Below are 59829 nucleotides of genomic sequence, written 5' to 3' on the forward strand. Positions count from 1 at the left end.
GTTTCTTTCTTTCATTATGTTTAGCTAAGTTAATTATGTCAAGGTGAAAAGGATACACTAATGGTTTAAGAATAAGTATAATATAAACTTAACATGGACCTTAACGTTGGATACTAACATGTTTTATATTTGTTATCTTGTTCACTTTTAATACTTTGCTTGTTAAATGGTTAATCTAGATTTATGTTGTATAACACTTGGTACAACAAATACTTGGTACTTTCATAGCCCATACTGTATGGTATAACCGACACCTGAGCTATGAAAGGAACTTGATTTGTTGTTAACATAAGTTATAATCATGAATGTCTGCCAACATTTACAAGTATTAGCTTTATTCGAATAAGATAACTAATGTAATCATGTTAACAATTTATAATCTGATTGGAACCTCCTTTATGTGTGGTTTCCAATTGAGTAATAAGAGTTTATACTATACTTGTTTGAAGTACCATTAGTGGATCCTCTAACCTTGGCATTTGTTTTTATCATTGTTTAATCCTTACATTAATCTTCCAACTCAAAGTTCTCATTAATTTCTTCCTTCTCTTCTTTATTATTGTTATTACTATTATTATTATTATTATTATTATTATTATTATTATTATTATTATTATCTGCTCATAAAACTCAGTATATAGGCTGGAAACCTGTGACCCGATCTTTTAGATCATTCTCGGTGTAACAACGCCACGTACTGAGTATTATTATTATTATTATTACTATTATTGTTATTGTTGTTGTTGTTGTTGTTGTCTTGTTATTTATAATTTATACAATTAACCTCTCTGTGGTTCGACCCCGGTCTTGCCGGGTTATTTATTACTTCAACACTCTTGCACTTGGGAGAAGACATCAAGCTCTTGGGAGAAGACATCTGCACTGGGTCGTGTCAGTTGTTCAACACAAATCTAGATTAACCATTTAACAAGCAAGGTATTAAGAATGAGCAAGATAATAAATATAAAATATATTAGTATCAAGCATTAAAGTCCATGTTGAGTTTATAGTATACTTATTCTTAAACCATTAGTGTAAACTTTTCACATTGACATAATAGATTTAGCTAAACATAATGAAAGAAAGAAACATAAATAAACAAGATAAGAACATAATTATATAAATAAAAGAAACGAAATGAAAAGCATAAACAAGAGATTAATATAATATAAAAGAAAACTTAAATATTACAAAGTACAAAGAAATAGAGTAAGAGCATGATCTTGGTTAAGGTTAACTTCCTTGGGTTGTGATTATTATTTTTTTTTTCTTTTTGTTTTATTTTATTTATATACACATACAACACAATGCATCTTTAACCCATGTAACGAGGTTTCGGTTAATGTAACGACCCAGCCTTTTCAAGGCCAAAGTCACTGGATTTTTTTTTTTACATTACATCATATTGACTTATTCAAAAATTCTCATTCTTGTTCTAATCTCATATCATCACGAGTTCATACTAGAGTGTTGAACAACAAGTTACACAACTAGTACTTTTGTTATTCTGACCGCATGTGATTCTTACAACATGACGTCCTCATTAGATGAATACCTCATATGAGTATTCATACACTTCATATCAACTTGTTCGTACATTCTCATCCGTATTCCATTTCAATATTTAATTACTAGTATTTACAGAAGGGATCAGACAACTAATTGAGTGATTTGCATGTTCGTTCATGCAGAACTCATATCACCCATAATATAATTCTTTTCGAAATGTGTGAGCCACGAAATGAATTTCCTTACGCATCATATTGGTATGATGTCCCTGTTACAACACAAGGTAATTTTAAGCATTATAGGTCATTTAAGAAAACATAATAAAACAAGATTAAAGTCACATTTCATTCATGGACCAAAATGCATAATTCTTTAATTTCCCTTTACTTATACAAATACCACCGTTAATAATCCATCAATTAACAAGGCTAATCGTTGTACTCAAACCCGATCGTTCATCTCGAATGCCATTAGCCGAATTAATGTTTTTCTCTGTTAAAACCATAACCATTATAGTCCTTTCGTATACTTAGTATATATGAAACATAGTATACATGAACGCATAGTTCTTCTTAAAACTAACTCATACACTCAAATCCGACAATCCTCTTAGGAGGCCATTAGTCGAAGCCAATCATTTATTCATCCTGTCATCCACAAGGGTACCATTAGCCGTAGCTACTCATATTTCTTCTTTTTTTTCCATCTCGGTCATCCACTTAGGATGCGATTAGCTGAAGCTAGTCATTTCTTCATCTTGATTATCCATTTAGAATGCTATTAGCTGAAGCTAGTCATTTATTCATCCCGATTATCCATTTAGGATGTCATTAGTCATAATTAATCATTTGTTCATCTCAGTCATCCACCTAGGATGCTATTAGTCGAAGCTAGTAATTTATGCATCTTGATTATCCATTTAGGAAGCCATTAGTCGTAGTTAATCATTTGTTCATCTCGGTTATCCACCTAGGATATTATTAGCCGAAGCTAGTAATTTATGCATCTTGATTATCCATTTATGATGCCATTTGTCGTACTTAATCATTTGTTCATCTCGGTTATCCACCTAGGATGTTATTAGCCGAAGCTAGTAATTTATGCATCCTGATTATCCATTTAGGATGCCATTTACCGAAGCTAATCATTTATTCATTCTGGTAATTCATTTATGGTGCCAATAGCTAATCATTTATTAATCTCGATCATCCATTCGAATGCCATTAGTTGAAGCTAATCAATCATATATCCCGGTCATCCATTCGAATGCCATTAGTTGAAGCTAATCTTTGTTCATCCCAGTCATCTGCTTTGGATGCCATTAGTCGGAGCTAATCAGTCATTTACCCCGGTCATCCATTCGGATGCCATTAGCCGAAGCTAATCAATCGTTTGTTCCAGTCATCCCTTCGGATGCCATTAGCCGAAGCTAATCAATCATTTGTGTCGGTCATCCATTCGGATGCCATTAGCCGAAGCTAATCAATCATTTATCCCGATCATCCATTCGGAGGCTAATCCATTCGGAGGCTAATCCATTCGGATGCCATTAGTCGAAGCTAATCATTGTTTCATCAAACAATTCATGACAATTTGACATTCCTTGCAACATCATAGCAGACCCTTAAGGATACTTGTACCACCATTTCTTAGTAGTTTATCATTCCGTAACATGATGATAGATCTGTTGTAATGCAGAACCAAACATCCCATAACGGTTTAGCATTCAATATAACACAACAGTACCCTTCGTATCCCTCATCCAACCATTCATGACAATTAATGTTCAATGCAACACAACAATAAATCCCCCGTAATACTCACACCACCATTTGTGGTAATTAACCATCAATACAATACAACGATAGGTCTTTCACAACACTCATACAATCATTCATCATCATTACATTTAATATAATAAAATAGTAGATCATTGGTAATACATTCATCACAATTACATTCATTCAATAAGAATACAAAAGTAGATCCTTCGTACGGCACATACTACCATTCATTAGTAGCCTAAATTCATAATAGCCCCAACCTCATAACTCTAACACTTTCACCATTGTTTCAACATTGATCAAGAACTTGTTCGACATTTCATAGTCGTTTCGACAATCATCAAGAATTTAATCCAACTCTTCTTCATCGTTTCCTCTTACAACAAGGATTTAAATAAAATATCATCACAAGTGAATCATTTCAAAACATAAACATCAAAATGGGAAAAAGGTGGAAACCACCTACCTACTCCACTTGTGGTCTGTCCTTGTCCTGGTAATGGTCCTATCCCGGCCATAACACCTAAGACACAAGTGACCACAATCAATTCATTTGTATCTTCAATTCACATTCATCACCACACTTATTTCAAGAGTTCATATGTTCACATTCAAGTGTTCACATTTTGCACCATCATACCATGAAATTATTAATAGAATTTAAGTCATTTCTATCTAGAAGGTATATTATAGAAATTGGCAGTGAAAACTAGTTCACTGCAGACTACACAATTCGGCAGTGAAAACTAGTTCGCAACAGGCTGCCAATTCGACAGCGAAAACTAGTTTGCTGCGGGTTGCCAATTCGGTAGCGAAAAAAACTAATTCGCTGCAGACAACAAGTTTTGCGGCAACGAATAATAATTCGCTGCAGACAACTCGACTTCAGCAGCGCATCACAAAATTGCTACAGAACACACATTTCGGTAGCGAATCACAAATTCACTGCAGAACACACATTTCGATAGTGAATGCTAATTCACTGCAGACAACTCAATTTCGGCATCGAATCACAATTTCGCTGCGGACAACTCAACTTCGACACCGCCTCCAAAATTCACAACTAAACACACATTTCAGCAGCGAATGCTAATTCGCTGCAGACAACTCAATTTCGGCGTGAATCACAAATTCACTGCAGACAACTCAATTTCGGCAGCGAATCACAAATTCGCTCCAGAACTCACATTTCAACAGCGAATCACAATTTCGCTACACACAATTCAACTTCGACAGTGAATCACAAATTCGCTGCAGAACACACATTCCGGCAGCGAATGCTAATTCGCTGCAGGCAACTCAATTTCGGCATCGAATCACAATTTCCCTGCAGCCAACTTAACTTCGGCAACGAATCACAAATTCGCTCTAGAACTCACATTTCGGCAGTGAATCACAATTTCGCTCCACACAACTCAACTTCGGCAACGAATCACAATTTCGCTACAGCCAACTCAACTTCGGCAATGAATCACAAATTCACTACAGACAACCAATCTTGGCAGCGAATCACAAATTCGTTGTAGAACACACATTACGGCTTCGAATGCTAATTTGCTGCAGACAACTTAATTTCGGTAGCGAATCACAATTTCGCTACAGACAAATGAACTTCAGCAGCGAATCACAAATTCGCTGAAGAACACTCATTTCGGTAGTGAATGTTAATTCGCTGCAGACAACTTAATTTCGGCAGGGAATCACAATTTCGCCGCAGACAACTAAACTTCAGCAGCCACTCACAAACTCGCTGCAGAACACACATTTCGGCAGTGAATGCTAATTCGCTGTAGAGAACTCAATTTCGACAGAGAATCATAATTTCGCTGCAGACAACTCAACTTCGGCAGCGACTCCCAAATTAACAGCAAAACACACATTTTAGCAGGGAATACTAATTCGCTACAGACAACTCAATTTCGACAACGAATCACAATTTCACTGCAGACAACTCAATTTCGGCAGCGATTGCTAATTCGCTATAGACAACACAACTTCGGCACCGACCCCCAAATTCACTACAGAACACCCATTTCGGCAGCAAATGCTAATTCGCTGCAGTCAACTCAATTTCGCAAGTGAATCACAATCTCGCTGCAGACAACTCAACATCGGCAGCGAATCACAATTTCGCTGCAAAACACACATTTGGGCAGCGAATCACAAATTCGCTGCAGAACACACATTTCGGCAACAAATGCTAATTTGCTACAAATAACTAAATTGCAACAGGGAATCACAATTTCAATGCAGACAACTCAACTTCAGCACCGACTCCCAAATTCGTAGCTAAACACACATTTCGGCAGCGAATGCTAATTCGCTGCAGACAACTCAATCTCGCCAGCGATTCACAAATTCACTACAGAACACACATTTCGGCAGCAAATGCTAATTCGTTGCAGACAACTCAATTTCGACAGCGAATCACAATTTCGCTGCAGACAACTCAACTTTGGCAGTGAATCACCAACTTGGTGCAGAACACATATTTCGGCAACGAATGCTTATTCGTTGCAGATAACTAAATTTCGATAGAGAATCACAATTTTGATGCAGACAACTCAACTTCGGCAGCGAATCAAAAATTCGCTACAGAACACACATTCGGCAGCGAATTCAAATTCGCTGCAGACAACTCAATTTCGGCAGTGAATCACAATTTCGCTGCACACAACTCAACTTCGACGATGAATCACAAATTCGCTCCAGAACACACATTTCGGAAGCGAATGCTAATTCGATGCAGACAACTCAATTTCGGCACCGACTCCCAAATTTGCTGCATAACACACATTTCGGCAGCGAATTCTTAATTCGCTGCAGACAACTTAATTTCAGCAACCAATCACAATTTCGCTGCCGACAACTCAACTTCGACAGCGAATCACAAATTCGCTCCATAACACACATTTTGTTAGGGAATGCTAATTCGCTGCAGACAACTCAATCTCAGCAGCAAATCACAAATTCACTGCAGAACACACATTTTGGCATCGAATGTGAATTTGCACTAGAACACTCATTTCAACAGCGAATAACAATTTTGCTACAAACAACTCAACTTCAGCAGCGAATCAAAAATTCGCTGCAGAACACACATTTCGGCAGCGAATCACAAATTCATTGTAGCCAACTCAACTTCGGCAGCGAATCACAAATTCACTGCATCCAACTTAACTTCGGTAGGGAATCACAAATTCGCTACTGAACACACATTTCGGTAGCAAGTGCTTAGTCGCTGCAGACAACTCAATTTCGCCATCGAATCACAATCTCGTTGCAGACAACTCAACTTCGACACCGACTCCTAAATTTGCTGCTAAACACACATTTTGGAGGCGAATGCTAATTTGCTGCAGACAACTCAATCTTGGCAATGAATCACAAATTTGCTGCAGAACAAACATTTCGGCACCGAATGCTACTTCGCTATAGGCAACTCAATTTCGGCAGTGAATCACAATTTCGCTGCAGGCAACTCATCTTCGGCAACGAATCACAAATTCGCTGCAGAACACACATTTCGGCGGCGACTGCTAATTCGCTGCAAACAACTCAATTTCGGCATCGAATCACAATTTCGCTGCAGACAACTCAACTTCGGTAGGGAATCACAAATTCGCTGCAAAACACACATTTCGGCAGCGAATGCTAATTCGCTGCAGGCAACTCAATTTCGGCAGCAACTCACAATTTCGTTGTAGGCAACTCAACTTCGGTAGTGAATCACAAATTCGATGCAGAACATATATTTTGGCAGCAAATACTAATTCGCTGCAGACAACCCAATTTCGGCAGCGAATCACAAATTCGCTGGAGAACACACATTTCAGCATGAACACACACACCATACATGTTGTAACAACCCCAACACATAAACTGTCACTAAGTTCCAGCACAATACACACATTGAAACCATCAATTCCAGCATATAATCTTTCAATAAATATTCTGGAATTAAGTCCCCCATCCAGCCTAGTTTTTGTCCCTCCTTTTAGCTTAGTTCCTTCTTCCTTTCAATTTCAAGACCTTAAGAACAGGTGGAGAAAGACATGATTCATACCTCACAGATTTAGCATTTTTGGGAAGGGTTTGACAACATTTCTCCCCTTCTGCTCCTGATTGTTTCTTCCTCTTCCTCTCTTTTAGTTTTTCTCCTCCTCTTGTTAGTTTCCCACCGATTTTAAGCCTCTAATCCCTTCATGTTTGCAATTGTCTAGCCTCCTGTCAAGCTCTCCCTTCTTTCTCTCACACCTAAGGAGGGCAGTAGCAGCTGGGTTTGGTCACGTTCTTTCCTTGGAAAGGGAAAGAGGGAAGGGGACAAGCATCTCATTTTTAGGGAAAGGGAAGGGGACAACAACATGTAGCTGACTTTGGGGAGAGGAAAGGGGACAAGAGCATATAGCTCATTTTTTGGGAGCGTGTCTCCCTCTCTCTCTCCTTGTTGCATTTATTCCCCTCCTAAAAGCAAAAAGGGGGTGTTTGGATGTTGGACCAAGGTTGTCCTAATCCTCCTTTTGGGTTATCCTTGAGCTGATTTCCATTCCCCTTCCCCCCCTAGGATAGGTCAGTCCCACATTAAATCCTTTTTTTTATGTCACTGCCGATTCAAAAATCGGCAACCTCAAACTGCATCACTGTCGATTCAGAAATCAGCTCAAGGAAACTGCGTCGCTACCGATTCAGAAATTGGCAGCGATGGTGGAGTCATTTCGATTCCACTTCTTGTTTTTTTTTTTTCTTACAGCTAATGACTCCCAGACCAGTTGGTCTTAGGGCATTAGGTGTTGAGACACCCTTACGAGCTTAGTAACTCAGGTTACATATACTGATATGTAAATAGTGCAATGTTTTATTCCCTTAAGCTTTTCTCCTTAACCCATGTAACAAGCTTTGGGCTAATAGCTCCCAAGTCAGTTGACTTTAGGGTATTAGGTGTTAAACACCCCTTTGGGCTTAATTGCTTAGGTTAGGTAGGCTACGAAACCAAACTTATCTATGTTTTTATTATCATCAATATTATTAACTTTTTGTTTTGCAAATTATATACTATCCCTTTCATTTAGTTGTTACCTTTAACAAAAGTACATAAATAATGTAATAATCCAATGTGCAACCCACAATCATATGTTAAAGTGTGTGTGTGTATGAAAATAAAGGTTTAAGAATACTTGTTAAATGAGTATATGAGCAGGATCAAGTGATAACAATGTGAGAGTTTGTAAACCTGAATATTTCACGAAGTATTATGATAGATGTTGGTGATGATACTTACTAAGATACATTTCAAGAGTCAACAAAATTTCCTCCCTACTCTGCCATCCTAATAACAATTTTGTCAAATAGTTTTAATAATAGCAAAAATAGTTAATAAGTTAGTTTTTTTTATGTCAACTACTACCCTCCCCCTAACCAAAACGAGACATTATCCTTAATGTCCTAAGGTAAAAAGATAAAGTATAGAAGACATCACCTGAAACAGCGAACAATGACAAAACTGAAACACACTAAAACAAATGTAAGAAGTAACAAAAAAAAAATTCTATTAATAAAACCAAAAGACACGAGGTTTCACAAATGAAGGCTCAAATATAATCTAAGTTTTTTACGGCTTTCCTTAGTTGACCAATCTAGGCGGCTCATGCAGGGATCAATAACAGGGATGAAAGATTGTATTTGGTCAATCAATTGTTCAGCAGTAGCAGCAGAGATTATGATTTGTCGTGTCGAAGATGTTAAAAAATCATGTTCCACAGCTTGATCAAGAAAAGACAATAATTTATCATAGAAACCATTAACATTTAACAAACCTATAGGTTTATGGTCAATATGCAGTGGGGCCCAAGAGGAAATATGAAAGATCTCTTCCAATGTACCCAAACCACCTGGTAAGGCAATGAAGGCATCAACATGGTTAAACCTGGCATTCAATCGATCAGACATTGTGTAGACCTATAGTTCCTCTCCAATTGTTTTTCCAATGATGTCTCCATTTGTTAAAGTTTTGGGGACAACCCCCAAAACTTGAATGCCTCCTAAAAATACAGCTATTGACACCCCCCCCATTAACCCAAGGCTGCCTCCCCCGTACACTAAATGAATCTTTCTCTTAGCTAGTACCTAACCAAGATGATTTGCTGATTCTAAAAACTCTTTTTCTTTCCCAGGACTGGATCCACCAAAAACACAAATATTTCTTATGTGATGACTTGAGGAACCTGCCATTTCTACACACTTCTATATTTGATGAATGTATGGGTTGAGTAGAAATAAAGGGAAGGAAGAGAAGAATTTATGGATGAGAAATTGAAAATGCAATCATACCACCTATATGTAGGCCAACTGTTGTCTCACACTCTCTCTCTTTATTTATTTATTTTGAAAAAGCATCTATGTACAGGTAGTTGTGATTGTGGCTCACATCTTCCCTTGGTTTTATGTCCAAGAACGGCTTAAACGTCCTCTATGGGTCGGGGATAGGTTTCCCATCCAGTTTTCTTAAAAACTGGCAAATAGGGTCTTTTTTAGTCAGATTTCCAAGACTAAGTTGAGCATGTTCTTTATGGAATTGTGGTCATAAATCATGAATTACACGATGCACATCTCCACTAAGGTGCTTCTCAAGGGTCAACAGAAGATTATCTAAAGACCTCTTACTCAGGCCATCCTTAATGAATTGTATTTTATCTTCACGGTTTAAAGATACCATTCCTAAAGAATGACATATCGCATTACAAGTCCATCTGGCATATTTGTGACAGACTTTTAGTCATTTTGCACGACGTTTCTTTGTAAAACTGCTTTCAACTATTCAAGGCATATGTGAAATGAAAGAATTGGAGTCACCTGATAATCGGACCTTTGCTTCAATTAGCCAGTGAATATCTTTAGGAATTTCATGATTCATTAACAACCTCAATCTTGCACACCTAGCATGGTAAATTTTTGTAATTGTATTTGGAGGCAAAGCGGGAAAATATCTTTTTAATTTTTTAAGAGTGGTGTCCATTTTCAAAAGAGAATTGGAGAAGAGATTCAAAGAAGGGAGAAAGAGCAAATAATTGTACAAATATATACAGATATCAGTTATTATGGGAAACTAAAAGAACCGACTTAAGTCACGGACTACCATTGTCCACCATTTGACCAGGGTGAGAGAGAGATTAGCAAAACAAAAGTTACATCAAAACAAAACACAAAACAATGTGAGAAAAAGAATCAATCTTTATATACAGGATCACTCAATTCAATATAGTCATTTTCAACCGAAAAATTATCAAAATAAACTTTCAAACAATGCCCATTTACCTTGAAAACATTGTCATTCTTTGGATTCTCAATATCACAGGCCCCATATAGATACACATGTTTCACAATAAAAGGACCGCTCCATCTTGATCTTAGTTTTCTAGGAAATAAATGGAGTCGAGAATTATAAAGCAAGACTTTTTTACCAACATTGAATGTTTCTCTCAGTATTTTCTTGTCATAAAACTCTTTGATTCTTGCTTTATGAATTCTTGAATTGTCATATGCATCATTTCTTATTTCCTCAAGCTCATTTATTTGCAATTTTCACAGTTGACTAGCATCATCAAGGTTTGAATTGAAAGCTTTAATAGCCTAATAAGCTTTATGTTCAATTTCCACATACAAGAGACAAGGTTTTCCATAGACTAGTCTATAAGGTGACATACCTAGTAATGTTTTATAAGTAGTTCGATAAGCCCAAAGTGCATCATTAAGTCTTAAAGACCAGTCTTTCCTATTAGGGTTCACTATTTTCTCTAAGATTTGTTTGATCTTCCTATTAGCAAGCTCTACTTCTCCACTTATCTGAGGGTGATAAGGGGTGGCAACTTTGTGTGTGATTCATATTTCTTCATTAAATAATCAAATGGTTTGTTGTAGAAATGTGTTCCACCATCACTTATCATGGCTCGAGGGATTCCAAATCGACTCAAAATATTGTCTTTCAAAAACTTTATCACTGTTTTGTGATCATTGTTTCGACTTGGAATTGCCTCTATCCATTTTGAAACATAATCTACAACGACTAATATGTATACGAAACCAAATGATAGAGGAAATGAACCTATGAAATCTATACCCCAATAGTCAAAGATCTCAATGACAAGAATAGGATTTAAAGGCATCATGTGATGTTTTGAAATAGATCCCAACTTTTAAAAATTTTCACAAGTCTTGCAGAATGCATGTTTTGGTGGTTGGACACTTGAAGGTATGAGCTCAATTGATCGTGGTGGCAATTCTTCAATTTGTGGTCTCTAATTACATGCCTTTGATTCTTCCTAAAAATAGACCATTTGCAAATCATTAGATTCATCGATCTCAGTTTCACTAGAAGTGGTTTGAAATTGATCATGAACTAATTTTTCAATAAATTCCACTTCTTGTATATCATTATCATCTCCAGGTTGCTTGTAAATGTTGAAAATATTCATCTTCAATGTCATATTTCCAAATGATAGCTTCATCAGTCCATTCCTACAATTAATCAATGCATTCGAAGTGGCAAGAAATGGACGTTCTAAAATGACAGGAATTGAATTACATGCTTCAACAGGTTGTGTATCCAAGACAACAAAATCTACAGGGTAAATAAATTTATCAACTTGTACTAACACATCCTCAACTATTCCTCTAGGCACTTTTACAGATCTATCAGCAAGTAAAAGAATTACAGAAGTTGATTTTAACTCACCTAGATTGAGACTTTGAAAGACTGAGTATGAAAGTAAATTCTCACTAGCTCCAAGATCAAGGCTCTTTCAATTTTATGTTCTCCAATAAAGAAAGAAATTGTAGGATAATCAGGATCTTTATATTTCAAAGCATTATTGTTCTGAAGAATGGCACTTACTTGTTCGGCTAAAAAGGCTTTCTTTTTCACATTCAGTTTTCTCTTCACAGTGCACAGATCTTTCAAAAATTTAGCATAGGAAGGAACCTATTTAATAGCATCCAACAAAGGTATATTAATCCTTACATGTCTGAAAGTTTCAAAGATTTCAGAGTTGTGATTGACTTTACTTTGTTTGGTCATGGCATGAGAAAATAGGAGTGCTGGTGGAGAATCAACATTTTCTTTGCAATGTTCAGGTTCAACCCCTTCATTATCCTCAAAGATAGACTCGTCATCTTTCTCACAAGGTTTAAGAATGGGTTTTTCAATAACCTTACCACTATGAAGAGTGATGACTTATTTGACTTGATCCATGTGTTGGCTTCCAGAACTATTTGCATTTGCATTGTATTGCCTTTTTGGATTTTGCTGTGGTTGAGATGGAAACTTACCTTTCTCTTGAAAACTGAGAGCAGATGTTAACTTTGCAAGAGTATCTTTAAAATCTGTCATGCCTTGAGCAAGTTGAGTGTTGATTGCCTCTTACTTTTCAATGAATGCATGCAATGTTTCCTCAAGATTTCTTCTAGAAGGGGGAGTATAAGGAGGTGCATATCCATGAGAATTTTGGAAATTATGGTGTGCTTAAAACGGTGGCTGTGAAGTTTGTGTATTGTTGTTATCACTCGTCCAACTGAAATTTGGGTGATTTCTCCAACTAGGGTTATACGTTTGTGAGTATGGGTTATGATTGGGCCCTTGGAAACTATTTAAAGCATGGGCTTGTTCATGAAGGCATTCCCTAAAAGAAGGCAAAGTTGGACAATCATTTGTTGAGTGTTCATTGGTTTCACAGATTTGACATACAATGTCTTAAACATATTTTAATTAACCACTCTTTTTTAATTCAAGTGCTTCGACTTTTCTAGCTAAAGATGCAAACTTGGCTTGGAGGTCATGATCTTCCCTAAGGTTGTGCATACCTCCACTAGATGTATGAGGTTGAGTTTTACTTGGTGCCTCATAAGTACTTGTGGTGTCCCAATTTTGAGCATTTTCAACTAGAAAGTCTAGGTACTTCATTGCTTTATTAGGGTCTTTATCTTTAAAAGTTTCATTGCACATTAATTCAACCATTTGCCTATCTCTAACCCTTCATAAAAATTTAAAACCAATCTCCATATTTCAAAACTATGATGAGGGCAAGTATTAAGCAAGTCTCGATACCTATCCCAACATTGGTAAAATGTTTCTCCTGGCTTTTGAGTGAAAGTGATGATTTGTCTTTTGAAAAAGTTTGTTTTGTGAGACGGAAAAAACTTCTTTAAAAATAATTGTTGCATTTCATCCCAAGCATGAATAGATCCTAGTCTCAAATTTTATATCCATGTTTTAGCTTTATCTTTTAATGAAAAAGGAAAAGGCTTTAATCTAATGGTGTTCATGTTACAATTTGAGTCATTATAGGTGTTACAGACCTCCTTAAAATCCCTTAAATGCAAGTACGGATTTTCTAGGTCTAAGCCATGAAAAGAAGGTAAAAGTTGAATAATGTCTGGCTTAAAATTAAAATGGGATGCATCAGGGGGGAAAACTATGCATCAGGGTGCATTTGTTCTTGTGTGATTCATGTGGTCTCTAAGTGTTCTCATACGGTTATTCTCATTATTCTTATTATGAAGCGATTGATTATCTTCTTCGGCCATATTTTCTGAAAATGATAAAGATACCCAACAAAGTCTACCACTTAATGTACGTGACCAAACTTTCATGCACGTGTAAGAGAAAAATAAAGGAAGAAAAGAAAAGAGAAGAAAAGGAACAAAACAAAACAAAAGAAATAAAAGTTAGATAAAATAAAAAGTGAAAAGAGAAAATAAAATAAATATTATAATTTATACAAGAATTTACCTCCCTGGCAACAGCGCCAAAAATTTGACACGACCAAAAGATTGATGTCTTCTTCCAAATGCAAGAGTGTCGAAGTAATAAATAACTCGATAAAACCAGTGTCGAACCACAAGGAGGTTAACTATATAAATTATAAATAATAATAACAAAACAACAACAACAATAATAATAATAATAATTAGTAGTAGTAGTAATACTAATACTAATAATAACAATAATAGTAATAGTAGTAGTAGTAGTAGTAGTAGTAGTAGTAGTAGTAGTAGTAGTAGTAGTAGTAGTAGTAGTAGTAGTAATGATATTAATAATAGTAATAGTAATAATAAAGAGGACTTTGAGATGTAAGATTAATGTAAGGATTAAAAAATAATAAAAACAAATATCAAGGTTAGAGGATCCACTAATGGTACTTCAAACAAGTATAGTATAAACTCTTATTACTCAACTGGAAACCACACACAAAGGAGGTTTCAATCAGATTATAATTGTTAACATGATTACATTAATTATCTTATTCGAGTAATGCCAATACTTGTAAATATTATCAGGTATTCATGGTGATAACTTATGTTAACAACAAATCAAGTTTCTTTCATAGTACAGGTGTAGGTTATACCATACGATTGGACTATGAAAGTGTCAAGCATTTGCTGTACCAAGGGTTGTTCAACACAAATCTAGATTAACCATTTAACAAGCAAGGTATTAAGAGTGAGCAAGATAATAAATAGAAAACATGTTAGTATCAAGCATTAAAGTCCATGTTGAGTTTATATTATACTTATTCTTACACCATTAGTGTAACCTTTTCACCTTGATAAAATTAACTTAGCAAAACATCATGAAGAAGAAAAATATAAAAACATAAACATAATATAAGTTAACTAAGTATAGTAAAGGAAATGAAAAGCATAAACAAGAGATTAATATAACATAAAATAAAACTTGAACATTACAAAATACAAAGAAAGAGAATGATCTTGATCTGAACACCAAGATGTCTAAATGTATGGTAAATATCTCCTTTTATAGGCTAAAATTCAGAACTATTGATTTGATGGATGGCCACCTCTTGGCTTGGTGACAACTATTATCTTCTTGTCTGGACAAAATATCATTACTAACATCATAAGTTGAACAAATAAGATGCATGAAAGTTCTGGGCATTTATCTTAGCTTTCCAACAAAATAAGAATAAGCTCATTTAGACTTCTAGAACTCGAGATATGGGTTAAACAATGAACAGTGTCTGGTCTACATGACAGATTCTGACTTCTCTTTTGTTGCTACAATTTTAACTTGAAAATAGTCGTTTTGAATCTTGGACTCTTCATGAAAGTTTTAGGCTTATGTCTTAGCTTTTCATCCATATAAACCAGACCTAAATCCATGTTCTACAACTCCAGTTATGATTCAATAACCGAATGATGTTCCACTTTGAATTGAACCAACATCTCTTCTTTAAGCTAAGCCCTCTCTTTGTCTTTTCACTTTCAATAATTAAACACATTAATCAATCCTTTAAATTGTGAGATATGTCTGCATTCAAAATAAACATTTACCATAAATTAAAGATATCTTATGTTATCAGACTTGTTATTATAAAACATGCTCAAGTTAGGGAATTTAATGATACTTTAAGTGCAATATGATGATATAAAACCTTAATGAAAATGCACTTTTAAGTACTAATCAGTTGGGATCTCATCCCTAAAAGATAGAATATGAAGTTGCAATTGATTTTGAGGTGTTTTGCTTATAGTTCACTAAGAGTTGTATTTCTACAACAAAATTGAACCTCGAATTAAAATCTAAAGAAAACAATATCATAATAATCCCAAAGTTTATATAAGTTGCAATCTCACCCCCAAAAGAAACAATATGAAGTTGCAATTGATTTTAAGGTGATTTCCTTATAATTCATTGAGTTATGTTTCTACAGCAGAATTGAACGCCGAATTAAAACCTCAAGAAAAAATATTAGAATAAGCCCAAATTTAATATATAATGTGATCTAACCCCTAATAGATAGAATATGAAGTTTCAATTTATTCTGAGGTGGTTTGTTTATGGTTCATTAAGAGTTGTGTTTCTACGGCAAAAGTGAATCATCCTTCAAATTTCATCTAATCTCTTATATATATATATATATATATATATATATATATATATATATATATATATATATATATATATATATATATATATATGCGCTACTGATATGATTAGAGACAGTAACAAGATGAAATATAACCTTTTTTTTCTTAGATAATGCTGACACAAAGAACAAGAAGACGAACGACCCAAATACTGAAAAACTTAAAGAAACACTAAAAAAAAAAAAACACAAGGATATGACCTTGTTTCAGAGTTTAGCTCTAATACCAACTGATGCAAACCTCGTGATCACGCAACCCATAATCAAGATTGAGATCTAATCCCAGAAAGCCGAAATAGATCTAATAGGAGTGCGATACAATAGAAACCTGCTTTAAGGTACCAACACTATTGGGATGAAGTAGAATGACGCAACAAAGTCAGTTAATCTTTGATATGTCATATTCAATTCGTTCAAGAACTAAAGAATGCAAGAATCACTCTCACATGTTAAAACTAAAAATTTTAGAAGTTATATTCATCAATGGCTGCTGAAAATTTTGGTTACATGAGTTTAAATAGTTCTTGAAAAATTAACCCTAATGGACCCCTTATGTAGACTTATATGAGGTCCACTCAAAAACCCTAAACTAAAAATCTCATAATCTGATCCAAATAAACCTTGAATCTTAGTTGAAAATAAAGTATTAATTAAGCCCAAACAAGTCTTGAGCTATAACTAACAAAATAAAATAAAGCCCCTAATATTAAATCTATGTTCTGCCATATGAATAAGAGAAGGAAATAAAATATTATAGAACTGATTCAAGGCTTATTTATAGCCTTCCATACAGTCCATTAATCCTAAAAACAAAAGAAAAGGTAGTCACCGATGTTGTTTCCAAGTTGTAGTACGATTATTTTGTTTTCTTTGTTGTCCTCGTTCTATGGCCCAAATAAGGTTGTATTTGGCCCCTCTTGCACATGGATAAGATATATTAGGGCCTCATCTTGATACTCGAATGGACCCTTCAATTCTGACTTAGTCGAAACCTTCAAAATCAATGCATTCAATGTCTTTATCAAGGACCGTGTCATTGGACCATTTGGAATATGTAATAGGTCATTGCTTGTGTTTCTGGGCTGGTCCACATCAATTACCCTTAAAACAAAATAATAAAGCAAAATAATCTTATCAAGAGAAGACTACCTTTGATATGAAAATTAAACGGATCACCTCACGAGGCAACTAACCTCGACATCAAATTTAAATTGGCTAGCTTAAGAGGCGACCAAACTTGACAATGAATCTAAAGGGGTCAACTCAAGAGACAACCAACCTCAACACCAAACTTAAATGATTTAACTTGAAAGGCAACAAATCTCAACATGAAACTTAAGTGGGCCATCTCAAGAGGTGACAAATTTGGACAAAAAACTCCAATGTTGCCTTTACTATAGAGTTTAGTTTGACAAAAAAAACTCCAAATTGAGCTCCTAAACTTAATTTTTCACCAATTAAGTTTCTAATAAAATTAATTTGATGTATTTAAAGTATAATTAAGTCCTTACACCTAATTAAATCCTTCAATTAAACCCAAATTAATTCTTAAACATAATTAAACTTTAATTTGGCACATGATTAAATCAAACTAGACTATTAAAAATCTAATTATGTCTTTAGGCTTAATTTTTATACAAATTCGTTCAATAATAATTTAATTTTATCTTTAATATGCATTATCTCTCCAATATAGGGTACAATTAGGCTCTTAATTTCATTCAAAATGACAACTTGATTTTTCTGTATATTTGAAATCCTCTTAAGCCTGTTTTTGTCAAAACATCAATCTTCTTGCTATTATTATTGGGTAATTGATTTTTTAGAAGTAGTCATGTGCAGCTTGAAAAAGTTTGGCCAAAATATTTTATGACTATCTAGTTACACCATCAATTCCTTGAAAAGGATATTCATGAAGTTAGGCTAAATGTGTAATACTACCATTTTTTAGGCTAAATGTTATTTATTACCATTTAATTGGTTTACAACTATGGCTAGTATTAATTGTTCGTCAATCATAATATGGTGTTTTTACCTCTTTCTAGGTGGCATGATTACTAACTACTGGAACAATATTGAATATTGCTCCACTAGGCATCAATTTGTTGATCGATTAGATAATATTCTAAATCAATTACGCTACTTGTTCTTTATCTATTACTTCAAATTACTTAAAAATATGTTTAGAAACTTAATTCTCATCAGAGTTACATAGCAGCCTCATAAATCAAATAGAGTGTGAGTGTCTAATCCTTGGAAAGGAATATTGTTTTGGGTAATTCCAAGTAAAAGAAAAATAAAAGGTAAGAAGAAAGAAAGAAAAAATAAACTATTGGAATGTGAAGAAAAGTTCTAAATAAAACATTAAGGAAAAAATAATGATACATTGCAAGAAAGTTGTAGACTTCATAAAAAACAAATTGTGTATATAGAGTTGACCATCTTTTTTAATACCTAGATGACCTATTTATATTATTACAAAGTCTGAATCTTACACGAATTATAATTCCTAACTCTAAACAAATTATTCATAGCATATCAAGAGCTTAGAACAAGAATACTAATATAATTTATATTTTTATAAGCATCTCTTTTTCTTGACAATCACATATTTCCACACTAATTTGTAATTTCTAGTATGATATGTTATAGACCCTTATTTAGAGTAGGACTTGATCTTCTAGTCAATCACAAGAACCCTTATTTTTATGGTCGGTTGCTTTTTTCTTGATCGATCAAGTCTTTATCACTCTTGGATGATTATGACTCTTAGTTTCCTTGAACGATCTTTTCCTATTTTTCTTGGTCGATTTGGACTTTTTATATACCTAGTTTATTTCACTATTAATGATAAATTTTAGCTTTTTTCTTTTCTTTGATTGGTCATGAACAAGTACTAGTTTTATATAGTCGACACATAACTATTTATTTTTAGTGTAAACACTCTAAAAGTTGCTCAAAACCATGATTGTCCAAGCAATTCATTTAGCAAGGCTCAAATTTTAAAATTATTTGTTTAATTCTACAGACAATTTTACATTTTCACTTTAACTTTTCATACTTTCAAGATATTAAAAAAAGAGTAAAAAAGTTAGCACCTTAAAATTTCTAATGTTTTATCATGGTTGTCCAGGTATTGTTTTCATCAAAATACTATAAAACCTCCCTTCAAAAACTCATATAACATATGTTCATCAATCAAGTTAAAACACAAGAATAATATAGGTAAAATATATATTATCTTGATTTCCTCTTCTTGAATCTATTCCAAATTTTAACAAAACTCCAAAACTCTTTAGACTTGAAAAGTTCAACCAAAGGTATCTTAAAAAATAATTTATGCATCTATTAGAAGTTTATTTCACCTCTAAGCTATCTTATGGATTGTTTTAAATTAAAATAGATGGCTAATAAATAGTAATAATAATAATAATTTTACAAAAATTAACCACAACAAGAAACAAAATAAAAGAAATATAACCACTTAAATAAGCTTTGACCACTTGTCAATTATGTACACTAACTTTAAGGATCAAACCAACTTTTTTATGTTTAATAAAATTATCAAATTCTCACCTAGGGGTGAGCAAACAAACTCTAAAAATTATTAAACTAAGAAAACAAAAAAAAAATAACAAAAAATGAGGAAAACACTAATAAAAAAATTAGAAAATCAAAAAAAAATTGGTTCGGTTCAGTTTTGATTTCAAAAACTTGAAACCAATTAAACCAGATCAAATTGAACCGGTTCAACAAAAAAGTTACAAATAATGTTAAGCTAACAAGAGAATAAATAGGCATTTATAAGCAAACTCTAAAATTAAAAACACTCTCAAATATCACAGTTGCATGCCCCTTCTCATTCCCCTTCTCCTCCTTGCCTCTTCTTTATCGATCTCCTTAATCACAGCCCGCCCACACCCCTCCCCATCTGCCTTTCTAATCTCTCATAGAAACAGATCTTTTGTTGAATGTATCCTTATTTACTCATATGAGTTTCTCTTTTGTTTTTACTTGTTTCTGGTTTTTGTGTTTTTAATCCATATTTGTTGAATACATACACAATTTTATAAGTAATCTAGGTTAGCTCTAAATGTTTCAATGTTAATATTTTCTTTTCCCTTTCAAATAGATAGTTGAATAGGCTAGAGGGAAAATATCTCTCATGGATGGTGGAAATTTTATATATTTGATATATATGTTTTGGTGTCTAATGATGTGTTGCATGCCAATGTTAGATTTCACTTCTCTTTCTTTTTTTTTTATTAACATGGGTATCCGAGCTAACTTGCGCGCACCTCGACTAATCTCATGGATCCTGAAGTTAACGATCATATAAACCTCTAGTGGCCATCATATTAGCAACCATAGAGCTCAAACCTGAGACCACAAGAGAAGCAAACCCCTTAATCCCAAGCTCTTACTACTAGACCAACTACTAGATTGTTAGATTTCACTTCTTCTTTTCTCATGATTTGGTTATGTTTATTTTAATTTTTAATTCTTTATTCTCTCTTCTAAATAAGTTTGGTCATTTTGTTAATCTGCATGCTCGGAATCCACACTATAAATACCTCTGTGCTAATATGAGCCTTTATGCTATTTTAAGAAGTGATGGGATGATATTGATAATGTGAGCCTCTATGCTATTTTAAGATCTAGCTCATTTTATTGAACTTTCTCTAATTTCCCCACTCTTTAATTAAAGACACAAGACAACTAGCATAAAAAATTTCACCAAATTTAATGGCTTTCAATGTAAACATAACTTCTAAAGTCACACTTTGAATGGATAATTGTTGGGCTCTCTTGTTGTAATTGGAAATATCCAATACCTGTTTATAAAGGATCTTGTTCTTTCTTTCATCAGAACATATGAGAACAATGGTTGTGGCTGTTAATTAAGTTTCTTGTTTCAACTTTTCTTTCAGTCCCTTAAATTCTTCACCAATTCTTTTTTGGTTTTATAATTACATCCTATTACTTATTTCTCATTTCATCTTCTTGGAAATCTCTAGTTTCTTTTAAGTGATACAAAGATAAAGATAATAAGAATAGGTGTTAATCTTTTTTATATTCTCTTGGGGTTTTTTTCTTTGGAAAAAGAAGGAAGAAAAAATTAGGTGTATTGTTTGAGTGGAAAAGAATTTTAGAAAGAATTTTCAGAAAGGAAAGTTGATAGGGAAATCTGTTGCAACAAAGGGTGGCTCTATTATTTTTGTTCCTGTGTTATTATTATTATTTTCTTGTAATGGTTTCCTTTAAAAATTTATGGGAAAGAACAGCTGAACTAGGATCTAGGTTTTTTATTTGCTGGATCAATTAATTGAAAATTGTTGGAATTAAAAGGATCAAAATCTAAATCTAGATCATAGAGAGAAAGGAGTTTCCTTTTTTGTTGTATCATTTTTTTTTTTTTTTTGGTTCATGTGACAAAATTATGTAAAGCTTGATAAATGCATATTTATTAAGAGGGTAATCACGAATCCTAAACAAGATTAATTTTATTTTTTAAAAAAATATAAAAATATCCTGATATAAGAACTAAAAATTAAAAAGCCCGGTAAATACCAATTTCATTTTGATATTATATTTCTCACAAACACTGTAATTATTCACTTTCAAAAAAAAAAATTAAAAACCCCAATAAAAGATATAAAAAAAGATTAGGCAGTTGGAATAGGTTTTTTATATCAATTAAAAAAAATTTAAAAGCCAAAAAAAAAAGTTTTTCTTGTTTTTATATGAAATAAATCAACGTTAAAATACATTAATCCATCGAGTTCTTACATGTTTCTTCCCGGAACTGTGTCCATTCCAAGCCCCCCCTCCACGTGTCTTCCTTGTTATGGAAACACGACACGTCTTCCCTGTCTGATACAGCTGACTGTGGAGGAGAGCCCCTGATTTGGGGGAAAAAAGCAGCAATTCGTTCATCGAATTAAGAATGACCAAATATCATTTTTCTTTACAACTACTCATCCTTTTTCAGTTCTCGTCTATAATTTCAGCAATCAGGTAGGCTAATTTCTCATCCTGGCTGATAAAGATGAGGGGAAAAAATATAGACCTTATGATTTTTTTGGCATTGATGTAGGAAGGATATCGGGTTCGAACAAATCAGAAGTTGCAGGAATACAGTTCAAGGAAGATATCTGCTCTCTGACGATAATGGTCGGTCTGTCTGTCTGTCGCTCATCGAATTCCCATTCTATGAGTTCTATGGTTAAGAAAGCTTGCTAGTAATAAACTAAAGCAGATATACATTTTTTTTGTAGGGTATGTATGCGATGCGCTATCAGTGGATCCGCAATCTCGTTGCTGCCCTGAAAACAGATTGAGATTTTCTTGTCAGTGAGTTGTTTTTTTTTTCTATTTATTCTTTGTTTGTTTTGATGGCAATCAGAGAAAATAAATAAATAAAAAAGGTGCTAATTAAAATTTATTATTGCAGGGGATGCAACCTTGTTTCACAGTGTTGCAACTCCTATGAATTTTGTGTTTCGTGCTGCCTCCATCCTTCAAGGGTATTTCTTCTTCAATGCTTGTTTATTTGGGCTGGTGGGTAATGGATTCAGTTGCTTTTATCTTGTCATGTCACGATCTGTTCGTTACTCCGCAGACACAAGAGGCACAAGTTCTCAAGGTCAAGATAGCCAAGCCTTCAACTGCAGGTAAACTTATCTTTCTAGCCCTTCCAACATCGTGATTTCTAGTCCGTTTACATTGTTATTCATACAATCAACTTTTAAATTCAATTCAATTTTTTAACTAAAATTGGATATTTAGTTGACATAGCACTGAATATTTAGACTGACCTCTGTACCAATCCTTCTTCTGATTGTATTTTGCCAAGTCAGTCCCAATTGCTATTCATGCCTGCACTCTTTTAGGGTTTATGTAATACAACAAACTGAATATTCCCTCTTATGAAATTTTAAATTTTACACGAGTATCATTTGAAAATAGCTGGTGCTTACATTTCCTTTTAGCAGTGAGTTATACAAGTGTTTTTGATTTCTGTGCTGGGAGATGCCGTCATAATTCGGAGAGCGTGGTAAGTTGTCTTTTGACATATTTGATTTTTCTCAAGTTTTATCTATATGTTGCATAGAATGATGATGATGCAATCATATATTGAAATCATGAAACCTAGAGTGACCAAATTTAGAAAAGATTTGGACCAATGAACATTGCATTGTTTGACAAAGTACAACTATAGCGAAAACTCTATGAAAACAAAGTTTCAATATGGCAAAGGGTGGATAGGAAAACATGCTAAGAGATTTACACTGCTAGGTAAGAACTGTCATGAAATGATGATGATAATACTGAAACTAATTTTTCTTTTTTTTAGGTTGGGGGGGGGGGTTTGTTAGTGATTGTTCTTAGAGAATTGAACAATAATGAAAATGAGTAGTTATGCAAATAATCTTTGATCTGAATGTGTCAAATTGTAGAGTTGATGGGTGGAGAAGAGGACAAAACCTTACGATTCAAATTGACAGGAGTTACAAAAAATGCACTTATTCTCTCTTGAAAAAAATTATTATGGTTATTTAAATAAACACACTAGTGAAAATAATCATTCTGTTAAAAAAATTTGAAGATAAAATGAAAAAAACTGAGAGAGATAGAAACTGATTTGTGTGGTCATCTTGATTCGACGTTAGCAGTGCAACAGAATTATAAAATATTTGTAAAGTTAACATGGATGGAAATTCAGAAAGTATCGCTATTAAATAAGCTTGCTAGTTGGACACATTTTCCTTTCTTCTAAAACTACACTATTTGCTTTTCACTGTCTTCGAAATGGAACGAGATCAACTTTGCATATCGGAGACCTTCGGTCGGAACTTGTCTGGAATTTCCAAAATAACCCAACATCTCAAACGAGATTAAATGGAGGGCTCAGTGTTCCATTTTTTGCACGGATATGAGATAATCCAGCCATTCTGGGTGGAATGGAACAGATCTGACCACACTGACCTATATATCTTCCATTGTGTCACCTTATTAAATTCAAATGTAGAGGCTGAGATTATTAGCTGCTTTTGTTTCTATCCTAATCGTACCTCTTTGTTCTGGTCTAATAGTGGTACACTGCACCTGAAATTGGTATGAACATTGCAGGTTCATGAAAATGCTTATCGGAGTGATTTCCATCATTGCTTTTCCCTGCCATCAAATTCTTCAGGTAATCTATATTTTTATCTTGTCAAAGTACTTACAAATTATGAGTTGCACTCTTGCCCTTTCCCTTGTTTGTCAGATTTGAACTTATGTCACACCCTAGTAACATGAATTCTTGAGTTAAAAGGATGATAGTTTTGTTCAGCAGAGTATTTTACGATTCTGCTTATCTGTAACCTTTATTTCTGTTCTCATTGTTTTGGAGATTTGGGCCCTGGCCCCATTTCATCTTTATTCTCTTTAGCCTCAGTTGGTTTCATGTTCTTAAAGCTTCGATATTGAGTGACTTAGAGATTTTGTTAATGCATAGAATATGCTGATCGCTCATTCTAAAAGAATCAAGTTGCAATTTCCTTTTGCATTCTTTAATTTACCAGTTAGAGAAATTACGAAGGCCATTCATGTCTTTGATATAACAGATTTGAGATCAAATAATGAATCATACTATTCTTTAATATTCCTTAATTCTCATCTTGGAATTGTCCCCCAAATTTTTTTCACATTAATCTTTTCTGCAGTCCACTAACCTTTTTTTTTTTTTTTCTCTCCTGGGAAAATGCATGGCTGTGAAAAAAAAATTGTTTTTTTCTGTCCTGAATTTTCTGTGTCAGGGGCCAATTATACACTATTAGAAGCAAGGCTGGGTGGAATTAATGTTGTAATTGGAAAGTGAGTTATCATCATAGTTGTGTCTGTTTGTTAATTTCACTAAATTAAATTCTCTTATAGAGCTTATTCCTTTCAAATTTCTCATCACTGGTTGATAGGCAAGGTGAGTCCTGTGATTCAGTTTGCAAGTCAAATGGACAGTCATGCGTCTTAAATAAGCTCCTGGTGCTTAATCAATGTGACGTGTAAGTAACATTCTTTTTAAACATATTTGTTTAAGTATAGTTTGATATTGTTATAGAATATCTGAAACATCTTTGGTAATATTGTTTACAATGTTGAACTACATAAGGTATTCCAGCTTAGGGTGAGGCTTAAACATGCAAGTGAAATCGTTGGGATTTATTGTTGACATTTGGTGATTTCAATTATATTTCCTTCAGTGTAAATGCTTCCGTAACCAATGTTATGATCACTCTTCTCCAATTTCTCTCTTTTGGACAAAAGAGAATTGGAATTTTTACTTTGTTCCCTGATGCGGGAGCTTTGTTCATAATTTATTTTATTATATTTCTGGTATTAGTGTTACTGAATTAAGGGTCATGTGATTAGCATGTAACTTCTTAAAGTGTTTCCTTTATTGGCTAAGCAGTTCTACTTAGGGACCTAGACTAGGATGTAGGACTTAAACTAGTATAAATAGGCTGTCAGGTTGTTCTAAAAAGTAGTTCTTTGTTATTTTATCAATCTATTCAGATTTTAGAGGTTTCTTATAAACCCTAAATTCTATTATCTTGTTCCAACTTCAATTTTATCCTAGTTTTAACCATTTTTCTAATTTCTGTTTCTTCCCTCTTTCCATACTACGTCATTCCTTCTAGTAATGTATACCACGTTTCTTTAACGCAAAAGCAGATGTCATGTTATTTTCAATCCTACATGTCTATTAATTTGTGATATGTCAAGCATACTTATTAGCTAGGCCAACGTGAACACCTTATTAAACACAATAATTTTTTTAAAAAAAAAACACACCCTCAACAACAAATCCCCCCCCCCCTTCTCTAATGAATAAAAAGAAGTTTTGGCTATGTGTGGTGGTGGCTGAAGAGGAATAGGTGAGGTTGTTAAGATGTGGCTGTTATGAGTAGGTGTGGGTAAAAAGAGGAATTGATGAAAAGGTGTAGGTGCTCCTGTTATTATTTAGATCTGCTAATTTATGGTGGCTCAGCAATGAACATGAGATAAAAGTGGTGGAGGATGTGTTGGTAGCAGGTTTGGGCTTCTGTTGGCTTGGTCAAAAAGAGATTGGGCATGGGTTTTTTTTCCAAGTGTCTGTGGGGCAGAATTTGTGGTAGTAGCAGGGTGGTGGTGTGGTGGTGGTGGTGGTGGTTGCAAGATAGAGGGGTGTCTTTTTTATTGTTTTTTAATTTAATTTAATTTTACCTTTATCATATAAAAGAATATTTTGAAATGGTAGGAAATTATAGGTGTGCCTTTAGTTATATCTGATCTCATAAATCAATGTCACCACTTAACAACACATTAACCTTTAACTTCACAGGCTTCCAATTTTGCAATCAATTGTGTGCTTTTAAAATGTTGACAACCTTAATTGTTAAAAATTAAAGCTGAAACACTTGATTGTGAATTTGGTAAGAGTTGAGACATTGAAAAATGCCTTTTCTCGAAGGGTTTTAAGTTTTAAAAATTAAACATCAAGTGTTAATTATTACTATTTGCTTCATCTCAATTTTGTTTTCTAATTACTCGATTGTGAATAGTGAGTTTTTTCATTTTTTTTTCCGTCAATGCTATGGACACATAAAAATGATGCCCTGGTTTCATCTTCTGGTAGAGAGCACAATTTGGACTCCGATGTGATGCAAGTCTCATTTTGCTTTATGTTTTTTATATAAGATGTTTTTTCTGGAATCTTTCTTTGTGGACAGTATGCAGAAATATATGAGTTGCAAAGGAGCTTGTTTAGCAAGCATTGGAACAGATCAACCTGCTGAGGTTGTTGAAGATGCTCCAAGACACTTGGTATTTTTTCCGTTCTTGACAAAGTTATAGCAATTTACTACAAGGGAAAATTTGCAGTACCTTTTGAGCGGTCTGCTTCAGCATCTCTTGCTTAAATCTCTTCTGACCAATTGGCAATTTACTAATGGTATTAGAACTGGCAGGGGTGGAAAGATCTTAGATCAATTTGCATAGAACATTAGAAATTATTGTTTTTTGAGCCCTGTACCATTTACAATCAAAGAAGAATTGTTGTCAAAATCAGAAGTTAGGATTCTAAAAATGAATTGATTTCTTGAAGCTAATCTATCAATTATGTGTTTTCTGTGTTTCATCAGAATCCAGGAGCATGCTTGTATACTCGAACACAATCATTGCTTTCCTGCGATGGTTCACTTTGGCATACCAGGAGACTTTGCCCATGTGCTTAGTGTATGCTTGGTAAGTTTCACAGTCTATGAGTTATGTGGATATTGTAGATTCACTATATATGTCACTTCAAGCCTTCTACAGCATCAGGATCAGTCTTGTAAATAGGAGCATATTGATTATTATCCAATATAAGATATATGCATATGCATGAATGCAGATGTGTTCTCACATGGACACGCATTCAGATTTTGATTGCATGGACTATCTTTCTTGCAATACATTTGACGCAAATTATTACTTGAGGGCTTTCTTCAACATTGAACCAAGACAGGTAGCTTAATCTAGGTATTATGGTTCCAAATGATAAATGTGCCGTTTTAGAGTAAATGAAATGTGACTTCTGAAGACTGAAAGTGCATCTCAAATTTGGTTCCATAATCATGATTGTTTGAATTCTTTATCAGATAATAATAATTGCATGATGTGCTGGTCAATTATTCTGATTCTTAGTTTTGAAAACCATTAAAAAGTTTTCACTATCTTCACGTTTTATTTCCAGGAAGTTCTCTTGGTGTCTTGATTCTCGGGCATGTAAGATTGTGATCACTTTTGCTGTAATCTTCGCGCGAATGTTACTGTTAAGTGTAGAGGTTATGGTGGCTGAAGGAAAGACAGGAATGATTGTTCAGAGAAGTTGCTGTTATCTTTCTTTCTACCTTCTTGTTGTTTTTTATCGAGATAATGTGCACCACATCCAAAAGAGATGTGGGATTGGCTAGGAGCTTAAACTATTTGTCCTTAAAAGGTTACAAAATATTAATGGAGGTTTGATGCTCTGATGGAGAAGGGTTTTTCTTTTTTCTTTTTTTCTTTTTTTTAAAGAACACATACAACCACAAAAGCCATATGTGTCGATGCAACTGGAGTATTCCTGCTCTTCAATTCTGCTGAACTTTTTATCTCTGCAATCGTGGATTGGCTTTCAACTTGAATTGGCTTTGTAGGAAGGCAAAAGGTAGTTTGCGTGTGCTAATACCTGCCTGTTCTCAGGTTATTAGCTCATTTTGCTCCTGTATTTTGTTTTTTTCTTGTTTTTATTTTTTTTATATGTCCATGTACAAGGATTTTAATGGATTTTGCCTTTGTATTATGAGTGTGTATTTAGAAGTGTGGTTACTGTTATTTTTTAAAGTGTTTTTTACTAAGAAATGTATTAAAATAATATTTTTTTTATTTTTTAAAATTATTTTTAATATCAACACATCAAAATAATTTTAAAATATCAAAAAAAAATTAATTTAAATTAAAGAAAAAAATTAAAAAAATTTTAAATTTTTAAAAAATATTTTTAAAACTTGAGGGGTTATTTTTTTTAATCATTAGTCTAATTCTGTTAAAAAACTCACAAGCTTTATTTTAACACATTTATAATAAATAAAGATCTAAACCTTTATTTTAACACATTGATAATAAATAAAGATCTAAACTGAATGGAAAAATTATTTTGTTTAGAACAAGGGAATTGAATTGAAAAATTAAAAATAATAATAATAATAACGTTGATGTTATTTCTATTTCACTTTTTTTTATTCTCACTCTATTACTTATTATAGAGATTAAAATGGAATTATTTAATGTGTTTCTTCTATTTTATTAAAATCTTAATAAGTAATTAATTTTAAAACTGATCTTCTTTATATTAAGAAAATATAATTCGTAAGAAAAACAGTATATTATGATTAATATTTTATTTTAAAAAAATTGAAGTCATTTTCTCTTACAAATTGGACACTACTACCCTCACTTGTTTTCTTTATAACATACTCGTAATGTATATGGATATTAATTTTGTTTAGTATTGTGGTCCGTGATATTTTTTATTAAAAAATATATTTAAATAATTTTTTAAATTTTTTTATTTTATTTTTAATATTATTATATTAAAAAATACTAAAAAAATATATTAATTTGATATTTTCATATTTTTTTAAATGCAGCAGAAAACTCACTTTACTACCACAACACTGTTAACATTTGTGCCCTCAACTCCTTGCACAAATCTAGCTCACTGATCATTTGTTGCAAGTTACGGCAACTCAAGTTTTTTAATTTATATAAAAAATAGCATCATTTTAGAAAGAAAAAAATAATAATGGGTTTTCATTGGGGTTTTTTCAGGCTAACCAGGTCACTAGTTAATCCAAATTTTTCCTGGATAACAAGATCACATATTAATCTAGATTTTTTACTAGAATATATAGGGTTAATCCTCCCCTATTTTTGTTGAGACCCGGCCAAACTAGACCCCAAATTACCTGAGCCATCAGTGAATCAACCACTTCAGTTTTGGTTTTAAAACAATGCTATTTAGCAAGTCAGGATCCTCCAAGATACACTAAATAAATATTAAAAAGTATAAAACTTGAAGCAGCCACATAAAAATTATCTACCAGACGGATACATTGATATTATAGAAAATCAACTTTAAAGTTGGTAATAAAATGCTAACAACGGAGCCTATCGCAACTTTTGGTATTGAGCCTGCTTTTCGAAAAAATTCAAACTTTTTTTTTTTTTTTTTTGCTAAAATTGAGTTCGGTTTGTACTTTCTGAATCGTTTTGATGTGCTGATATCAAAAATAATTTTTAAAAAATAAAAAAACATTATTGGCATGCTTTTCGGCACGAAAAGCTATTTGAAAAGCAACAGCTACCACACTCCCAAACACCCTCTTTTAAACTACATGCATAACTCACCACTAATTTTGAAGTTGGCTTTTTATGATGTTTTATAATTTATTTTTTCAATATCTTTTCAATATTACTCCTAAATAAATGAATTATTTGAGAAAGCAAAAAACTTAAGTTGAAATTTGTTACTTGACACTTTTAATATTGACTCATGAATAAATAAATTATTTGAGAAAGCAAAAAATTTAAGTTGAAATTTGTTACTTGACACTACATTAGATGCGCTTGTTGATCGGTTTGTGGTGTGTGTGTGTACATATTATTATGTTGAATAATAAATAGTATTTGAATAATAGACTCATATGTTAGTATTGAGTATGAATATGATAATAACTTAACTCGAATATCCATCATAATATTCAAATTCTTCTTTGTTTGATGTGATAATAATTTTTGTCATTCTCTATATAATATTATTTAATATAAAGTTATGATATTCAACATATTCAAAATCAAATTATTCGATGGAGATAATTAAATTAAAAGGAAGATGTCTTTTGTAACCCATCAAATAGATGTGAAGTACATTTATAACAATTGAACCTCTTGCATCCAATTGTTGAAAACCCATACAATAACCCGTTTTATACAGTGATGATTAATGATCTGAACATCAATTTTGAGAGCCAACCCATGGTGGCATAAAGATGGCTTATTCCCCCGCAAAATGAAGCACATGTAGTGTAATAAAAGATGAACCAAAAAAAATTGAAAAACTGATTAAACTAGAAAAAAAATAACTGAAAAAACCAAGCCGTGAAAAAAAACTGATTAAACTGATTAAATTTAAAAAAAAAAACCGACCGGTTCAGTTTGGTTTTGATTTTTTAAGTCTGAAACCGAAAAAATCAAACCGAACACAAACTAAAAAAACCGAGCCAAACCGGTTTGAATCATGTTTTGTCCTATAAAAACCAAATCGAACCAAAACCGGTCAGTTTGAACCGGTTTTGATTTTTGAAAAAAAATCAGTTTGATTACTTTTAAAAAAAAAAACAAACCGAACAAAAAACGATTACCCCCGAGTGCAACTAATAAATTTCAATTCCATGTTTTTGTTTTCTCAAATAAATCACCCATGCAAGAGTCAACATGTTTTCTTTACAAATATTCAATAGCATGAAAGAAATCAAAATAATCTAATCAAAATAATCTAATAGCTATAAAAATAAATAAAAAACAAGAGATGACAAAGAAAAGAAATGAGACGTTGAAGACACCCCAGAGCTCCCAAAAAGATATCAACAAAATAAATCTATTGACACCATAAAAAACCAACTTTAAAATTAGTGATGAGATGCTAACAAGAGAGTATGTAACTATCTTTAGATTATATGTATGACTCACCACTAGCTTCAAAGTTGGCTTTTCATGATGTCTATAAATTCATTTTGTTCAATATCTTTTTAGTGATACTAAGAGTTTTAAATATATCTTCAACACCTTATTCTTCTTTTCTTCTTTTCTCTTGTTTTTTTTCATGTCATCTTTTTTTTTTTTTTCTATCCATTAGATTATTTTTATTTCTTTTATGCTAGTGGGATATTTATAAAAACAAAAACATGTTGACTCCTGCGTAAATAAATGAATTATTTGAGAAAGCAAAAACTTGAAGTTGAAATTTGTTACTTGACACTACACACCTAATTACACATATACTTGAGAATTATTTTTCAGTTATAGTAGTTTGGGAAATATATTTTTTCTACTGCGCTAGTTCAATGATAACGCATATGCACATGCTTCCACATAGCCATGATTCAAACTGAATATCATCAATAAAATTATTAAAACTTGCTTTGTTCAAGGCTCTTGCGGTGAAGCGAACAAATCAAAACTTTGAGGCTCCAACAAAGTACACAACATTTATTCAATCAAATTGATTCTGAATATCATGAAATAGGTGGGACTCAAGGGATTACTCGGTCTTAGTGGGTTGCCAAGATTGGTATCTGGTCCAGTCTTTCTGCCCAGGATTGAGGGTGTGTCCTTTAGAATGGTATATGTACTCCTCTCCCTCTCCAGAGAGATTTTCCTTGTGCTCAACACTGTACCTCTTTGGTTTCAACATCAGAAGCTGCAACAAAAGCCAATTGTTTTTGTCAAAATGAATTTTCACATTATATTTCACCAATTACGTGAGAGAGGGTTACCTCATCCCCAGTATGATCAGTTATGAAGTGAAGCCAACCATGCCATTCTGGTGGTACTTGAGAAGCATTGTAGCGACTCTTCTCAGCGTATTCAACCCACCGGTGCCTTCCTACAAAATGCCACATCAAGTCAAAAGCAAACCTTGAAGACCTTGGATCAGTAGCTTTCACACGACTTTATTACACTCTACAGGACAGTCTAAATTTCCTGAGGCGTTAACACTTTGCAATAGTCTTGGTGATGGCTATAACTGGACCACACATTTAAACAAGCCACAGAAACATTAAATCCAATCCAATGGCAATAACTATATGATTCAGGACATGTCCCTACTGGTTGCTAGTAACATCCTAGTGGAAAGTAAATCATAGCTCAAGTAACTAGGAAAGCACCGAAGTCACCACCCTCCCATTCTTTTCATTTTTGACTTGCCTCTTTATATTCCTTTCTTCCAAGGGCAAAAGATGAGAATTTAAAATAAAAAAAAAAAAGAACAAAGAAAAACGTGTTCATATAGGCTCATTGTATTAGTCAATTGGATTTTAGCATCGAGTGCACTCACACACTAATGGAATTGGAGAATGACATCATAGAGGTGAGACTAATAACAGTAAATTACTGATAAAACACCAACAAAGCCTCAGCCTCACTCTATTCAATGCGAGGGATGCTCCACTCTGGTTATCTTATTTCCTTTAACTAATAAAAAAAATAGTGGTAAATAACTAAAATAGGGAGAAGCCAAATGAGGAGAGGGATAGTCCACTCCACTTCCCACTATTGTTTTCTTCATCTCCTAAAGTGAAGTTCTGAAGAGCCATAGACATGCATGGAAAACTAAAATAAAAAACCCATAAAAAATGAAACAATCTAATTTTCCAAATTCCAAAAAAAAAAAAAGGCGGGAATAAGAATCCATCATAGATATATAAAGAATCCATACGTGTTAGGTCCTAAAAGAGTGATATTATCTTGCACTAATAACACTGAAAAGAAGAGCTTTCAGAATCAGGAAGAGGTTGCACTTTCTAGTATTACATGGCCAAAAAGACATTCAGCAATGGATTTGCAAAAGAAAAACTCTCTTTTCATTTTTTTTCCAAATGGGAAAAGGTTCTTACATGAAGAAAAAATAAATAGTGAGGATGAGTCACCATCTAAATTGAAAAATAAATCCTAATATAGAAGCTCTTTCCAAATCCCATTAAATAGCAAACTAGAGAAATCCCTCACAGAGCTCCAAATGTCAAACACCATAAGGAAGCCAAGAGACTTAGCTTATTACATAGTAACTTAATAAATATTGAGGAAGGCATCCAAGTGTTCTTCTGACAAACACGTCAAATTAATGATATCATTCAACATAGACACAAAAGCTTTGTTGATAATAGACACAAAAGCTTTGTTGATAATTTGAAGAGAGGAAACGTAAACTTGCAACCTCCTCTTTGAAGACAAGGTGTAACCATCAGCTACACGAGGATTTGTGCAACATAATGCCACAAAACCCATCACATCACCCAGGGGCAGATTATTAAAAAGTCCCCCAAAGTTTGTGGACAAAACCACCCTGCCTTATCCTCTCAACATTACAATCAGGAACGAGCGGTCATAAGCATCAGGGCTCATTTCAACATCCAGTGACAAGACATCAGTTGCTTATGATAATTGCCTCAGTTATGAGAGTGAGTTTGTTTAGATGGCGTGTGCTTTAAAATGACAGGAATGTTGTGCAGGAAACTGTATTTTACTGAATGAGAATAAGAACAAGATTACAAAAGGAAGATATAGCATCCTCCCAAAAAAAAAAAAAAACTACATGAAAAGGCTTGAAAAAAAAAGAAAAGAAAAGAAAAATTGGACCTTCAACAGAAATGGGATCTCTTACACAACAGATAGCTTAAGGTCGGTGATAGATCCTAGAATTGAAACTGATGAAAAAGTTCAACCACTCATGAACTATAAATTTACATGAATAATCAGGTAAAACTCTTCAAAATATTGTCATGGTAGGAATATCACATGTCACAACTGCACAGTGAAGTGACATAGTTGTCATCACCTTGCACATGCATAGATCTGACAGTGGTAAAGAAACGCATTATATGAAAATGAGAAAGAAAAACTAACCATGTATGGTTTCGAGATTCTGATAATACTTGTTACCAAATTTGTCAACGCCAACAAGCTTTGCACCAATGTTGTGTATTTTGGTTTGCCTAAAATCAATCAAATTACAAATATAAAAATCAACTAAATATTAAGAATAAAAACATTCATAGAGGCTCCTATAAGATATGGAGATATAGCTGAGAACAGCAATAGATAGAAGGCTCACCCAGCTCACAAGTGAAACAGAAATATGACGAGACAGGAAAAATTGCAAGACCAAGTTTACCCAAATATGTATAATGAAACGTGGATCTAGAGCGGGAAAGGAGATCAAAACGCAAGAGTGTGGTTATAAGGGCTTATTGGGACTCAAGCAGTGAAAGGGCACATTAATTCAACTAGCATAATTTTCACCAATGGAAATGCATAAACAAGAAGAATAATTTGTTGGATTGAATAAAATCTTTGCTACAATCTTCGGTAATTTTTTAAATAATAATAATTTAGAATTTTTAAAGAGCTTTTAACTTACAGAAGATTTCCATCGGCAAGAGCATTCCTGAAACAAGAAAGCAAAGGAAATAAGCAGTCAGTATCCTCTTTTTATCTTTGCCCATTTTCTCATTCAGCTTAATCAATTCCAAAACAACTAACAGAAGTCTTCAGTTCCTCAATCCGATTTATATTTCATAGACAACCCATTAAAAATTCTTATTCCCTTGCTATCAGAATCTGTAAAACCCAACACATCAAGAAGAAAACGGCATCTTTTAATTGCAAATAAAAAAATATGCGAAAATAAATCAAAAACAAGTCAGGGTTTTGTTTGGACTGATTATTTTCGAGATTAGAAAAATAAATAGATAGATAGACAAAGTTGGTGAGTACAGGTAGCCTTCTTCTTTGAGCTCGCGTAAGAAAGCTCCGAATCCTTTCTCCCTAATCGACTTCAATGCTCCCTTCACCACCGTCAATGCCATCTCTCTGCTTTCTTCCTTTTTTACTCGCCTCTGTTTCTTGTTCTTGTTAATGATAAAAATCATGTTACTGTCGTTCGATATTTATTCATTTTCCAATTTGGTTTGGCTAAGATTTATTTTACCCCCTCAAGTTTATGGTTCCTACCAATTCATTACCAGGAGTTTACTTTCCATCAATTTACCTCCTCACGTTTTATCCGAAAATCCGGCTTCACTTTCATCAAGGATGATTTTGTAAGCTTCAAATTTGTATTGTTTATCAGTTAATTCCTTAAACAATTTTTCACATGATTCATTTTTAAATTATATATATATATAAGATTATGAAAGCAAATTCACTAAAAAAACACACACAAAAAAATCATAATAAATGTTAATTTAAATAAAATTTTAAAATCTAAGAAAAAATCACCATTTTCAAAAAAAAAATTGATCAACTTTAGCATAAAACTGGTGAAAATGCAGAGCAAGAAATCACTTAAAATTAAACTAATAAAGAAATCATACATTTAATTCATTCAGATTTATTTAAAGAGAGAGATAAAAACAAACGTTCAAGTGGCTATATATATATATATATATATATAATATCTCTTGATATATATATATATATATATATATGAATTCACATCTCTGATGTATCTCTATATTTTTCTTTCTTGATTTTTTTTTTAAATATACGCAGAAGATGCATTGTGTGGTGGCCTCATTTTTAACAAGTAGAGAAGCGTCGAAAAATTAAGCCCCTGCTATTTTATGCCTAAAAAGTTAGATTTCATCCCAATTTTAACTCAAAAATTACTCTGTAAATTTTGATAAACCCATCTATGATATTAAATAAATCAAAAAAAAATTTAAGTGAAAATATACTTAGATATTTGTCTTTGTAGTTCCACCTCTATTTTGGCCAAGGAATATTTATAGGCTTAGAAATAAAAACTAACTATTAGACACAATTTCTTACCCATTGATAAATTGGTTAGACCATTTTTAGAATCGGTCAAACCCTTTTAAAATTGGTTAAGCCATTTTGAAATTCTAAAGTAGTTTCTGGAAAATTTCTAGAAATGAACTATCTTGTTTTGAGAAATAGCTAGACCATTTTAAAAAATAGTTTTACCGTTTTTAGCTATTATTTGGCCAATGTTTTATTTTTGTGTTTCAGTCTTTTTTTTGGTTTACTTTGGTTCTTTTGAGATTGTTTAGATTGTGTGGATGTTGCAAAGTGTCTTACAAGTCGAATGCTATTGACAAAACCCTATTACAAAATCTTAATTGATGAAGTTGATAGCCATTATATTTACAAGTTTTTTGTTCTTGACTTTCACGATTTCTTTCTTTACTTGCTTGATGATTTCTTGTTTGTTTTAAACATATCTAAATCATATCAAGGATATGGGCAACATATAATACACATATTCATATTTATATGGCATTAATTATGTTTTACTTAACAATTAAAACAAGATTAATGCATGTGGCACACAACCATGTTTCATATAGCATATTGGCATTGACATATTAAATCATTTAAGCACTATAACATGTCATTTAAAAGCTTCATGGAATATATCATTATTTATCAATATGGCATACTTATATGCATGGATAAAATTTAAGAAAGAAAAAACTAAAAAAATATCATTAAAAAAAATGTTTGTTAATATTATAAAAATATGTTATAATCTTATTAAAAACAAAGTAGAAATTGAACAATATTCTATTAAATAATATCTTAGTTATATCTTAATTAATTTTTTAAAATGAATTTCAATTAAGAAATTTCATGACTTTGCTTGACTTAAAAAAAATAGAAATATCGAAAAGGAGGTTGCTTAACTTATTTTAAAAAACTATTAAGAAGATAATGTTTTAAATAAAAATACATCAATTTAGATAACAAATGAAACACATGATTAGAATCATCAACTTTCTTTGATTTAATAATATTTTTTAGAAGCCAACTTTCTTTTAATTATATGATAGACATTTTCAATAAAATGATCAAATAAAATAAAGGATAAGAAAATGATTTTATTGATTTTCAATTTAAATTAAAAGAAAAAAAAAAAAACTAGGTGATTAGGTTTAAGTGAGTAGCCTGATGACCATCAAAGAGATGGTAAAACATCAAGGATTGATGATTTTTTTGTCTAAACAATAGATTTTCAATATATTTTTACTTATAAACACTCTTATAGACTCAAAAAACTAATCTATCAATTTAAAGCATGCTTTAAATTGATCCAAAAATACAAAGTCAAGCCAGGTAAAAAAATATTCCTTATCAAGCCCAATCTTTTTTTTTTTTTTTAGTGAGATAAAGGGGGGGAAAAACTTGAATGGAACTTTCTTTTTTCAAATGAAATCATTTAACATTAAGAACAACTAGTTTCGCAGTAAAAAAATTAATCATTCGTCAACTTTCTTTCAAATTCGTTAATTTTAGGCAAGTTTCTCTCATATTTTAAATATAGAGACCAAAAAATAAATAAAATAAAATTTTAAAGCAAAATGTTCAATTGATAAAAAAAAAAAACTAAATTTTGTTTTTGAAAAAAACTGAAGGAAAAAAATAAAAAGAAAAAAGGTGCATTATGAATAATGGGGTAAAGAGAAAAAAAACCATTTATTTAAGCCATTACATCAAATTAGGTCCCAACATTTTCATTTTTCTTATTTAACACAGCTAAATTTTTTTTCATAAAATTAAATATTAATCAAATATTAAAATATTTTTTACACTTTAAGAACTCTATAGAAAACTAATTAAAATAAATTATGAGTTTAAAATTACATTTAACACAATTCTTAAGGAATAAAAAATTAATAGTTTGATAATTGAAATAAAAAATCCCAAAAGATTAAAAAGAAATTTAACATTGTTTTAGAATAGAGTGCATTCCAAGGGAGTAAAAAACGTTTTTGCAATAAGTTTTGGTTTTTGTTTTTTTAATAATTGTAATGTAATTTGTGGATTTTTTTTTTGCCAGTTGATGTTCTTGATGCTATGATTCTTGTTCCTCTTTTTTTTTTTTTAGGGTAATAATGTCATATTTTATTTAAATGCAAACTATGATAGAAGTAGAACATTAACAAAAGCTAAAACGCATGAGGGTTTCATTGTAGTTTTATACATAGATTGTTGTGGATTACTATAATGAAATTACCCTTTTACTTTTGAGCGGATTAAATTTAAGCTTTTGATCAAGGGTTTTTGGTCTTTTTTTTTCTGGTTAAATGATCATTAAGAAATTGTTTTGAGGGTATATGTGTATTTTCAATTTTTTTTAAATAGTAAAAATATTCTTTTAAACCTAGAGTCAATAAAATTCAGAAGTATTAACCGAGGACTTTCTTTACTTTTCACAATCTTCAAAACAATAATACTTCTTTGTCCTCAAGATAAAAATAAAAAAAAAAAAAAAAATTGGGCTGCTGCACAAGGATATTTCAGGTTTTTTCACTTTTTATGTATAGTAAAATAATGTTTTAACCTTAGAAAAGACAAAAAAAAAAAAAAAAAAGCTTTGCCTTTGATGGTATTTTCACATATGTATGTTGTGTAATTAAGAGGGTCGGGGGGTGTTTTGGTTTTTTTTTACATTTTGTTTTTAATTTTTTAATCAAAAAGCTATTAGTGTATGCTTGTATGGTGTCCATATGGTGTGGCGTGTGTATGCTAATAATAGTTGGATTGCCACTGATTATTAATTTTTTTTGTTTTTTCTTTTTTTTCTCTCTTCGATGGCTAAAGTGAACAATTGTCCTTTTTTGTTTTTTGTTTTTTTAATTTTATCATTCAATTACAATTTATCATATGTTTTGTTTTTCATTTCAATCTTTATTTTTTTAATTTTTAATTTTGCTTTTTTCTTTTATAGTTTCAGTCCTCCTAAACCTGTTTTATTTTTTGTTGATGTTTTAGAATGTATCCTCTTTATTTTGATTTTGATCATTTTCTCTTTCGTTTGAGTTTTATTTATTTACAATTCTAATTTGTGTATACTATTTTTTTTCAATTCGATCATTTTACTTTTGATTTTTTATTTTTTTTTGGCTCTTTTATCAAAGTTTTTATAGTTTTTAATTTTACTCTTCAAATTAAATTTATGGTTTTAATAATAACAATAATATTTATTTTAGTCTAGTCCTTTTTTTCTTTGATTTCTTATTTATTTCATTTTTTTGTCAAATTTTTTTTTGATTTATGATTTTATCATTCAAAATAAGTTTATAATTTTTATTATTTCAAAATAATAATAATTAATATAATATAATAGTTGTAGTGGTTATAATACCAATAATTGCGGTGATAATAATAATAATAATAATAATTGTGATTGTGATAGCAGCAGCAGCAACAACAACAGCAACAACAACAACAACAACAACAATAATAATATAAACAGTAATAATAATAGCGATGATAATAACAATAATAAAAATAATAATGATAGTGCTCGCAATAATAATACTAATAATAATTATGATATTATTTATTAATAATAATAGTAATAGTAGTAGCTGTAATAATAGTGACAGTATTAATAATCATAATAATAATGATGAGAAGAGTAATTATTATAATAATAATAGTGATAATTGCATCATTAAATGTTATATTTATTAGAAATTAAGTTTTATTATTTTTTTATACATAATATTTTTAATTTAATATCATATATTATTGGTCTGAAAAGTTTACGTGACTTTTTATTTTTATTTTTTATTTATTATTATTTTTTAATTTTATTGTTAATTATTAATTTTTTAAAATAAAATAATTATCTATTTTTTTAAACCTATTAAATAAACCAATTTATATCAAATATCAAATTATTTATTAAATTTTCTTATCAAATCATCATGAATTTTATTTAACAAAATTTCCCAATTCACATATGCATTCCTGTCCCTATGAGAGAATTGTTTTTTTTTTTTTTGAGAAACTTGTAATTCGGACCCAAACCTGTCAAAGACTCAAAATTCGAACGGGATGAGGAAAAGCCAGCTCCTAAGAGACGTGGCTTCTCTTAATTGGGTAGGGTGACTCGACATATGTATCATCATTACGGATCAACGAACAAGTTCTCCTTTTTCTCCTGGAAAATCTAAAGCCACAAACACCACCGCATAGAGTTCGAAAGCAATCTTTTAATTTTTTGTTTTTTTAGCGTTACAAGAATAGCTATATTCTTACAAAGGTAACCGATTTCATTTTTTCCTTGCAATGATTTAAATTTTAATTCTCTGATTCTATATCCTTCGATTGTTGAATCAGTGCTGATTTTTTTTCTTTATTTTTTCAAAATTAGGATCTGTAACGGATTTTGATTTTGGTAAATAGTTGTGTTTGTTGGTTTCTGAGTGATTTCGATTTTCTTTTTAGATTCGTTAGGGTTTCATTGGTTATGTTCTGTTGATTATTTTTAAGTGGGGAATTGTAATTAGGGTTTGTTTTAATCAATAATTTACGTGTTGATTATGTAGATTGGGACGAAAAAATGATGCGGCTGCGCACATACGCGAGCCTCAGTTTGGTGGGTGCTCTAGCTGTAACTTATCATGCATTCAACAGTAGAGGCCAGTTTTACCCAGCTATGGTTTATTTATCCACCTCTAAGATCACTTTAGTCCTTCTTCTCAACATGGGTTTAGTCATTATGTGCATTTTATGGCAATTCATTAAGCGGCTATTCCTTGGTTCCCTCCGTGAAGCTGAAGTTGAGAGGTTGAATGAGCAGTCGTGGAGAGAGCTCATGGAAATTCTCTTTGCCATTACTATTTTTAGGCAGGACTTCTCCGTAACCTTTCTTGCCATGGTCACCACCTTGTTATTAATCAAGTCTCTGCATTGGTTGGCTCAAAAGAGGGTTGAATACATTGAGACAACACCATCTGTTAACTGGTTATCTCATGTTCGGATTGTTTCTTTTCTGGGTTTCCTTTTTCTCCTAGACAGCCTGTTTTTGTACAGTTCTGTAAAGTATTTGCTTGAAACAAGGCAGGCTTCAGTGTCTCTCTTCTTCTCGTTCGAGTAAGTTAATGTGCTCATGCCTTTTCCATTTTATTTATCTTCTATTTCATCACAATTACATTATGTTCTTACATTCAACTGCCAGAATTATTGAGCCATCTAGATGTTTCCCTTATATCTTTTATTATGTTTTTGTTTATGCTGGCTCTTAATAGCTTGTAATCTCATACCTTAACTGGTCAGCTGCATTAATGATCCAAGGAAAAATAGAATAAGAAGAAGAAACCAAAACCAAAGCATAAGAACAAATGGTATACTCATTGATTTTCAAATTATTCAAATGGTATTTAGAGAACACATGGAAGTTAAGTAGAGGCTTGAGAGATACAATCTTAAAATATAGAGAAACTTGGTCATATAGCAATGCAATTTGATCATTACTGTGCTACAAATAGTTATCTTGCAGCTTAATTGTTTTTAACTTTGTATCTTCAACTCCAGATTGGTCAATGGGGGACAAGTTTTGGTTAAAACTGGAACCATGACAATGATGGAGTTGTGGTTGGTTTCAATTTTCAAGTTTTGGTTAAATATGACTGTTTGCGACTTACTAGTTTTCAGGATATGGGGGAAGTTATCAGTTTTGAGTGTTAGTTATTTCTTTGTACACCATCTGGAAAGTTATGGGATTGCAAGCTATCAATTTGAGTGACATTTCTTTCTTTCTTCCTACTTGATTTTGAAAGTTATGGTTGATTAGTTTAACTTAGCAACAGGTCATCTGAACATTTTAAGTGTTTTTTGTGATTCTGACATCAGTTTTGCTACTAGACTTGTAGCCTGATATTTATTGCAGAATTTGGATCTACTAATGGGCATGCATATTTGGACTGATTTGCAGCAAAAAATTGAATAAAGGAAGTTTACATGGTGAAAGAGTAAATTGTTTGAAGCTAGTGATGGCCTGTGTTTATGTTCTGGAAAAATCTTGAACTCCTCATTTCTAGCATACTTTTCTTTGTGAAAGGAGAAGAAAAATTTAATTTAGAAGTCATATAGATGATGCTCTGTAAGATAGCCTCGTTCTTTTTTTTTTTTTTTTTTTGTGTGTGTGGGGGGGGGTTAGGGTTTGAGTTTCTTTAGATTTGATAAAAAAACTGAACATGAGTTTTCAGCTTGAAATTGAATTTTGATTTAATCTCAAATGGAACTTGTGCTACAGATAGTTAGAGATGACTGTATTCTTAGCATGTCAAGGATTAACCGGGGAAGTGCTTGTAGATTTGATCAAAGCTGCATGGGAGTTTTCAGCTTGAAAGAAATTTTGATCTGATTTTAATTTGCACCCATGCTGCCAAAAGTGTGGTCCTGGAAAAATCAGCGGCAGCTAAAAATGCTGTGTTCTAATTGGTGTTTATTATCTTTTATTTGGATGTCATCTAGATGTCCCTTCTCAGGTTACCTGGATTCTTGAAAACAATTCTAGAAAACTTGGATGTTATTGTAAGAAAACCAAGCAATATCGATTTTGATTTCTCCATGCTTGTGAAATTACTCAATTCTACACTTAGGAACACACTTGTTTGCAGTTTGAAATTCCTGTGTTCATGTTTGCATTCATTAATGTCTACCATTTTGAATCTCAGGTACATGATACTGGCGACAACAACTGTGTCAACATTTGTAAAATATGTTTTCTATGTGAGCGACATGCTTATGGAAGGACAATGGGAAAAAAAGCCTATTTACACCTTTTATTTGGAATTTGTTCGGGACTTGCTTCACTTGTCTATGTATCTGTGCTTCTTCCTTGTCATTTTCATGTAAGTAATCAAGTTTGACATTAATTATCATTCTGGCATCTTGTATATATGATTTTTTTTTCTGTATTTTACCCTGTTCACCCACATGGACATTATGTTTTTATCAACTATGATATTGTTGGATCACTGAGAGTATGTAATACATGCAAAGTTATATGCATTTACATTCTGCAATGAGAGTATTTGATCACGTATAGATCTAACACTTGTGAATGATGCTATGTGATGTTGACTTGGTTCCACAATGATGAGTTGTAGATAGACAAATTTTACTTGGCAAATATTGTAACATCTTCCCACTAATTTTCATTGTAGAGATATTATCAGGCTCTTGGAGTTTTTGACTGGTAGGATGTATTCCAACTATAGGATCTTTCCTACTATCGATCTGATTTTTAATGGTTATTTTCATTAATATCTCTTGCAAAATGGTTTATTTTTTCAATTTTTGACATGTGTGTGTACATGCGCGCATACACGCACATTCATTTATATGTGCACGTTTTCTATTTGCATTTACAATTATTTTGGAACACAACCTTTTAATACCTAGAAAGGAACGTCATTGGCAGGAGTTGCATTTCTATATTTCTAGAAGGGCATGCCAGATAAGTTCTCCTCTAGATCTTGTTTGAAAACTGTTATAAAGGGAGGATTTGGGAAACATGGAACTGGTTTAACAAGATAGCAGTTGTGCTATTGGGTCTGATTTTAATTTCTGCAGCACCCCTTTCCTGATCCATTATAACATTGCATGCCCACCCATGGACACGTGTTTCTTCTTGGAATGACATCGAGATTACACCTCAGGTTGACCTTGTTATTGTCACTTCCTTACACTGATTTTCAACCTATTTATCTTGAAGCCCTTTATGGGATTGAAGTGCATTAGAAATTTTGTTGATGGTATAGGACATTGCAATTGTACTATATAGAAAAACTTGTTTCGATGTGTAGATTGAAAGACAGTTGAAAGTGGGTATTGTAGAAAGCACTGTGGGTGGTGGCCAAGAATCATGTGTAAATATTTTTAACTGTTGGGATTTTTGTTGAAATTGTTTGCTTATATGGAGTTTTGTTAAAGCTGTATTAATTTGTTACAATCAATCAATTTGTTTATTTAGAATCAATCAATTTTGTTCCTGTAGAATTGCTTTTCTCTTGCTTGTTTATAGATGTTTTAATACATTCAATGTTATACACTGCACTTCAATCCTATATTTTTTGATCTATTTGTTCCCTGAACACCTTCTTGTTCCTCTACTAAATCTGAGTTTATTTCTGCAGGAACTATGGTGTGCCTTTGCACTTAATACGGGAGCTTTATGAGACACTCAGGAATTTCAAAATTCGTGTTGCTGATTACATTCGTTATAGGAAGATCACTTCCAATATGAATGATCGGTTTCCAGATGCAACAGCTGAAGAGATTGATGCGTGAGTTCTGCACCTTCTCTAGCACTTATGTTTATGACATGTTATTGAATATGTATGTCATTCTTAACTTTTTTCCTCATAAATTTTCAGAAGTGATGCAACCTGTATTATTTGTCGTGAAGAGATGACCACAGCCAAGAAGTTATTATGTGGACATCTTTTTCATGTTCATTGTCTGCGTTCATGGTTGGAGCGACAACATACTTGCCCTACATGCAGAGCCCTAGTTGTACCACCTGAAAATGGTGTCAATGCAGCTGGAGGACAACATGGAGCACAACCAGATACTCACCAACCGGGTAATTATGGTGACATATCATTCTTCTTATTGAAGCTTATTTTACAGAGCAGCTGTTATAATAAATCATGTTATTTGAGCACTGTTTTGGATTGAATGCACACACATAAATGACAAATTGTGTTTGCAGACAGAGTTATTACATGTACTGATCTGGCAGCTTTGTAGAAGTCAGCAAATAGGTTATATTTGTTAACTTTTGGAATATTCACGTACATGCATGCATGCATGCCGATGTGCATATGGTTTGTACATTATAGACAGTGATGATGATATTGCTTTCTTTTCTCTAGGTCATAATCTTGAAATTGTAGTTGTTGAACAAGAAACTTGATGAATTTTGAAGAAACATGTGGGAAATGAGTCATTTTAAATCCTCATCTTACTCATTAAGTAGAGGCTGTCTTGTAGTTATACTAGCTTATACTCACCATTTTTTAATGAAAACATGAACAATGATATTGGTATCTTCAATGTTATTATTAGGCGCCATCTTGCTGCCTCAAAGGTCTCAAGGTGATGCGATTTGATTTGGTGCTGTGCCTCATGCCTGTTGCAAGAGGCACTTGTGTGCGACAATGCCAACAGACCAGTTACTTAGGATGAACACATTTCCATCCTAACCCTGTCTAGATAGCACATCCACTGATTCAAAAGTTGTGGAACCTTCAATTATGGATATAAATGGGCTCTCGCAATCCTTGTTGCTTTAAAGCCCCTTTGTGCCTTCAATGACTGACTTTCTATTGGATTCAATGTACAGCTTCATTAATTTAACGGAGAAGGTAATGGAGCAAATGAAAAGTACATTGAAAAACCATAGAAAGAAAATTGAAATGAATCTTACCACATGGGATGTGGCAAGAAAAAGGGCTTTTATTCTACACAGGCAAAGCATGATTTACCTGAAATGAAAGAAGAAATATGACTTGAATCATTGAGGATTTCAACTATTTTTGGAGAACAGATGAATGAAGTGATTTTAGCTCATTTCCCTTTTTCTGTGCATATTGTGTTACTGGCTGTTAGTTGGATGAGGTCTGAAGCCAGTTTCATCCAAAAGCATTATTAATAAGCTATGTAATCATGCTGTGTGATCAAAATAGGAAACTAAGCTTTTGTATAGTTATTTTCTTGGATGGAAATAGTATCACATGGATATAAAAAGAATCACAATTTTCCTCATGGGTTGTATTTTTTCCGATTTTGTTCTTGTTATTCAGTGTTCTTATTTTTTCAGTTATCTTGTTGGAGCAAGCATTGAAACTTACCCTTTATGGTTTTATATTCTTTCAGTGAAGCTGACTTGATGCTTTGGGTTTCATTTGCTAATTTTTGTGATTTTGAACAGAAACTGGCACTGCAACATCTGCAACTCGGATTTCAGCTGGTGGAGTGGCTGATGATAGTTTGAGCAGGAATCAGGTCAGACTCCAAGCTGCTGCCGCTGCCGCTTCTGTATATGAGAAGTCATTCACATATCCTTCAGCAAACACTATAATGTGGTATGCTCTTCTTTGCAGTAGTAATATTTTATATTACCAAGCAGCATGTGCACCATGTCTGATCTTAATTCCTTTAACTCATCTTATGTTTGGTTTCTATGCCTTTGGGTCTCTATTGTCGCACACACATGCTTCTTGTATTCTTGTTTGCAATCCATGTCAAACAGTTTGAAATGGACTCTAAACTTGGCAACTCAGAAACATATTCATGTAATGCGTTTGTGTGTTGAAACCAAATAGAGTATTAAGTTTTTGTTCATGAACCAATCCTGGTTTGACTGCTTCGACTGTCTGATTACTTTCTTCATTCCCAATTCTACTATTTACTTTACAGACATGATGAAGGCCCAGCCTATATTTATGTCCTCTCCTAATCAATCTATGTTTCCAACTAGTGGTTCTGGTTGAATTTTGGAAAGAATTAATCCTTCTTTATTTGTAGGTCACCTGGATATGCCTTAGTCCCTCAGGTTCAGAGGCCTTTGGCTGAAACCACCAATATGGAGCCAAGTGGAGATCAAGGTGTCGTTGGACAACCACGGCTGCAATTTTCTATCCAAGGTGGACCCTCAAACTTGACCTTGCCTCAACTTCCCCACTGTGTCTTTGTCCCCTTTCAGGCACCTGGTGCTTGTGTGTATCAGGGAGAGAGAGCGTGCAATACACCAAACTCTGAATTGGAAGCTCAGAAAAATTTTCTTCAACATCAGATTGAGGTATCATTGAGTGCACTTAACAGATTATTATTATTATTATTATTATTATACAATGTTCAACGTGGAGTTAATCTTATTAGTAATATTGGCAAGATTTTGATTCTGCAATCTTTTCGAGGTTAATTGATAAATGTTATTCAATGCATAACAATGTTAATTACTCAAATACTGTGGCACAGAAAGTTACACTATTTCATACAGCTTTGTTTATGGGAATTGATTGCCTTATATGCGCTATATTAACAAGAGAGATTATTAGGAAACCCTGATGTACCCCACCCCCCCAACGTAGAAGTGGAAGCCATGGGTAGTTATGATGTGGGTGACGGAAGTTCCAAATAATTTTTTCTAGTACATTAACAATGCATTTGTTCTAGTTGATTGTCTTCGAGCTTAAATATTTGACATTTTAAGCAAAATTACATTGGTTTCTCATTGACATGTTTCTCATGCCATTTTGCAACAGGTCCTGCAAAGTCAGCTCCAACTACTACAGAAGCCGGAGACTGAGGAAAGCATGCTTTTGGCTCCCACAACATCTTCAGATAATAAAGGCAAGACTGTTGCATCATCACCCTCTGTATCAGAGTCTGGTTATCACGCAGAGATTGGCCAGACTGATGATGCTGACACAGCGAATAACGTAGATCTCAAGCCTTGAGGTTGCAAACTAGTATTTTTTTTTTTTTGAAATTTGAATAATAGTCTTGAACTTTTAATAAAATAAACTATATACTTCTATTTATACTAGTTCTAAAATTATTTATAGAAAATAATTTCTAATTAAAACTTTCCTAACTAATTGTAAATATAATGCCACTCCACGTTGCAACAAATTATAGAGTTTTGAGAAACTTATAAGCCAAAGGAGATAGATATTGTTGTGATCCCTCCATTTTAATGAGACGAGTAATGCATGGAAGGTATATCTACCTCTGCAAAAGTGGGATCAATTAACATTTATTAGGATTCCGTTTACCATAGATTTTGAAACCGTGAGAAATCTAAGCTGATTTTTTTTCCACGGAGTCTCGATCAACACATCAAATTTTAATTTGGAAGAATAACCTTAGTTTAATTTATTAGTTATTTTTTGTCTCCAATTAAGGATGCGTGAACAACAAGGATTATATTGAGGTTGTTCATATCTCAATTAAAAAAATTATAATTTTTAGGGTTTAAAAAAATTACAAGTCACTTATTTTTAATACTTATTTTTAATAAAGATATTGAGTGATATAATATTTGTTCTTGTTTTATTATCTTCTCCGATCGAGCATGCTAATCAAGATGTCATTAGTGAATAAATATGGCATGTCTAACTATCTCAGGGGCTTTAACCATCACTAATAGATTGAGAAACATTTTCTCTATAAGGATGAGCAAAAACCCTCTATAAGGATGAGTAACCCCATAAAAAATTACATATTTCTTTGAATGAATCAGGCAAGATCTTGTCCCTAGTTAGCTACTCTATATTAACATATTAAAGTTGATAATGGACCAATCTTTCAAGTAATAAATATGGAGTTCTGGACCTTTAAATGAGTGTGTTTGTTTTTAAGGATAGATATGCATCCCCTCTACATGGTTCATGTAGCCCAACGGTATGATTATCTTTTAAATTTCCCGATAACCTCGTTAAAGTAGCACACTAAGTCAGCCATGATTGAAGAAGAAAAACTCCCTTGATTGACTAACCTCGTGGCTACTTTCTCTTGATCAAATTGAACCCACAAGATGACAAAATGAACTAGATTTTCTTTTTCTAGGGAGATTATGAAAAGGATGTGAGGAATCTTTCCAAAACAACCTTTTTTTTTTGAAAAAACATTTTGGTTTTAGCAATATTTGTTGGAAGGATTTTGGTGATACAAGAGCAACTGCTATTTAAGGATAGGGGGTTGGAAAAAAAAAGGGAGAGGAGAGAAACTGAAAACACCGAAAGAATTGAAATAAATCTTATAAGTGATTAAGACAAGTTAAAGAAAGAGTGCACCAAATTGAGAGAGAAAGAAGGAAGAAAATTCAGACTAGTTAGAGGTGAAAAGGAGCTGAAAATCAAAGAGAAAGAAACTGATGATCTAGAGGAGAAAGCCATATCACTCTTATTGTAAGGTAAACCTTCAAACTTTGAGGAGGAGGTGAAGCTCAATGAGCACACTACCCTTTTTTTTTTTTTTCATGTTTTAGTGTTTCTGTTTTAAAAAAGAAATTAACACTTATCCTACTCTAACTTTTTTAATTTTTTCTGTTGACTGGAATTGAGTTTCCTTTGACTGATTTTCCTTATGCTTTGCCAAACATGGAAAGTGGTTTCCAGAAAAATAATTCCTAGAAACAAACAAGGCATAAATCACATTGTCGACATTCAGAGAATCATAAAGATATCATCTTTTTTATTTTTTATTCCAAAAGCTGTTGACGCGTGTTGGGTCAAAATCTAGGATGTCAAACCCAAGTCAATGCACTTAAAAAATATTCTCTATATTAGTTCTTAATATTTTTTATATATCTAAAAAAAATTGTTATTAATCCGCTACCCATCATGTTTTTTTTAATATTTGAGAATTTGTATGCATTTATTGAAGACAAGTGCCTTCTTGTGACATGCCTGGAATATGATGCTATGTACCTCGACTATGAGCTTTACATTTCAAGGAAAATCATGTCATTTGCAATGAGAATTTTCTATGCAATGATTCTATTAGTGAAATTAGTAACTCGAACTCTGAATCTCAAGCCATTGTATTTGATTAGGTGTAGTGAACACTTAGTTATAAGTTTAATTACACATTTAATTAATTGAATATACCTGTATAGAAATGAAAGTGTATTTCTTTAATTCTCATTCTAGTTTCTCATCTTTGAAATTAAAAAAAATAAAAATTATTGATTCCCTTGTTCTTATCACTATCCCTTTTTTTTTTTCTTTTTTCATTTCAGAGTTATGTTTGAAATTTCAAAACTATATTATCAAACTTGAAAAACAATTGTCTAAGTTTTCTTTGAACTTGTCAAGTTGATTAGGTTATATTAAAACACTCTTATATAATTTAATTTAAAACTCAGATCAAGCAAGGAGTTGAGTTGAGAGTTTTTAAAATTAACTCATTTGATCAAATTTAATAACAATATTAAAAACATTTACATATCCTAGAATTTTTTTTAAGTTCAAGAAAACTTGGATCCAATTCACACCGTAACGAGGCCAAGAAACTAGTTGTAAACTAAAAAGATTTTGATTTTTTGGTGTTGCCATATTATTTATCATCTCGCGTTTCAAATTTATATTTGATGTAACCGTTTATATATAGACAACTCTTTAACTCTATATCGTTGGAATTTTTTGGCCCTGTTTGTAACTAACTTGAGGATAACTAAAATCTTAGGGTACCATCAGGTGGTGGCGCCGCTTCAGACTTTGGTTGAGCTAAAACCTTGTAAACAACAAAATTATTAAGCTAAAATATAAAAAATGAATCCAAAATCTCATCAGACAATGAATTAAAAAAGATCTGCTAAGCGTCGGAGAACCAATAAAGTCTTACTGGAATTGAAATAGTCAACGACGTCATACTCTCAGTTAAGTAACGAAATGGCGACAGTGCTTAATTTCTGTGAAATCTTTACTCTTTTCTTTTCTCATTGTTATGCATTGAATGTTGAAATTTGGCTAAAATTTGGCCAAAATTTAGAGTTGAAGAGCACAATTAAACAGCTTTGTTTCGAAATAGAGAAAAACAGAAACAAAGAGGAAATTTCCATGATTTTATTGTTTTAGAGAACATAAAGATTTATTTTATGTATTTGTTTTATTTCATTCAATCATACATATTCATATTTTTTTTATTACTAGACACTAACTAAATTAAATGTACCCTTTAATGTATGTATCTATTTGTTTTGTTTTATAGATGAAAAATATTTTACATCCATTAAATACTTTACATGTAAGAAAAATATTTTATTTGTAAAATATTTTATATATAAGCATTTTTCAATAATGGTGGTTGTGAGGTGGTGGAGATAATGAAGATATTTGTGGTGGTGATGGGGAAAAAGATGATGAGATGGTCGTGGTGTTGATTACATGGTGATGATGAAGAAGATGGCCATGCTAGTTAGATAATAGTAATGTTTGTGGTGACGTGGAGGTGGTGGTGATGTGACCATAGTCATGGTGGTAGTGGAAAAAAAGTAGTGATAATGATGGTAAAGAAAGAGGTGGTCGTGGTGTTGGTAGAGGGGGATGTGGTGGTGACATGATGGTGATGATGAAGGAGATGGTGTTGAGGTGGTTGTGGTGGTGAAGGTAATCTTAGTGGCAAAATAAAGATAATGTTTGAAATAATTAAAAGATATTATAAAAGAATTACTATTTATAAAAATACTTTATAAAATTTCATGAGTTGAAAATATTTTCCAGCAAATAAACTAAGTTTGAAGATTAATTATAAAATATTTTATATTGATCAATTTTTTTTTGTAAAATATTTTTCAAAAAAAAAACACAATAAAATATTTTTCAAAAAAAAAATAAAAAAATCTGAAAAATATTTCTTGAAAAAAAAAAACCCAAATAAGTATTAATTGTCCACTAACATGTCATTATAAGAGAAAAATTAGACCAACTTTTTTTTTTTCTATATTAAATAGGCCAAGTTTTTCCAGTTCCGCTTGGGTTTATTATTTTTCTTTACTGTACTGTGGGTGTAGTTGGGTTTGATTCTGATGAAATCATCCGTTGGTAAGTATAAACTTGAAAACGTCCATTAAAAATAAGCATACACAAGAGAACCTTTCTGCGGGTGTTGTTTTCTCAACTAAGAAATGAAATACCAAATTAATTTAATGTGCAGAATGATGGAAAACGACGAGATTGAGATCTTCACGATGAACAAGGACTTCCTTCACCTGATGCGTTGCTGCCGGCGTCTACTTCCTTCCCGTGAGTCCTTCTGTACATAAGAACATCAAGTGATACCTTGCTGATGTGATCCGCTACTATTGTGACTTCACAGATCCAGCTTCATCCTCTAAATCATGGCCGCTGCTGAAGCTTAAAGAAGCGTTTCTGTCTCGTGACTTGCTGCTGCTGCTGCTTCTGCTTTTGCCGCTGGTAGAAACAGTGCTTTTGTGGCTCGAAGAATTGTTCGATTTTTTGCTGCTCTTGCGGTGGAAAGAGGCATTACAATGCGAGCTCCTGCTGCTAGCGCCGTTTGAGGAAACACTTCCATATTGTGATCCTCTACCATTCGATGTGAGCTCCTCCATTCTCCGGCTGTTTTTACGATCGGAAGAAACACCGTCATCCATTGATTTCATGCTGCTGCTTGTGGTGAAGTTTCTGCTCCCGGTAACAGCCTGTTGATCTCTACAGTCACTGTCCCCATCCTCATCATCTGAACTTTCATCATCATGGTGATCTGAAGTATCTCCGTCATGTTCTTTTGCTCTGTCCTTGTTATCTGAACTCTCTTCGCTCTGACTGCCATCGCTAGCCTTATCATCGTCATCTGAACCATCCTTCTCCTCTGAAGGAGGGATCAATAGAGGCATATCAGTAGCTGTTGACAGAAAACTTAGCGCTGTTACAACGTCGCTCATCAAAGGACGGGCTGATGACTCATCTTGCAGACACATTGCTGCTATTGCAACAACTTGATTCAGGTCTTTTTCGGGAAATTGCTTGTTAAGAAGTGGATCGGCCATATCTGGATACTTTTTTGGGTCCTTGAATTTCGGTTGTGCCTGCTTGATGACAAGCATATAACGATTAGTAAATTATTACAAGGTGCTGAAGCTGATTTATGCAAATATATCGAATGCATTGACGAAGAATGATTAAGAAGTTAGATTACTAACCCAAGAAACTAGATTTTGCTCGTCGATGGGTTTCGTAGTGTCTACGGCTCTTCTTCCGGTAATGAGCTCCAGCAAAATAACTCCGAAACCGTATACGTCTGATTTTTGTGTGAGATGACCTGCTCTAGCATACTCCGGAGCACAGTAACCATAAGTTCCCATCACTCTTGATGACGGATGCATTTTGTCCCCGGAAGGCCCAAGCTTGGCGAGCCCGAAATCAGAGAGCTTGGGGGTGAAATCTTCATCCAGAAAAATGTTGGAGGGCTTTAAATCGCGAAATATAACAGCGGGATCGGCTTTTTCGTGCAGGTATTCTAGTCCTTTAGCGGTACCAAAAGTTACTTTCATTCTGGCAAACCAGTTCAATGGCTTCCGTTCTGCTGCTATATCTGCAAATTCGTTGAGTTTTTTCCTCATTAACTCCTTTTCTCGTGCACAAAGAATTCTGAACATGAACTTTCTCTTTCTTTTCATTAAAAAATAAAGCATGGGGAGAATCGAGATCAACACAGGGATTAGATTTTTGAAAACTTGTGAGGTGCACACAGCATGCGTGCGACGTCTCAGAATCTTGATAGTTTGTGAGAGAACGACTGCAGATTATAGGAATGTACGTGCACATATTTATGTTTGAATGCAGAGAGGAGACCAAGGGAAAAAGAAAGAGGAATACCAAGGAGATGATCCTCCAGAGAGCCTCCTGACATTAATTCATGCACCAAAAGCCTCTGGTCTCCATCAGCACAGTATCCGATGAGGTTGACCAGGTTTGGGTGGTGTAGACGACTGAGCGTCAAGACCTCACCGAGAAACTCGTTTCTTTGCAGTCCATTCCTGTCAAGTTGCTTCACAGCCACCACCTATGTTCGCAACAGTAGCAGTAACAGATACAAGAGAGAATTAATGTAAGCTAGATTTTGTTAAGCAGTTTATATAAAACACCGGAAGTTGAAATCCTCAATGACCTGCCCGGTTGATGCCAGCGTCCCTCTGTAGACTCTTCCAAATCCACCTTCACCCAACAGGCATTCTTGACGGAAGTTCCTCGTTGCAGTGGCGAGCTCACGGAAGGTGAAGGATTGGGTCTCAATATCTCTTGTTTCGACATCTCTTTCTTCCTCCATCTTGTTTCCATCTCCGGGTTTCTGTTTCTTGATCTCTGCAACAAACAACATGAGAATTAAGATCAATTCCTGCACGCTAACTAACCTTGGAAATTAATCAAGTATTAGTTTCTTTCAAGTGGAAGTCATTAATTTGAGGCAATTACAGTCCAAACTAAAACCATAAGAATGACTCATTAATTCAAGAACGTATCGAAATTCGTTAAAAAATAATGAGGGTTCCATTTCCCCTCCTCCATCTTACGTAAAAAGAAAGATTTAAATTATAGTTCAAAGAGTTTGCTCTTTAATAATTATAAGTTTGAATCCTTTCAAATCATTAAAATTTTTTATAATTATTAATTTTAGAATCCATTAAATTAATTAAAATACATACAAACTAACATGGATAGCTATATTAATAAAATAAAATCAAGTTTTAGGTTTAAAACTTATTTTTGGCCCCTTTTAAAAAATCTTCCATAGTTCTTACCTCTCTTAAATATGCATTTCTTACGCTATTCAAATGGATGAATTTTCCTGTAGTTACGTGCATATCCCTGGTGGTTCTAGTCTAACGAAGCTGATTTTTAAGTCCCTCCTAAAACCAAATCAAGATTAACAAAAATAAAAATAAAGGCAGTAGAAACAACATGTATAGGAAATTAAAACTATGATTACTTTAATCTTTATCGTTAGGACAATATCAATCTGTATTCTTCTCCCCTGGTACGTATCCGTTTATCTAATTTCCACATATTTTGTTGGGTGAGATAAATACCTTGTACTTCTGGAAAATACATAAACATATAAATCATTTCCATGATACGTGAAAGAAAAGCAGAAAGCGTAGAATTTAATTACATTTGATTTAAGATTTCAAGACCAATATTTGACCTTGTTTTCGATAATTGAGGAACATATTACCAGACAACATCGGCGACCCATTCTCTCTCTTGCTTTTCTGAGATTGGAAGCACGAGAAGCAATTCATCTCTTGATCGTTAAAAGCCTCTGATCAGGGAAATGAGAGGAGCACGGTGATTCTTGGACAAAACGCAACTTGCCAGGCCTTACAAGCCTCTGCGTCAAAAACCATAAAAGCCAGGGAGGGAGCTGAGAGATTTGTGAAGGAGGAGGACAGGGTCCTTCAAGGGAATTGAAGGACCCCACGGGTGGGGAGGAATCAGGCAATGAGAAGGGGAAAAAAAGCTATTGAAGGGAGCTAGTTTTTTGGGCAACGAACATGATGAACTCTTTCATTGGAGCTCTCCAAGAAAAAGGTGGAGAATTTATTGGAACATCTTTGACAAGTGTGCTTCGAGAGGAGACCAGGAATTGCGGAGTTTATATTGTTGTCTTCCCATGCTCCTGGAGAGGGTATCCAACCATTTTGTGACTTTGCTAACGAACCAGTCTGCTTGGTCTGCTCTCCTGTCTTGTATCATGTGATAAATCCTCCTTGCTATCAACTTTCAGACCAAATTAATAATATAAACATCAAGAAAAACATTATCATGCATTAAGGACAAAAAGGAAAAGAAAACTTCGTATGACATGAATGACTAGGTATGATACAAGGTTTTAATTAGGTGTCCCGTTAAGTAGACTATGTATGATATTTTTAAAATATACAAATGCTATATGGAAATATATTTTCATATAACTTATTACAATTCTTATATGGTAATTTCTCCAATAGTAATAAGAGTTATTAGCACATATTATTTTTATAAATATTATTCTTCTCATTATATTATCATATAAGTTATTCGAATATACATTAGTGAAGAGAATAAAAGAAGAAGCAAAACCCATCTGTTAAGATCATATAGGAGGAGCCATTATTAACACCTCCAAGTTCGAAGACTTGCCAAGACACGTCTCAAAATCAATCTTTTAGCCTTTAATGCATTATCCAGGATAAAATCTAATATCTAAATAGTCTAAAATTATAGGATACATTGATCATTCTATTTTTTACATATACATATTCGCATTGATTAAGGTTGTATAAATATCGTTAAACCCAAAGACAAAACATCTTAATCATTATCATATTCAAAGCTGTTATTTTCCTTTATAATTATTATTTTTAAGTTTGTAAACACACATACACATAACATAATCTTTAAAACTCTTTTTCTTTATCATCGATGATAACTTAAGCATTAAAAGGTTCTCTAGTCCTAATAAAAAAAAAATTAATAGGTATTCATGATATCAGGTCCAACATTATTAACCTTTTAAAGTTTTTATAAGTTTTAGAACAAATTTTATTAGTGTAAGTTGTTTTGTGAACCTCATCATTTATATATGATATTCAAACTTCATATTCATATAAATCTTAAAAAATACATAATTTTAAGAAACCTAATATTGTAATGATATTCATTGCTCCTAATTTTGATGAACTAAACCATTAATTGGCTACTAATTATTGCCTTAAGTTTATGTTGTTATAGTTTTAATTATCATTAACATTATTCCAAGGATTTTGATATGTCTTGAAGTTGCGCAAACATGAAAATCATAGCGATAGATCTTTTGCTTTAAGGTTAGCTTTAGATTATTTATTGTTACTCACATATTTTTAAATAATAACTTGACTCTTGAAAACAAATTAATATACTCAAGAAACATATCAAAATAACTAAATAACCATGCCATACACAAAAACTAGGACCTTTGATAAAAAAAAAAAAAAATAGTTAATCATACTTGATAAAAATTCTAAATCATTCGGTAAACCAAATAATCATCCTTACATAAAAACTAAGACCTCTAATAAAACTAATGACCTTATCTTCTAGCTAAGTGGCCGGTCATGTACTTTCATATGAGTTAAAAATTATCTTTGTCCTATATATAAAGTGTGTGTTAGATGTATTTACCTTGTTATTACTTTAAATTTTGAATTTAAAACATTCATACCATTTTTTTTACCATTTGAAACAAACAAGACAAGCTCCCTTACACTTCTAGTCGTTATTTAGCCTCAGTATAATATATTTATTACATCATTTAGTACAAACTATATAATATAACAAACCTCTTATTCATTCAAAAAATTTATCCTAATTGTGTTATTCTCTTTTGAGCATCTAGTTTAGCATTCAATTATAAAAAAACCATTATTTTACCTTTATAACTCATGCAATCTTTATCCAATCATTGATATGATGTTGAAAATTATATTTTTACAACTTTAAACAAACAGTTTTATTATTCTCTCTTACATATTGATTGCACCCTTCACTTAACTTAAAAATAGTTAGATTAAATTCTTATTAAAAATTTGATCTTTTTAGTGTTGATTTCATTCCCTATGAGTAAAAGATATTATGAAAGTGTAAATGATACTATAACTACTTGGGTATTTGGTAATGTGCTTTTGATTAAGTTATAGTGATTAGGTTTCAAAAAAAAAAATCATGAGGGTTTCAATCTTGAGATCATGAAAAAAAAAAATGTGTTGGCTTTAATTTGGAACCCGTGAAAAGGATCATGTGAGAGGTTTCATTTTAAATTTAGAAAAAATATGGTTATTATAAAAAAGTGAGTATTCATCCTTAAAAAAAAACAAATTAACTAATGGTAAAAATTCAAGATTACCACTTGAAGAGTGGAGTAGACATTTAATGTCAAACTATAGTAAGATTTTCGAGTATTTTCTCTTTTTCTACTATTATTACTTGTTATCTATGATTATAATTGTATGGTTGGTTAAAAACTAAGCTTGTTTATACTTTGATATTGTAATTAAATGAGAAAAAAAGGCTAAGTTTACTTAAATTTTTTTTAAAAAAAAAAAAACATAATTCAATTCTTTGGATCTATAAGTCAAAGAAGGATGGATCATAATATGTAGCTTTACATCAAAATGAGAAAACTCTTCAATGAGCCAAGAAGAAAAAAAATACTATCAATAACAATAATAAAAAAAGTTGAAATATTTGTTATGGAATCATCACAATGAAACTTATAAACATATCATCCAAAAATAAATTGTATCATGATTTTGTATAACCTAAGAATTGTATAAGACATATAAAATAAAGGATGGAAAGATATGGGAGGATATAAATGAAAATTAAAATTCATTGGCTTTATACATAGTCATCTGAAATGTAATATTTCTAATGTTTATTTATTAAAAACAAAAAAATCATAATACTAACAATTTGAATATTGATAAATATCAATAAATAAAAATAATAATAAGCAAAACTAATTATTTGTTACTAATTTGAGGTACATAGTATGCATTGTATATGAAAGAGAATTTTTCTTTGGCTTATGCTAGAACTTTTTGTTCTCTCCTCCTCTCTAGTCTATTTTTATAATTATTACAAGATATTAACAAATATAAATAATGAAAAATATTTTGAAAACTATCTTCTTTAGTATTGGTAAAATCATCCTTTAAAAAACAAAAGATAAACTAGAAATGAAACTAAAACAATTAAGAGATAAATATATATATTAAGATATTTAATAGCACAACACGAGTCATTTACACAGTTGTGTTTAATGAATTTATTTATTAAAATTAATTTGTAATAGAAATTGATAGACACATAAAAATTATTGAATAAAATAAAATGAAAAAATACTATGTGAAAATAAACATTTTTAATTTATATGAAATATAAAAAAAATACAAATGAATCATATTAACCTTATGAAAAATAAAAAACACACAATATAAAAAATAAACTTAAAAAATATTTTTTAAAAAGACATAAAAAGATATTAATTGAAAAAAAAACAAAAAAAAAAAGTACAAAGAAAGGAAAAGCCCAGACCTATGCACTTGAGTCTGTTATTTTTTTTTCTTTTAAAGAGGTAAACGACTTGTCGTTCACCTTTGTTTTTTTGCAAAACAAGAATGGACAAATAACATGTAGCTAGTTGTGGTAGACGATATGTCATTTGCCAGCTCAAAATCCAGCCATCACGGTGATGGTTGAAAAATCAAGTCTACAAGGTTTTTTTTTAATACCAAAAAACCTATTTTTCAACCCATTTCAATTATATAGCTCCCTACAAACACCTTTAAAACACCAATAAACCAAACTATCAATCTAATAAACCCAAAAGCGGTCTAAACCACTAAATGAAACCGAAAAACATATGGCATCCTTGACCTAAATATGATTTTTTAGGCTACATTGAGGCATAAAATAACCACTATAGAGACTCATCTAGTGAAATCCGTTCACATCAATTTTAATTTGCTTGGTGGTCGGAATCATTTCTAACGGAGAGCTTTCTCTCTCTTCATCGGAATCCAGCGAATCCTCTTTCTCTTCCCATGAAAAAAAGACAAAAAAAAAATAAGAAAATTAAAATTTGGTACAAAAATGTATTTTTAAAATTAATTTGTTTAAATGTTAATTTTTTATATTAAGTTTTACTTTTATCACACAATTTTTTCAATTTCTACCAAATATCCTTAACATTTCACTCCTAGCACTTCTTATACTTTAACTTCTCACCTTTAGATTTTAATCCCTTAATATTTTTCCTCTGAATTTATAATCACGTACAAAAAAATAAAAACAATCTCGGTTTTAAAAGAAAAGATGGATGATTGTCAGTTTTTTTCTGCATTTTAAAAGCATTTTTAAAAAAATTAAAATTTTTTTATTCTTTTATTAACTTTA

General features: G+C 32.4%; 4 protein-coding genes across 7 annotated transcripts; 2 read left to right on the plus strand and 2 right to left on the minus strand.

The window, feature by feature from the left end:
• Positions 1-21997: 21997 nt before the first annotated feature.
• On the plus strand, positions 21998-28276 carry LOC118038718 (uncharacterized). Of its 4 annotated transcripts, none has more exons than XM_073406963.1 (12): positions 21998-22249; positions 22329-22405; positions 22510-22585; positions 22686-22758; positions 22854-22905; positions 23224-23288; positions 24365-24428; positions 25057-25093; positions 25192-25278; positions 26986-27079; positions 27397-27499; positions 27990-28276. In XM_073406963.1, exons 1-11 carry the CDS (start codon positions 22179-22181, stop codon positions 27487-27489), a joined length of 789 nt encoding a protein of 262 aa, XP_073263064.1. In that variant the 5' UTR covers positions 21998-22178; the 3' UTR covers positions 27490-27499; positions 27990-28276. The 4 variants fall into 4 exon arrangements, with proteins under 4 accessions (XP_073263064.1, XP_034901021.1, XP_073263065.1 ...); XM_035045130.2 differs by having other exon boundaries at positions 21999-22249; positions 25036-25093; XM_073406964.1 differs by having other exon boundaries at positions 21999-22249; positions 23227-23288.
• Positions 28277-31937: 3661 nt separating this feature from the next.
• LOC118038719 (probable NADH dehydrogenase [ubiquinone] 1 alpha subcomplex subunit 12) lies at positions 31938-35491 on the minus strand. Its single transcript, XM_035045132.2, has 5 exons — positions 35336-35491; positions 34980-35006; positions 34466-34554; positions 32335-32444; positions 31938-32258 (listed from the first exon to the last, which is right to left on the minus strand). Exons 1-5 carry the CDS (start codon positions 35488-35490, stop codon positions 32100-32102), a joined length of 540 nt encoding a protein of 179 aa, XP_034901023.1. The 5' UTR covers position 35491; the 3' UTR covers positions 31938-32099.
• Positions 35492-40472: 4981 nt separating this feature from the next.
• LOC118038720 (ERAD-associated E3 ubiquitin-protein ligase HRD1B) lies at positions 40473-47901 on the plus strand. Its single transcript, XM_035045134.2, has 8 exons — positions 40473-40634; positions 40921-41467; positions 43054-43230; positions 44518-44667; positions 44758-44966; positions 46317-46470; positions 46913-47186; positions 47653-47901. The coding sequence occupies exons 2-8, from the start codon at positions 40935-40937 to the stop codon at positions 47845-47847; spliced, it is 1692 nt and encodes a 563-aa protein (XP_034901025.1). The 5' UTR covers positions 40473-40634; positions 40921-40934; the 3' UTR covers positions 47848-47901.
• Positions 47902-51903: 4002 nt separating this feature from the next.
• Positions 51904-54262, minus strand: LOC118038721 (probable serine/threonine-protein kinase PBL25). The gene is made up of 4 exons (XM_035045135.2): positions 54023-54262; positions 53731-53917; positions 53055-53446; positions 51904-52940 (listed from the first exon to the last, which is right to left on the minus strand). The coding sequence occupies exons 1-4, from the start codon at positions 54230-54232 to the stop codon at positions 52194-52196; spliced, it is 1536 nt and encodes a 511-aa protein (XP_034901026.1). The 5' UTR covers positions 54233-54262; the 3' UTR covers positions 51904-52193.
• Between the last annotated feature and the right edge of the window lie 5567 nt (positions 54263-59829).

Source organism: Populus alba, chromosome 19 (genome assembly GCF_005239225.2).
Source record: "Populus alba chromosome 19, ASM523922v2, whole genome shotgun sequence".
Lineage (NCBI taxonomy): Eukaryota > Viridiplantae > Streptophyta > Magnoliopsida > Malpighiales > Salicaceae > Populus > Populus alba.

Coding starts and splice junctions, on each gene's coding strand:
- LOC118038721 (XM_035045135.2), bottom strand. CDS start 54,232: ATGTTGTTTGTTGCAGAGATCAAGAAACAGAAACCCGGAGATGGAAAC. Junction 53,918..54,022: donor CGCTGGCATCAACCGGGCAG/GTCATTGAGGAT, acceptor TTGCGAACATAG/GTGGTGGCTGTGAAGCAACT. Junction 52,941..53,054: donor AGCAAAATCTAGTTTCTTGG/GTTAGTAATCTA, acceptor GTCATCAAGCAG/GCACAACCGAAATTCAAGGA.
- LOC118038718 (XM_035045130.2), top strand. CDS start 22,179: ATGACCAAATATCATTTTTCTTTACAACTACTCATCCTTTTTCAGTTC. Junction 25,094..25,191: donor ATTAATGTTGTAATTGGAAA/GTGAGTTATCAT, acceptor ACTGGTTGATAG/GCAAGGTGAGTCCTGTGATT. Junction 27,080..27,396: donor AAGATGCTCCAAGACACTTG/GTATTTTTTCCG, acceptor GTGTTTCATCAG/AATCCAGGAGCATGCTTGTA.
- LOC118038719 (XM_035045132.2), bottom strand. CDS start 35,490: ATGATTTTTATCATTAACAAGAACAAGAAACAGAGGCGAGTAAAAAAG. Junction 35,007..35,335: donor CTCAAAGAAGAAGGCTACCT/GTACTCACCAAC, acceptor TTCTTGTTTCAG/GAATGCTCTTGCCGATGGAA. Junction 32,445..34,465: donor GAATCTCGAAACCATACATG/GTTAGTTTTTCT, acceptor GGCATTTTGTAG/GAAGGCACCGGTGGGTTGAA.
- LOC118038720 (XM_035045134.2), top strand. CDS start 40,935: ATGATGCGGCTGCGCACATACGCGAGCCTCAGTTTGGTGGGTGCTCTA. Junction 44,668..44,757: donor ACAGCTGAAGAGATTGATGC/GTGAGTTCTGCA, acceptor ATAAATTTTCAG/AAGTGATGCAACCTGTATTA. Junction 47,187..47,652: donor TTCTTCAACATCAGATTGAG/GTATCATTGAGT, acceptor ATTTTGCAACAG/GTCCTGCAAAGTCAGCTCCA.